The sequence below is a fragment of the Lolium rigidum genome, chromosome 1 (genome assembly GCF_022539505.1).
Source record: "Lolium rigidum isolate FL_2022 chromosome 1, APGP_CSIRO_Lrig_0.1, whole genome shotgun sequence".
Lineage (NCBI taxonomy): Eukaryota > Viridiplantae > Streptophyta > Magnoliopsida > Poales > Poaceae > Lolium > Lolium rigidum.
Genome location: NC_061508.1, coordinates 113,342,478 through 113,414,397, shown reverse-complemented (window position 1 = coordinate 113,414,397; position 71,920 = coordinate 113,342,478). Strand labels below are relative to the sequence as shown.

The 71,920-nt window shown below is 46.4% G+C and overlaps 4 protein-coding genes across 4 annotated transcripts; 3 read left to right on the top strand and 1 right to left on the bottom strand.

The window, feature by feature from the left end:
• The first annotated feature begins 6,031 nt into the window (after positions 1-6,031).
• Positions 6,032-9,065, top strand: LOC124650261. The gene is made up of 3 exons (XM_047189810.1): positions 6,032-6,050; positions 6,534-7,979; positions 8,735-9,065. The coding sequence occupies exons 1-2, from the start codon at positions 6,032-6,034 to the stop codon at positions 7,970-7,972; spliced, it is 1,458 nt and encodes a 485-aa protein (XP_047045766.1). The 3' UTR covers positions 7,973-7,979; positions 8,735-9,065.
• A 2,287-nt stretch (positions 9,066-11,352) lies between these two features.
• LOC124650252 (F-box/LRR-repeat protein 13-like) lies at positions 11,353-13,144 on the bottom strand. Its single transcript, XM_047189799.1, has 3 exons — positions 12,188-13,144; positions 11,957-12,094; positions 11,353-11,863 (listed from the first exon to the last, which is right to left on the bottom strand). Exons 1-3 carry the CDS (start codon positions 13,142-13,144, stop codon positions 11,459-11,461), a joined length of 1,500 nt encoding a protein of 499 aa, XP_047045755.1. The 3' UTR covers positions 11,353-11,458.
• Positions 13,145-28,346: 15,202 nt separating this feature from the next.
• LOC124680172 (desmethyl-deoxy-podophyllotoxin synthase-like) lies at positions 28,347-29,884 on the top strand. Its single transcript, XM_047215303.1, has 2 exons — positions 28,347-29,028; positions 29,255-29,884. The coding sequence occupies exons 1-2, from the start codon at positions 28,363-28,365 to the stop codon at positions 29,882-29,884; spliced, it is 1,296 nt and encodes a 431-aa protein (XP_047071259.1). The 5' UTR covers positions 28,347-28,362.
• Positions 29,885-63,381: 33,497 nt separating this feature from the next.
• LOC124680156 lies at positions 63,382-65,975 on the top strand. Its single transcript, XM_047215302.1, has 2 exons — positions 63,382-64,840; positions 65,581-65,975. The coding sequence occupies exon 1, from the start codon at positions 63,463-63,465 to the stop codon at positions 64,831-64,833; it is 1,371 nt and encodes a 456-aa protein (XP_047071258.1). The 5' UTR covers positions 63,382-63,462; the 3' UTR covers positions 64,834-64,840; positions 65,581-65,975.
• Positions 65,976-71,920: the final 5,945 nt, after the last annotated feature.

Here is a 71,920-nt window from a genome sequence, read left to right as displayed (position 1 = left end):
TTGCCACATTTTTTCTCGTGGCACCAATCACTTGATGCCACAATCTGGTTTGTAGAGATAGGTTAACGCAACATGTAACTGCTTTGTGGAGATAGGTTAACGCAACATGTAACGAACTCGTGGCGACATTCATTTGTGGCAATAACCTATGCCAACGAAGCTCGTTTTGTGGCGCATAATCTTCCATAGCAATAGTGAAGCGTGGCAAGAAACTATGAAACAATTCTTGTTTTTGTGGCATTAGTCATTTTGCCATGGGATTGGCTGGGTGAACCATAGCACAATAGACACAAATGATAGAATACAATATGAATGTAGTGACAAATACTTCAATATTAATTACTGGAATAGCATCCAATACATATTAATTGTTTAAATTTACAACCTTGCGTCACATTATAATGTTCTACCTAATTCTATATGTATTCCTTGCAATATTTCGCCTAACATGTCCACAGCTGATATCCGAATGTAGAAGTCTTGCTAATCTATGGGACCTGAAGAAAAGTTCGTTATCAATATCAACTTGTCAAAATGCAGTGGTATAGTGAATTCTACTATGTAGTTGATCTTTTTTTGTAAATATGTATACTCAACTTGGTCACACGCCAAAGCTAGCATTTTTTTTTTGCCATCCTATCCATTTTAAATAGCTTGTCTGACATAGAAATCATAGTGGTAATCAACATATGAATATGCAAAAGGAAATCTGGCTAGAGGAATAATCACGATGAGATCTGAACAAAATCATATGATGCTCAGCTGACCTTATACATTGCAATTGAATGCTAAAATAAATTAGTTACTACTAGATATTATACTTACTGACTAGAAGGAAATTGCGCAGAAATGTGGATTGCAATTGACATGTGTCAATACAAAGTTTGCTATGTATACAATACTGAACTCAAAAACATACCCGACATGACCGATTGTTGCTTGAACTCATGGTAGACCCACATTGGCCTCCCATAGATGAATATATAAATGGCCTGCATGAATTCAAGAGTGTCATGCAGAAGTCATTTTTTGGAAGTAACATAAGAGTAAAAATAGAAACAGTGATAATTCTATCAAGTAGCAAAATCAAAAATTATTTGAGTTGCTGAAGAGATACCTTGACCAGTTTTTTGTCTCTACTGTTCAACTGGCTGATGCTATATATAGACAATGCAATACAGTGAACAACAACTTTCTTTCAGGTGTTGGCATGTGGATAATACCCTACAAATCAAGTCTAGCATAAATAATCGAGGACATTAAAAATTATCACCCTGTTAGAAATCCAATAATACATGAAACACATCGTATATCCGGAAATAGCCTTAGACTGATTCGCCCGATTCATCTATTCTTTTGATACTACGCAGAATCAAGATATTAACATCTCAGCTGAAAAAAGAAACTGTTAACCTCATTAACTTGCATTTCCATATAGTCATTCTTTAATGGAACAATGCTGCAGACAATGTGAAGAAATTAGATTGATATTGGTAAAAATAAAACTTCACTGCAGCTGTCAGTGTATGACTTAATGGAACATCAACTTCAGTACAACAACAAACCATTCTGATGAATTATTTAGCTGCGTAAACAAAAACTGAACATTTTAGGTAATGTCGCTAGAAACGAAAAAATAAAGAGATGCCATAGAATTGCTTTACTCATATACATGAATGGACGATTGACCAAAAATTACTGAAAAGTACTCGGTAAATCTTAACTGAAGAAAAGGTAGCATCAGCAAAGTTAGTATAAAACTGATGATAACTGTGTATGTTCATGCCTACCTCAATATACAAATGCTAAGACACTTAAGCACAGTCATTTTGGCAGGTGAAAATTATATATGCAGCTAGTTGCACCTGCATGGCACACTACAAATCGAGATATTTAGCCCTATCCAACTAGGTTCCAGAAGCAAATTAATATTTTACAAATATTAATTAGAAATTTGCAATCACTAGGCAACAAATATGCAGAGGGCACACACGAGAATAATAGGAACGGAGGAAATTTCTGTGAAGCTAGCTGCAGCCCGGAAAGCAAACTACAGATCGACTGATGTAGACAAATTAAAACCTTTTACACTTTACAGTACCATATGAAGGGGCCGTCAGGCTGAGCCAGGAGCACGATGCAGTCTGGAATAGTTTCCTTGATGGAGAGCAGGCAATTGCAGTCTACGAGAAAGTCATCTTTGATCTCGAGTCCCAAAGACGGAAGATCGATGATCTTGACGTGAGTCTGAGGATTCTACAGGAAGGTAGCCCGGGAGCAGGGATCCCGGGTTAACATGAAGCCATGCATGGTCGGGAGATGATCTTGTTCTCCAGATCGCCGATGTCCCCGCCAACAGTGGGCGCATACCTGCGGGGATAAACCCGATCGGATACAGATCCGCCCGGGGCCTGGAGAAGTTGACCGCCACGGGACGCATACCTGCGGGGATGGAAGCCGGCAGCGGGGGCAGGGGCCGCCCGGGACAGACGCAGACGAGGTCCCGAGAGGTGAACGACCTGGCCGGAGTGGGCGCCATCGATGGGGAAGGGGCGGCGCGTCGCCTGTGTCGCCTTGGGCGAGAGCAGTCGGTCGCCATATTCTCTCTTTTCTACTGAGAATGGTAAACCTAAATATATTAGTTAATGAATAGTTTTGGTGGGAATCCACTACAAATACGAAAAAATTAGCGGTAAACCAAAATTCTGTAGGTCGTTTAGAATTTTGTTAGAAAATTGGCTCTAAGTTTTGGAGGGAAAACAGAGTTTTGCGTTGGTTTTTCGCCTACTTCTGCTGAAGAGGAGTAATACGTGTGGGTCCTACATTATTATAATAAAAACTAGTTTTCCTATCAAAATAAATTAAAATTATTTCATGGTGATGTGTATTCCTGTTTTGGCAATATCCCAAAGCATGACAATAAGAAATCTGGTCTGAAATGTGGGGCCTTGGCAATATCATATACTATTTGGCAATAATGAAATCTTGTGGCAATATGTGAAATCTATTGCCACGGATATCCATTTTGTTGCAATATATGTTCCCTATTGCAACTATGGAACTATCTATGGCACCGTAATAAAATCGTGGAGATATGTCGAGATTATTGCCGCGATCTAATATTTGGTTGCAATAACTAGATTCTATTGCCACGAAAGTCATATTTAACGCAACATTCCGTGACCATTGCAATACACGCCTCCTATTACCACAAATAGATAATTCGTGGTAATATTACAATTTATTGCAACAAAAAGTTGTCGTCGCGATAATTTTTGTTGCAATACAGCGGAATCCTTGTAGTGGAGAGCCATTATGGACCGCATGACTCCTAACTACGCCCAGTATGTTCAGCGGCTCATCAACTACATTGTTCCCGCTCCTCGGAACGCTCGTGGTGAAAGAGTCATCATGGACCTTTTCAGGTTTCCCATTCAGGAGGCCACTCGTCCAGACATTCCCTCCATGATGCCCACCTCTGAGCGCCGCTCCAAGGCACACCATGATCATGATGCTAGCTCCAGTCACTCTCGGCGCTCCCAGCATGGGGCTGCTCGCTTCTTCACATGCATGTTCCAAATGTGCAAGAACAGCAATGATGTTGCACATCGGACTCTTTCTATGACTCGGGAGACACGGAGGCGCCGGAATGAATTCATGGCCTCAAGGAACCACCACTGTTCCTCCTCCCGGACCCGAGATGGAGCCTCGTGGTAGCTCTTCGGTGGGAGATGCCTCTTCTTACCGATGAGATGCTTCAGAACTTCGACTACTCCGTGTACGCTCATGGTGCTCTTCCTACTAGGACTGCTCGTGCTCCCACTCCTACTGCTGATGATGCTGCTGAGGATGCTGATGATGATGCGGCTGATGATGATGCACGCGAGAGCTCCTCCTCGCTTGGGTTCGGTCACTACTGATGGGTGCGATAGCATCTCTCCTCTATTCTTCGCCTTTTTGGTGTTCCGATGCCAAAGGGGGAGAAGAGAGTAGAGTCTAGGACTACCACGGGGTTCTTCGAGTGCCACAAGCCATGGGAGTTGCCTTATTTGGATTTTATATGGCTTGTGCTTGTTTACTTTGAGTTTTTCAAGAACCATTTGCTATTTCCAATAATTCATGTATGGATGTGTATGGACGACTATTAGTGTGCTACTCTATGTTAGGATGTTTATGTGTGCTATGCTTATATATCTTGATATGCACATCTCCATACCATGCTTGTTTATGTGTGCACTTTGCATTCAAACGCAAATTCTCCAAGTGCACACACTATGGGGGAGCTTTCGTAATATCTTATATGGAATCAAGGTTTAGAGCTTATCATAATATCTATTTGTGACTCTAGCTCGGTTTGTCATCGTATACCAAAAAGGGGGAGATTGTAAGGGTATTTCACCCTTATCCATTATTTTGGTAACGATGACACCGTGCTAAAGTATTTGGCCTAATATGTTTATAAGGATAATCTCAGGTATTAGGCAATAAGGCATAAATGGTGTATCAAAGGAACAAGAAGGCTAAAGGAGACCCCCCGTTTCAACAACAATCAAAAAGGGGTTACAGGAGAAATCCGGTCACCTGCCCGGTCCAACCGGGCCAGCAACCGGCCAGTCCGGCGTGCGGCCGGTCGACCGGTCGGAAACCGGACTCCAAAGGAGGACCAAGCAGGTCCGGTCCGTGGCCGGTCGGCCGGGCTCTGACCGGCGGAGTCCGGCGCTCCGTCCGGTCGACCGCTCGGAAGCCGGGCAGCAACCGGGCACCAACCGGAGAAGCGCCGAGGACGACGCAAAGGTGCTCCGGTCACCGATCCGGTCCGACCGGCCTCACGACCGGGCTGTCCGGTCTGTGGTCCGGTCTGACCGGGTTTGTCGGGAAGAATGCTGAGGTGGCAAGTGGCAACGGCCAGTTTTTGAAGAACACTATAAATACCCCTTCTTCTACCTTGGAAGGGTTAGGCAACATACTATAAACTGTTCTTGAGCTCTCTCTCTCTTACTCCATTGCTAGAAACACCAAAAGCCTCAGATCTCCCTCCTCCTCCACCCAAACTCAAATCCCTCCGGGAATCACTAGAGGAGGACCCGATCTACCGTTCTACCAAGCCAAATCTCATTCCCCATTGTATTCATTGAGAAGCTTGCTTCCTAGGGTTCCTTGGAAACCCTAGGTGGGCAAGAAGGAGTCCGGAAGCATCCGGGCTGTGGATTTGCTCCGGGCAAGATTGTGAAGGTTTGGAGGCTACCTCAAAGTCTACCACAAGTGAGTGAGCTATTCCTTCGTGGGATAGGCTCCGGAGAATAGGGCGAGCCTTCGTGGCGCGGGGAATCCTTCGTGGGACCTCCACTCCTCCAAACGTGACGTACCTTGTTGCAAAGCAAGGGAACACGGGAATACATCCTCGTCTCCGCGTGCTATCGGTTATCTCTAACCGAACTCCTTACTTGTGATTTAACCTGCTCGTGAGAGCCTTCGTGCTTGAGTTAGTTGTATCCTCATATAGGTTGCTTCACCTAGTTTGCATTAGGCTCATCTTTATATTCCGCAAAGCCTAACATTGCAAAGAAAGAATTAAAATTTGTAGAAACCTATTCACCCCCCCCCTCTAGGTTTACCATCTCTATACTTTCAGAATGTGAGAGCTGAGAGTGAGAGTATGCGCGATTTAAATAGAAGAGGCTGTATAGCGTGTACAGAACTCGCATCTCTTACAACATCCGAATAATAATGTAGCAAACTTCAGTCAGCCTCGTACTCAACGCAGTCACGGAAATCAGCTCGTTTAAGCACGAAATCGAATCAATCAGCTAAAAGTCATCGCACTGCCTGCATGCACAGAAATATTCGAGCGGGAAAGCAGCCTCGGAATCAACGCCGCCAGTCACGAGAATCAGCGTGTCTCCTTGTCTCCTGCGTCGTCTGGTGCCGACGATTCGAGGCCGGGCCCTGCCTCCACCGTGTGTGGCGGCAAGTGCCACGTCAGCCTGCCGCCACCGGCGCCGGTGGCATGGCCCACCACGGGGTAACGGCGATGGACGGCGCCGACGCAGGCTAACGTGCCGCCACGTCCTTCGACAGCGGGCCCCTACCGCCAACCAGTCCGGCGGCACCCTCCACGTGTCGCCTGGGGGTTCTGCCGCCACGCACAACATGGTTTTTTTTTTTTTCAATTTTGCTCAGAGGTATCGCGGGCAAATAATAGGCCCAATCCGGCGAAAATTGGGATACTATAGGGGCAAGTGGGAAGAACCAGCGGATTTATTTTTTCAAAATTGGGATACTATAAGGAGTAGATACTTTTAATTTCTTTTGGATATTTACGTATTTCCACCTTAGTAAATTGCTTTGATTTTGCCACAACAATGATTTGCATGTGGGTTCCACTAGTTGTCATATTGGCTGTCAATTCACGATCACTATTCGATTAGTGCACACCGCAAAAAGACTAAGTTTTACTAGCAAACTATAAAGTGGTGGTTTTCGGACTATCATCGCTCCAAGAAGAAAGGAACTGTCGAATTGGTCACTCACAGTCACAGAACAAAAACCTATCCCCAACCGAGCCCAGAGCAGATCCCCTTCCTCTACCCTAGCGGCCATGGCCTCGCCGGCGCTGGCAACCATCCCGGACGAGCTCCTGGAGGAGATCTTTCTCCGCCTTCCGACTCCAGCCGCTGTTGCCTGCGCCTCCGCCGCTTGCACCTCCTTCCGTCGCGTCATCAAAGGTCACGCCTTTCGCCGCCGCTTCCGCTCGCTGCACCTGCCTCCCCTTCTTGGCTTCATGGACGCGGCCGGCTTCCACCCCGCGGAGGCGCCGCACCCCTCCGCCCCGCTCGCCGGCGCCCTCGCCCCCTGCGCCGCGGACTACTCCTTCGTCCCGCCCGTTGTTTCTTCTTCCTCCTACGAATCCTTCGAGCTCGACGTTGACGCAGTCCCCCGCTGGCGCCCCCGCGATGTCCGCGATGGCCGCGTCCTCCTGGATTGGATCTCGCGCCACCCTCGCGTCGTCCACATGTGGAGCTACCCCGAAGACGGCTCCCGGGAAGACGAAGACGGCTCCGACATAAGCATCCTCATGAACTGCACCGAGGTGGTTGATTACCACGTCGGCGCCCGCCCCACGTGGACCAAACGGGAGCGCTGCAACGCCGCCGACTTCCACCTCGCCGTCTGCGACCCCTTGTTCCGCCGCTACGTGGTTCTTCCCACCATACCCGAGGATCTCGCCGCCCACCCGCAAGAGCGCCTCTTCGAGTTCGAGCCCATGCTCGCTCCCACCGCCGGCGAGGATGAGTCCTTCAAGGTGATATGCATAGCAAGATACGAAACCAAGCTCGCCATCTTCGTCTTCACTTCCACAACTAGGCAATGGCGCTTGGGCATATGCCCCAACCTGAATCCTCTTGGCAACTTGTCCTGCTTCGACTGTGTGCGTAGCTGCTTCTACTGGACAGAACGTCGTGGCTGGAGCGACAATCTGCTTGTGCTGGACACGCACACTATGGCGTTTTCCGGTGTTGATCTCCTGACTGGCTACCATGTGCAGCTCAGAGATCTGCCTGACGAGTACATTTCCAGTCGGCGTCTGAGCGCTGTTGTTGTGGGCAGAGAAGGAGTCCTTGAGATGTTTTCTCTTGTTTGTCGACATGGGTCCTTTGCTCTCCACCATACATCTCTGAAACATAATTCACATGAATGGAAGCTGGAGAAGATCATACCGCTGCCTAACCTGTATCGGGACTATTCAATCTGCTCAGTTGGTGGAGCTGAGGGATTCTTGTTTTTTCGAGGTGCTCCCGAAGGCATTATTAATAATGTGGGCATTAATAATGAGAATGTGGATTGTTACTCACTGGATGTCAAGACTTATGAAATTACCAAGGTTTGTAGCAAGATGGAGATCTTCTTCAATCGCAAACGTGCCCTCCCCTACTTCAGCTTCCCACCATTGTTATTGGAACCAACCATTTGATCAAGAGGTAAGATAGCTAGCTCACATTAATATAATAAGATAAGGTGCTTACTTTTTTTTGTTGAGAAATGGATTAAATCTCTCTCCTCAAGTGCTAGCTAAGCTTAATTAATTTGTTTCATGTTACCACTGGGTGTCTGCTTTGTTGGTCCTAATTGCATTGTTATGTACTACTATGTAGAAAGCAATTGTTGGCATATTGATACTAACAGCCTTGCCAAGCTAGCTACGGAAGGTAGTCAGTTTATGTTCTCCTAGTCAACATTTGTATGTGATTAGGAAGGTTAATAACTAAAAATGATTCCATACTAGTTCTTATTTGTATATTACTTATCTTAACAGAAAAATGGTACTCAGGCTAGCAACTTCATGTAGTACAACATCTTTAGTCATGCCTAGTATTTTCTCTTCATTCACTCAACTGAATGAATGATATTCAAACCAAGAATGTTGCATAACCAATAAGTTAATATTTGAAGGCCTTGGGTTGTCATTTCATGAGGTACTTTATTTACCATGGTGTGTTTTCAAGCACATATAGTTCACATGTTACAGTCTGCTAATTTTTGTGTGCATTGCTTCCAAACTGCAATAAGACGGCTCTGTGATACTTCGGAAGCACGAATAAGCAGCTTCTGTGCCTTTATTCTTAAGCTATTGCAGTTTGGTACATGCCTCTGTACTAACAAACTGGGATAGCAAACATTTCTATTGCATCCACAACAGTTGCTTTGAAATTCACAATAAAACATATTTATGCAGATCTTAGCTTGCTTCCTTCTGCTATCCTGTTTGGCCATAACATCTGCAGTTGGATGGAGGATGTTCAAGACGATGGTACTGCAAATCTGCTAGCTAGATATAGTACTCGGACCTTGGTATTAGTATTGGAAATGCTGTCAGTAAGTTGATATATGTCCGCATTAAGCATATGTATGTAAGCACGATATGCTGTCAGCAAGTTGAATCTGCCCAAGACTTGTATTGATGTTTCCGTTGGAAGAATAGGTAGGCCAATTGTGCTGACTTTAGTTAAGTTCTCATGTGTTCCCCCTTTTTTATCCATGCCTTCAATCTAGATGGTATATCAGTACCTGAGCACCAGCTTTTCTCTGAATGTATGAGTTCATTTCTGCTATTACGATGCTTCTGACTGAGTTCATGTGTAAATGCCCGCCATATTCTGGGTGAGCTGCCATGGTTTAGTTTCTTGTGCACCAGCCATGGATGTTTTTGTTGACACGCCATCTAAGTGCCAATAGATGGTTCCGTAAAAACTGACGCATACAACCAGGCAACCAGCCAGCCAGGCTCTTCATGGTGCAGAGATGCGCATCATACAAACCTGATGCATGCAAAGATAGACTTCTCATCACATTTCAGAGCATTAGGTTGCATATCAAATGTACGCAGATTTAATTTGGAACTTGAGAGCATCAGGTTTTCTACTGCACACAAATTCCGTACCCCTTCTCTTCCATGTTCAGAGGCTGCAAACAAGAACCATAGAAGGCACTTGATCCACCAGAACACACACAAATCAGCCTGCTTTGAGTGTCCTGCTGGCCAAATGAAGTGTATTTGCTTTCTTCTGTGATTAGTATAATTTGTATTGTGAGCCTGTGAGAACATCTAAACGGGCTACTGCGGGGGCGCCGCTTGCATCTCTAGATAGCATCAGGCATTCAGGCTCCCCTGACGCGGCTATCATCTTCCCGGCACATGTATGTTCAATGACTATGATGGTTCCCAAATAATCTACCTTGACGTTGAATATGCATTCAGAGCATGGCATTCAGGTGAGTCAAAGTAACCATGTCGTATCCTCTACAATGGCCTTGGGACACACTCAAAGTTTTGGTATGGAAACCATATGAAAGGTAAAAATATGAAAAACATGTCACCATAAAAATTTCAGTTTTCTATTGAAACTGTGTCAGAAGAAACAAAGCAGTACACATATTTCCTTTCAAATATACTAATCCACGGAGGAGAAATTCAGGTCAGGCAATACCATTTGAGATAGCTACATGAACTTTCAGCTGAGACCGAAAGTGGCAATCATATAAACCTCCAAGATAAATATACTTTACGCTGCTCCACGATATGGTCGATCCTAGGCAGAACCATTGTGCCCAGGAGCTAGTGGCCTTGAGCTACACAGGACAGGTTCTTTTCGAAGTTATACTCAAGGGTCTCTTGTGCACAAATAAGAGAGCAAAGGACAAGTCTTGAGCTCATTGTCCATTGTATTGGTGAAGACTAAAGATGTATTCCAATTATCACGTACTGATGCCCTATAAGTTGGCTGGGATATCGCACTTAACTCTAGAAATTTTCCAGATAAGGGAGGATTTCAATAATTTGCAAGTGGCTAGTACACCACCAGGCCATAGCTTATTTTGCAAGAGCCGTTACAGAAATCTAATATGTTCAGCTAACATCAAATATGTCCCACCATCTTATACAAATTAGAGACAACACTTCCGTCGGTCAAATGTTGATTGCCAAACACTACAGGATAACTAGCCAGTTACATCTAGACATTAACACAAAGTTGATTGCCAAATGCTGCTAGCCCTTTCCTCACAAAATTGACTTAAACAGATCAGGATCAAAGTTTAATGCAACGAGGTCACAATTGCTGAAAAACATCAACACGGAGTAGAGATAGCAATTTTGTATGTGCATATTCACAAGAAAGCAAAGAAAGAATTTTTTTCTGCATGTAGCCCATTCACAAGAAAGCAAAGAAGAACTTCGGTTAACACAAACATCTTGGGTATCACTACCGCTTAAACTCGAAACATGTGTTCTTCCACACATGATCATTTCATGGATCACTGTTTTTCTGGCGAAATCTCAGTAGCACAATTAGAACTGAAGTCACATGTCTGATAATCAAGAAACATGGATAAAGTATGCAGTGTTACTTAAACAAAATTTCTCAACACCCTATAACACAGGGAATTGCACAGGTAGTTGTAGGTATTGCTGGAGACAATTAATGTCATGTAGTCATGAACGGATGCATTTTCTGTGTACCAAATGTAAGCAAATACTTGGGAACACTTCGTAATGGTCGATAGCCTACTTGGCAACGGAGGGGATTGCGGAGAACTACAAAAATACTCTAGACAAAAAAATCAAGCTAGTAACTTAGCACAGAAAGTAAAATCTAAGTAATATCTGATATATGAACATTTGAAAGACAAATCATAACATAGTAAACCACAAACCTAACGGTGGTATAGCTTGTTTAGATGCCATAGGTTCCATGATAACACAAACTTGAAAAAGGCATAGCAAACTCGCAAGTGATAAGCGAGAACAACTCAGGTGACAGATCAAATCCAATTTCAACACCTACACATACGGATCAGTTTCTTTTTCAAATTGTGGCACATCCACATTTTACATTAACATAAGCCAACAGAAGCAATGCCACAATACAGTCATCAAACACAGAAAATAAAAGATGGAGGCCTACACAAAACGACAGGAAGACCCCCTGGAACCCCTCTTAAGAAATGGATCAGTTAAATCCAAGTCAGAGGCATGGTTGAACTCGTCGACCCCCCGAAGACATCGTCTAGTTGTAAATTGATAACAAGCTCCTCTTGAAACCCTCTTATCATACTGAAGCGCCGCACGTTGGTATGCAAAAAACTCCTTATTGTAATATTTGTCTTCAACTTCAAATATAACTGATTCTAGCTCCGTAGCATTCAGTACAAAGAATCTGGCAAACGTGACTTGTGAGGAAAAGCCTTGATAAAGGTCACACACTATTTTCTTGAGCTTTAAAGGGATGTCAAGTCTTGGTTCCATCATATCTCGCCAGATGCTCATAGTAGTACATCTGTACATAATTTCCTTCTCCCAGCAAAACTAAAAAGAGCATATAGACGAAAGTAGACTTGAGAACAGTAAGTAAAACAGAAGGACATGCGAACAAAATGAATCATCATTGAAAATCGTCACCTTAATGTACAGTTTCTCCAAACATGGAAAGCATCTAAGCATCGCAATAGCCTTCTTGACACTAAGTTGATTCCCCATATTGACAGCTAAAGTCTTGACAGTGCAAATCCTGGCAGGCATGCTATCAACATGGAATCCCTTCACCAAGCATAAAAAGACAACAACATTAGGCCATTTGCAAACGCAGATGATATGTAATTTATGTAAAAACACACAGAAATGCACAGCCACCTGAATAACGGTGGAGCCAAACACCAATCTGGTTTTGTTTTTGTTAGAATCCGAAACACGACCCAGGATCTCTAGTTTAGGCGCGGAGACCACGGTTACATGTATGCAGTTGAGGTTGAGCAGCTTTTCCAGAGAAGGGGCGTTCTCGATTACGAGTTCCTCGAGCTCCTGATCCTCACTTACCCTGAACCATCCAAGACGCACGCCGATGCTTTTGAGGCTTTGGGAGCTGATCCGGGCACAGGGGATGCCATAGACGTCGTGAAGCAGCAGGCACTCGAGAGTGGGGCACTCGGAGATCATGTTGTGCAGGGAGCAATCGGAGGAGATGCTGGCCTTTTCAAGCGTGAGCAGCTTAAGATTTGGGAAGTGAGGTGGTTGGGAGGGGAGGGTGCAGCTTCCGAAGGTGGCGACTCGGAGGGTGCGCGCGAAGCGGAAGGCTGCTGCGCGCAGCGGCGGGGGCGGCGGCCGGTGGTAGGAGGGGTAAGAGGATGTGTAATTATGGCGTAGCTCAAGGTGCTGCAGATTGTCGAGGGCGGGGGACGAGAGCCAGGAGTCCACCAGGGCCTCGTCTGAGCGGGGATAGGGCCGGCGGGTCTCGTCGAGGCACAAGCGGCGGCCAGGGCCCGGGTGGGCGGACAGGATGCTCGACACGGCGCTCTCGAAAATATCGGAGCTCCCAGCCGGCCTCCTGAGGGCGTTGCAGTCGAGATTGAGCGGCGCTGATGAGCTTCGCCAGAGGTGGCGCCACCGGGTGGCGAGGATCTGGGTGCGGGAGCCTTCCTTGGTGGGGAGCAGCGAGATGATGTCGCCGAGGACGGCGTCGGGGAGGTGGCTGATGCGGTCCTCGTCTTCGGGCGGCGGCGCTTGGCCCGCCGCTGCCGTGCCCCCCGGCGCCTCGAGTGCCGCTGGTTTCATCTTCTTCGGAATGGGACTGCCCAGCTCGGCCGTCTCCATGGCCGCCGCCGCCGCCTGGGAGTGGATTATTTTTGCGGGAGGGTCGCCTTGTGTGCGGAGTGGGCCGCTGGATCGAGCTGCGGCAAACTACACAGTTTCAGAGCATCTGCAGCCGTCTCCCCGCGAAAGACCCAGCACCTATTTTTTTCATTTGGATGAACGAAAAAATTTAGTTGCACCCTTGGATTTTAGTTTTTCCTTTGCATTTGGCCTTTCATCCAGCCGGGAAGGCTAAGTCATCCCCGATAGCCAGGGAGCGCTCGGAAAGTCCGGACGAAACGACGCGTGGCTGGTGGCCCTGACTTGTCGGCTAGAAAGGCCGATCGTCGTCCTCATCGCATCGTCTTCCGCGCGCTGTAAAAGCCTGCCGCCGTTAAGCTTCGTTGTCGCCTCGGTTTCACGCGCGTCGCACTCTATTTATTGCAGAACTACCGCGCCTGGCCGCATTCACCTCCCTATTCACCACCTCTCTCCCCAATCTCATCAAGCAATGGCGAACTTCGCCGACGGCGCGGCGAACAATGGCTTTGACCGTCGTTCTCTTCACCAATGGGAGGGGAGCCTGCTGCACGCGGCGGGCTACCCCGCGCCGGAGGGTGGCGCCTGAGCGCGGGGGCGTCTCGATCCCGCCGCCGCCAATCGGACGCGCCGCCCTCGAGGCGGAGATCGACGCGGTGCTCGTCACCCTCAGCGACGAGCATCGCGCGGAGGAGAGGTTCTTCCCCGACAACTACGAGGCATGGACGCAATTCTTGCGGCAGAGGTACGAGCGCGAACTCGCCGCCTACGAAGGCCCCCCCTCCTCCCGCGCGAAACAAAGCCGCCGGCCGCTGTCGCTGGTGGAGCGGGCTGGCCGCACCCTCGAGAACATGCTCGCGCACATCGAGGGTGGCAACTCCCCGTACTGGGGATGCCGCCGCCGGTGGCGCCTACTGTGTCGCGCCGACACGGTAGCTCCTGGACGCCGCGACGGATGGCGCTGTCGTCCTTGTCGTCTGGGTCGAGGTCCGGCGGGGCGGCTCCTCCACTAGCGACGCCAACCTTCGTCAAGAAGGAGCCGTCCTCTCCACCGCCGACCAGAGGGCGCAGTAGCGGTGCCCTCGTCATCCGCGAGGGAGGGCCCGGTCGTCGTCTCCTTCGCGCGGCCGCAAGAGGAAGACGTCCAAGAAGGACGCCGCAGCAGCCGCCGCCGCGTCCCAGCTCGCCGAAGAGGAGGCCAAGCGGGCCGAGGACGCCGCGGTGGTCGAGGCGATCGCAAGGTCGCTGTCCGACCTCGTCCCCGTCGACAACGTGCTCCCAATGGACGCCGCGCTCGCATGGTCTAGGCGTGACTGGGAGAGGCAGGAGGCGGAGCAGTAGAGGCGGCTGCTCGACCTGGCGGCCACGCGGCAACGCGCCGCCCGAGCCACACCGGCTGCACCGATCGCACCCGTCGCCCTCGTGCCGCTCATCAAGCTCGAGGAGAGCATCGACAACGAGCTCTATCGGCCGCACCGCCGCACGGCGACCCTGGCCAGGGTTCAAGCCGTTGGTACGGAGACGCCGACCAGAGCAGCAAGCAGGCGCCGCTGCCCAAGGACGTTGGCAACTCCAGCAATGACGACGACGGTAGCGACTACACGGCGTTCTACCGCCATTTCGGCATGTAGATCGCCGTGTTCTAGCTTTAGTTAATGTTTCCCTCAGGCCGAATCCAAATATATTACGAATTCGGCCTATATATGTACGAACTCGCCTATATATGATAAATATCTCTAAATTTCGCCTATGTTTGAACTTATTTCGTCTAGTTTTATCTGAATTCGTCTATATTTGTCAAAAAAAAAAATCATCCGTCCTGAGCTCGCCGCCGGAAAAATGGGCTTCCCCAGGCCAATCTTTGCATCTATCCGGCGCTAAATGGCGCCGGATTTCGGCCTGGGAAGCCCCAACAGCTGAAGATGCTCTCAGGAGTGGTGATGAAATCCAGCTAGCTATTTTTCTTACATCAGCTTCTATTCTCTAAAAAAAAAATTAAGACCAGCCCCTAACATCCAGAGATTACATGATGCTGAAAAACAGCTTAGGAGCAACGAATACATGAACCAAAGAGATAGAAACACAAGAAATGAGCCGCACTTGAGCATCGCTCAACCCCGTGATCTGATCGGAGAAGAGGCAAAGCTGTGAAGGAAACACGCCACCGGAGAAAACTCGCAACTTCCTCAACCAGTGGCGGACGCAGGAAAGAATTGGAGGGGGGGCACACCTCAATTTTTTTTTGCGCACCCCCAAAATGTGAAAAACCTTTGCATAATGAATTAATGAACCATATACAAGACAAATTCATTGTAAACATTGGAGTTCAATACATATATTAAATATGCACAATTACAATACAAATAGTTTAAAACGTTAAAAGAGTCTTACATCATAGGAGTATGACCTTGCATTTGGTTGTTCCGGTGAAGGTGGATGTGCTGTTGTATCTCCAATTTCAATCTCACTCTCAATATCGGATTTGACCGGAGGTTCGAAATCAAAGCCCACCATCTTCGATTTCTACATCATGTATGACTAACTGTATTGAAGAAGATGCAATCTTCTTTGCCTTTGATGCTTGTTTCTAAAAAAGAAGCGCAATTTTGCTATCCCTCTTCATTTCTACACAATTGAAACATTAACACATTAGCAATTTTATTTGTTACACACAGTCATCAGTCATGTATAATACATTTGCAATTTACCAAACGTCCAAACAGAGAGAATATTTGCAATTTTATTTGTTCCACACAAACTCACAAACTAACAGAGGGTCAGAGGGTCAGAGGCAGAGAGCGGCAGAGCGTGGCTGCGCGGCAGCGCAGGTCACCTGGTCCTGGTCGTCAGCGAGACGGCGAATCGGCGCGAAGAGCGGCGCGGCGGCCGGCGCGCGGCGGCCGGCGGCCGGGGCTGGGTGAGGGAAGAGAGCGCTGGCCGGACGGGACAGGCAGTCGAGTCGAGGTCGAGGGCGGGCCTGCGGCGGCGGCGCCAGGGCCGCGGCGGCGGTCGTTCGGGGGCTCGGGGCGGCGGCGGTCCGTCGGGGCTCGGGCGCTCGGGGGCAGGGAATCGCGACCTGGGACTGGGAGAAGGGAGCCTCAGAGCCTGGAATTGCTCGTGAGTCGTGACCTCGACTCCTCGTCTCGGTACACTTGGGATAATTGGGCTTTTTCTATGGGGTACTCAATTTTTTTTCACAAATTCTGGGTGGGCCACGGCCCCCTCGGCCCCCCCGCTGCGTCCGCCCATGTCCTCAACCCGGGGAGAGGCCAAACATTGCCGCAACGCCACGCCATGAGTTCCACCTCCAAAGAAGGTCACTGCCTTCTCGCCCTAATCAAAGGGTGTCAAGCCGTCTGGAGGTAGAACAACTAGAAATATGCCAATCCATAACGACTTTCTTGTAACGGTTTGATGTATCGTCATGGATGGCAACAATCAGTGATAGGTTGACACATGTGGACGCACCCATTTTGCCCAAATAAATCGTCGGCGTGCCTAATATGCAACTATATGAGTATAATTTCACTCAAATATCCACTGCCGCCCACCATTTCTGGCACCCCTACAAACAGACCCATTGCTGTCTCGTGCTAACAGCTCCTATGCATGAGATGGCACAAAAGAAGAAATATTTGGAGAGAATTGCCTAACTATTCCCATGCAGAAATCCTAATTGTTTCCAAATAAGAGATGCTTTCAGTAGTTTCCAAATGGCTGATATGTACCTCCACGGCGAAGCCTATTTGCAACAGTGGTTACAGAAATCTAAAACGTTCAGCTAACACCAACTATGTCACAGCAGCTTATACAAATTAGAGCCTACACATTAACACAAAGTTGATTGCCAAATGGCTCGGTGTGTCAGAATTTTGAATGCAGCTAGCCCTTTCCTCACAAAATTGACTTAAACAGGCCAGGATCTAAGTTTTATGTAATGTGGCCACAATGGCTGAAAAACATCAACACAGAGTAAAGAGCATTTTGTATGTGACACATTCACAAGAAAGAAAACAAGCACTTCAGTTAACACAAACATTTGGGCATCGCTACCGCTCAAACTTAAAACATGTTTTCTCACACACATGATCATTTGATGGACCATTATTTTTCTGCTGAAATCTCAGTAGCACAATAAGAATTAAAGGATCGAATTCATGGTTGAGGGCCTATACCAAGAAATGGTTGAGTCCCTATCTTGTCTTGTGTGGCGCCCTAGGTACATCACATTCCGCTTTTCTGCCTGATAATCAAGAAGAAACATGGATAAAGCATGCAGTGTTGATTATCACTCGCTTTTATATCTTCCATATATATGTACTTCATTTTCCATGTTGATTATGATTTGCTGTTATATCAGAGCACTATTTCAGACCTGGGGATACTGGTTTGGATAACCCTCCTCCATTCTCATCGCCTCTGCAACACCGAGTCTGAAACCAGAGAGGCTAGTGAAATAATTTCAGTTGGAGCATGATGAAATAGCAATACTTCACCACATGTGCGCTTCCCTTTGTTCATGAAAAATCACATGCAACAAGATACTATGTAAATTCTGAAATGATTTGAAAATGGCGTCCTGATATGAATTCAAAAAAATATATTATTTGGCTTGACACCAAGAATCAACAATCTCATGCATCTTCAGTGTACCAAGTGGAAAGCAAATAATTGGATAAATTTCACACTGCTCAACAGACTACCACACAGGGAATTGCACAGGTAGTTGTAGGTATTGCTGGAGATAATTGCATCATGAACTGATGCATCTTCGGTGTACAAAATGTAAGGCAAATACTTGGCGACACCTTGTAATGGTCAACAACCTACTTGGCAACAGAGGGGATTGCCGACCACTAAAGAAAAAGACACTAGTAAGAAACATCAAGCTAGTAATTTAGCACAGAATGTAAAACCTAAGCAGCCACTGAAATCTGAACATTACCATTTTAAAACTAGAAAGTCAAATCATAACATAGAAAATATTATTTGGCTTGACAGCAAAAAACAATAATCTAATGCAGTAATGAGATCATGTATCTGCAATGTACCAAATGGAAAACAAATACTTGACCAAATTCGCACTGTTAAACAGCATACCACACAGGGAACTGTACAGTTGTAGGTATAGCTGGAGACAATTAAGTTCATGTAGTCATGAACCGATGCATCTTCAGTGCACCAAATATAAAAGCAAACATCTGGCAACACTTTTTAACGGTCAACAGCCTACTTGACAACATAGGTGATTGCAGAGCACTAAAGAAAACTAAGGAAGTCAAAAACATCAAACTAGTAATTGAGCACAGAAAGTAAAATCTAAGCAACCTCTGATATCTGAATATTATCGTTTTAAAACTAGCAAGTCAATTCATAACATAGTAGATCACAAAACTAACAGTTAATGACACAAATAGCTTATTTAAATGTCATAAGGTTCTAGGATAATACAGACTCAAAAAGACACAGCAAACTCACAACTGATCAACTTTGGGTGTAACATAAAAATAACAAGGGAGAACAACTCATGCAACAGATCGATTCCAATTTTAACACCTGCACACAAATGGATCAGTTTTTCCTTTCCAAACAAATTGGGGCGCAGCCATATTTTACATCAGCATAAGCCAACAGAAACAATGTCATGATAAACATCAAACAGAGAAAATAAAAACGGAGGCCTACACTAACCGGCAGAAAGACCCACTGGAACTCCTCCTCAGAAATGGATCAGTTAAATCCAAGTCAGAGGCATGCTTGAACTCGTCAACCTCCCGGAGACATCGTCTGTCAGTTGTAAAATGATACTGTGCACCTCTTGAAGCCCTCTTCTCATACTGAAGCTCCATCCGTTCATGTGCAAAAAACTTCGCATTGTAATGTTGGGCGTCAACTCGAAATATCATTGATTCTAGCAGCGTGGCATTCAGTACAAAGAATTTGGCAAAGTCAACCTCTGAGTAATCGCCCCGACAACCTGATGAGTAAGTACCTTGATAACGGTCCAACACTATTTTCTTCAGCTTTAAAGGGATGTCAAGACTTGGTTCCTTAGGTAGCCAGCACGAACCAAAACGGCAGAGGATTTCCTTCTTCAAGAAAAACTACAAAAAGCATATATACAAATTAGATTTGAGAACAGTTAGTAAAACATAAGTGCAGACAAACACAATGAATTATCAATAGAAAAGTTGCCACCTTAATGTACAATTTCTCCAAACATGGAAAGCATCTCAGCATGTCAATAATGTCATTCAAACTACGTGCACTCCCCATGTTGATGGCTAAAGTCTTAACACTGCAAATCCTGGCAGCCATGCTATCAAGCTGCAATCCCTTCATTACGCATACAAAACAGCATTAGGCGCGCCTACTTACAAATGCAGATGACATGTAATTTATGTAAACTACACAGAAATGGACAGCTACCTGAATAATGGTAGAGCCAAACACGAGACTGTTTGTGTCAACCCCATGGAAATCCGAAACATAACCTACGGTTTCTAGTTTAGGCGCGGAGACCACGGTTACATGAAGGACATAGGCTAAATTGAGATTAAGCAGCTTTTCAAGAGAAGGGGCGTTATCGATTATTAGTTCCTTGAGCTCATGTTTCCTATCTTGAATTGGCCTGAGCCTTAATCCTTCACGCACGCCGATGCTTCTGAGGCTCCGGGAGTTGATCCGGACACAAGGGACGCCATAGATGTCGTGAAGCAGCAAGCACTCGAGAGTTGGGCACTCGGCAATCATGTTGCACAGTGAGCAATCGGAGATGCTGGCACGTTCAAGCGTGAGCAGCTTAAGGTTTGGGAAGTGAGGTGGCGAGGAGGGGAGGATGCAGCTTCCGAAGGTGGCAGCTTGGAGGGTTTGCGCGAAGCGAAAGGCAGTTGCGCGCAGCGGCGGCGGCGGGTAGGAGTCGTAATGGCGTAACTCGAGCTGCTGCAGATTGTCGAGGGCGGGGGATGAGAGCCAGGAGTCCGTCAGGGCAGCAGCGTCCGATCTGCGAAAGGGACGGAAGCTCTCGTCGAGGCAAAAGCGGCGGCCAGGGCCCGGGTGAGCGGATAGGATGCTTGACACGGCGCCGACGAGAATCTCCCTTTTCCATCTGATACTGATAGCATCGCAGTCGAGATTGAGAGGCGCGGAGGACCGCCAGAGGTGGCGCCACCGGGTGGCGAGGATCTGGGTACGGGCGCCTTCCTTGGTGGGGAGAAGCGAGATGATGTCGCCGAGGACGACGTCGGGGAGGTGGCTGATGCGGTCCTCGTCTTCGGGCGGCGGCGCTTGGCCCGCCGCTGCCATGCCCCCCGGCGCCTCGAGTCCCGCTGGTTTCATCTTCTTCGGAACGGGACTGGCCGGCTCGGCCGTCTCCATGGCCGCCGCCGCCGCCGCCGCCTCTTGGGAGTGGATTATTTTTGTGGGAGGGTCGCGTTGTGTGTGTGTGTGGAGTGTAGACTGTAGAGAAGGGCTCGAGTAATGAAGTGGGCTGGACCTTGAAGTGTGACGGGCCGCTGGAGTATTTTTCAGGCTTGATACAGCGCGGGTGGATGCGTGGACGGGTGGAGCCCTTGACCGGATAAACATCCTCCGTTGACCGAGCAGATAGATAACCATGGTCCTGCGTGCGCCACGGGATGACGGGATGAAGACCTTGCGTCCCTGGGGATCATCTGGAGCACATTAATTAATTTCCCTGCTGTGCCATCGGTGCACTCCTCTTCGGCACGTCTTGATCAAGTCCACCACCACCAGCCTGTTGCTGCGACGACGTACCGAATCAAAATCAATCCGCGCGCGCTTCCCTGCATTTTCGCTCTCCATTCGCTGGATCCTTCCTTCAAATGGAACGCAACAATTAAATCCGCGCGCGCGCTGCCGCTGGACATCAATTGATTCATCATGAACCAAACAAACAATTGCATGTCGCCTTTAATTTCGGACACTGCTGAGAATCCTCCGGAGGATAAACTCCTTCCAGCCTCCTGCTTCCCTGATTGACACGTGTCCACTTTCAGCCAAAATCCTGACGATGCTTCGTCGCAGCAAAAAAAATCCCGCTTTTGCTTCATTGAAGCACAAAAACGATTCGTCTAAAAAATTCCAATCTTTTGTTTCCCCGATCGACACGTGTCTACTTTCAGCTCAAAATCCCGACGATGCTTCGTCGCAAAGAAAGATATCCCGCTTTTGCTTCATTGAAGCACAAAACGATTCGCCTAAAAAAAGAAAAAGACACGAGGAGCTCGTCTGGAGACTTCGCCGGAGATCTCGCCGGAGACATTGAAGCACAAATAATGTAGTAAAGAAGCAGAGCCACGAAACATTTACAACACTGCCATTGAACATTTGCAGCACCTCCCCAACCTCACCGGAGACTCGCTGGAGCCCTCGCCGGAGTCTCGCCGGAGACATTGAAGCACAAATAATGTAGTAAAGAAGCAGAGCCACGGAACATTTACAACACCACCGTTGAACATTTGCAGCACCTCCCCCTACCTCGCCGAGAAACGAAATTGTCTTGCTGCAATGCAGCCCAAATTTCATAGTAATGAAGCTAAAAAAGTGTAGTAATGCAGCCCAAAATAAAACTTAGGAAGCACGGTCACAAAAAAATGAAGCTGTCCAACAAATGAAGTAATGCAGCCCAAATTTAACAGTAATGAAGCTAAAATACGTAGTAATGCAGCCAAAAAATGAACTAAGGAAGCACAGTCATGGCTCCGGCGAGACGCTCATAGCAAAATTGGGATTGCAGCACCGTCGATGCCCTTTGCAGCTCCGCCGCTGCGGTTGCAGCAGCGCCGCCGCCGGTTGCAGCTCCGGCCACAGGCGACTGCAGCAGGGGCAGCGTCGCACGGGATGGAGGCGGCGGAAGGAGTCGGCGCCGCGCGAGATGGTGGCCTTCTGGCTGCTGCTGCTGTTGTGGGGGAAGGAGGCGGCGGCGCGCTCCCTCGAGGCCGGCAGCCTGAAGCAAACCATGGATGGCAGCGCCACCGTATGCCGGGCACAGGGCGACGCGGTGGATGGCGGCGGCGCCCCCTGTACAGGGAGGCGGGTTGGAGGTCGGCAGCGGCGGTCCCCGGGCACATGGCGGCGCGGTGGAAGTCGGGGCGGCCTCCCCGGCGGCGGTGCTCGGAGGAAGCGGTAGGCGCGCGGCGGCGGGACAGCAGCTCCTGTTTTATTGCGTGGCTGAGAAAATCGCGTGCTAGAGGATAACGATGGGAGGAGATGGTGGTGGGACCCGCCGCATGGCTTATTTTTTTCACCACCGCGCAGGACACGCGTCACGAGCTGATGCCGGAGGCCCCGCGCGTTTCCAGCCTCCGCCTGATTTAGAACATTTTCCTTTAATTTCTTCTCGCGCGCCGCGCTCGCTCGGCTAGTCGCTCGCTGGAGTATTTCGCTGGATCGTATTCTCTCCATCTCGACTCACAAAGTCACAATACTCTACTAGCTCACGCACGTCACATACCAAATCAATCGATCGTGCACGTCACGGAAAATCTCGCGCCTACCCTTTTCCCACCTACTCCGTACTCTCTCGCGCGCGCTCCATTACGTACGTACATACTACGAGATTTGAAGGGGCTACTAATCCTACAGCTACCGTTCTGCCAATTGATTAATCTCTTGAACCAGCTTGCCCAAAGTTGCTCACGTGTACCCACACTAGCTAGCTAGCTAAAACAAAACATCATCGCACTAGCTTGAACCTAGACTCATACCAAACCCACAATTTCCAAACGAGAATAGGAAAACGATCTGCGGACTCGATTAGAGGAGATAATGGTACAATAGGCCCACTCGTTATCGTCTAGCTACGCAGACGTGGGGCTCGAGGACGTACTCCTGGGCTAGCTATATATATATGATCCCAAAGGAGGTGCCACTTCGAAGTTGTATCTAGGGTTCATGGTCTAGGGTTTATTAGAGGTATAGGGGTTACTGTAGGGGCCTAGGGTATAAATCAATCTTTAAGGTGTCGATTCAACTTAGATAGGTTGCAGAGTTTAGGATTCATCATCGCACTGAGAAACATGTGTGGAAGTGGCATACTTGAAAACAATGGTGGTATTCATGTGGTCACAATAGTCTAGCCGGGGTGGAGGAGAGCTGGATTATCTTGAACGCAAATGGTAAGATGGTACTGTACAACAGGCATAGTCAACAACGACCACACAAGTGGCCCAGATGAAGGCGTTAGTGGAGATTACTATGTCGATGGATCGAGCAAAGACAATAGTGGTATATTGAAGTCTTTTCGGATCTTGTTGTCTCTGGAGGCTTATTGTCATAGGTGGCATGAGTGTGGCCATGAGAACCCCAAGTGTTGAGTGTCGGTGTTGGCCATTCGTCTTCGTCTCCAATCTCAGTGATAACCATGGCCGTGTCACCGAGTTATTTCCTTCTTCTAGCAGTAGATTAAATAACGTACCCGTGCCCAAATTAATGTTTTAGATAATCTAATCTACATTAAATATGTTTAAATGAAAATTCACTAATCATTGATTACCGTGACATTTGAATAAAACGGTTGTTGTTTCAAAATGTTGCAATGATAACCGGCACAGAATTAAGCAACTTGATATCCATATCAACCACGATGGATTTAACAGGCGCGCACACAGTTTAAGATAAACTTTAACCATTATTTTGGTCAACAAAATATGAATTATATGTCTACAAAATCTATATATACCATTAGATACATATTCAAAAAACCTTTCCAATGATATAATTCTTTTGACATATACTTCATATTTGATTGACATAAAAAAATGAAAAGTAAAAGCACATATTGCATACTCCTCAGTACCCGTAGATATTACCTTGCATTGCAACATTTTATCACGACTAAAAAAAGCCACGAACTTACTTGCATTGCATGTATACCTTTCGCTTGTAGATAGCTGTACGAGTCTGCCGCCGTAAATAACGAAGCTTGCAAAAAATTCACCAGGCTAAAATGAATGCACTGACGCCTCGCGAAACAGCCAGTCCCCTCGACCTCGAGTGAAGAAACAGCCTCCTCAATACCCGTATCCACCCAGCCAAAATCACCCAACATCCCCATTTAAGTAGCTGCTGCCCCTCGATCGCCGCCGCTCCCCACCCGCCGCCGCACGTCCTGCCCCTGCTCCCGGTTGATTCCCTCGCCAGCGCCGCATCCACACAAGCCTTCATAGTCCAATCGCACACCGTAGCAGACCAGCAGCGAGGATGATAGGTCTCGGCCTCGCGCGGTCGTCGAACCACGGCGGCTTTGCTCGCCGGAGCGCGCGTGCGTCACTAGCAAGACACGCGGCGCTCCGTCGAGCTCGTCTGCCGGCGTGCGTCCGTGGTTGAGGAAGGCCACCAGAATTTGCTGCCGCCGGTGGCCGGGAGACGCGGAGCCCTCCTGGCATCGTGTCCTCCTCCGTGAGGCAACTCCGCCCAAGAAGCACCGACTCGGACCCGCCCCGTTCGTCCCCTCCAGCGTGCTCGTCCGCAGGAAACATGGCATAGCTGGTGAGACCTCTCTCGCCCCTCGTCTTCAGCAGGACGAACCCATCTTGCAGAACGCTGCAAGGTGGTAGAAATAACCAATCTTGCAAGACGGCTCCGCTGTAGGTTCTGGTGGTGTCCGAGATGTGATCTAGGATTGCAATTTTGTTGTTCAGATTCGAAATTTCATAATTGGACCACCGTCTTGTTGTCTACATATCTTCTAGCTTGTAATGACGTAGCGCTACTAGACTTGCTTGTATGCTAGCAAAATATTGGAAATTTTTATGTCCAGATCTGTATGAGAATTTTATATTTTGCCTCCTAAACCTTGGGATTTGATCATGCTTCAGTAGTGTTTGATCGCACTTACTGCGTGTAGATTATGTCATAAAGTTTGATCATGCTGTAACAATTTTCATCAAAGAATTCTTCTGTAAAGTCATTCTGAAAAGCATATGGTACTATTCAGCATGAACTATTCCAATTTCCCTTTTATTTTACATTCATGCAGATTTAAAATCATATGGTACACTAATCTTATTTTCCTAAGAAATGATCTTCTTTTGCAACAATTTCTCTGTCGATCAAGGGTGGGTCCAATACTTCCAGGAGACATATTGCTTCGCTTGCTATCTAGCATACCTACCTCCCATGTCTAGAAGTTAGCTATCAGAAGCGTCTGAATTATCTCCTCATGGAGGTGTACTAGTACTAAAATATGTCCCCTTTTCTTTTATGTAATGAAGGTCTGCAACTATTTATTGACACGTGCTGAAATCTGAGTTTATTCAGGTCCGCAAAAGTGGAAGGGACAGAGATACTCCGGTAGACTTAACCAGAGTTAGATAAGAGCTCATTTGGAGGAGACATGTGAGTGCCCACATGATCCGGACCTTGACCTACTTCAAGTATATATAGGATTTATTCTTATTACATCATTGTTGGAGTTATATGCAAGAGAACAAGTTCAAATGCTTATGCAAAACACAATTTTTTTTGTGCGTGTCTACAGATGATGAATCAATACTATTACCACGCTGATCCTTACACAAAAGAGTTTGGCATCAAGATCAGTGAGAGGCTTGCACGGTTGAGGCATGGGTTTTACCTGCTTCTCAGGTAAGTGGAAGTACCTCAATCATGTTGAGACAATGTATGTTGAAGTTTTTTATCTCGTGCTATTGTCCCTTCTCTACAAGTAATCATGTTTTATGAAAAGTGTTATACCTAAGCACACTACGTAAGTCAATGTACCACCTTTAGTGACTTGTCCTATTCTTTTTGAAAATGTGTAGCTTAAGTACAGCAAGACCGGTAGAGCGAAGGATTGCCTGCCTAGTGTTGGCCAGTGGAACATGATGAACAAGGTAATAATACTACTACATCGAACAGCTTTAATAATGCAACAATATTGGCCTCTGTCTATCGTGTCACAAATATAGGCATTATGTTCTCAAGGCCTACTGTTCTTTTTTATTTGTCCATATGTAGAAAATGGTCAATCGTGGTAAAGTCAGGAGCTACATTCGCGTCACTTTTGCTTCGAAACGTGCAAGATAGTGTTGCTACCGGATTCTGTTGTGAACTCGCTCACATTTGCCAGTCCTCAGGAATGGCAAGTATCCCCAAATACCTTTTCACATCGTACATGGCATTTCCTTTCCTTCTTCTTGTTGTTTACAACAGTAACAACATTATTACTATCAATTGTCGAACTTTACTCTCGAGACTATTGTTCTGGCTATATGTTTTTTGTATGGAAGTTAAATTGTGTCTTTCCTCAGGTGAATGTTGGCAACTTTGGCTTCAAGAATACCAAGCATGGGAAACTTTTCAAATGGCCTCTTTTTCGTGTCCGAGTTATAGGTAAGATGTTGGATTTCTCTCATTTTTTCCTCTAGTAGCTGTGTGATACTATGGCTGCATTTACATCTAGGCCTAGCTGATAGATGTTATTATGCTAGTCTTTATGGTAGGCCACTATGATTTTTTTTTGCTATTGGTCTAAGTTTGCTACTATTTGCTATGAAAGCTGCTAGTTGTTACTTTGGTCTTGATAAAGCCTTTCTTAGGGTGTTACTAGCTAGCAACCGAACAAGAAACAATTTGGTCCCCTTTTTCTCATCATATCATGCATACTTGATGCATACATGCCTAGCGGTGAGTTTTTTTTGTATTCAATTCCTTTTGTCCAAATTATTGGAAACATAACATGTATACTTGTTGGTACACATGTTATAAATTTGGCGATTCATTCATAATTTGTCATTTCTCCTTGTATCCCATGTAGAAGTAAGAGCATCATGCACATCTGCATTCTCGCACTCTCATGTATTCGCATAGAAGTGATTTATGTGTCTGTAAAATTTGTTCTCCCTGCAATTCGCTAACTTCTTTTATCTACCTGCCAACTAAAATGAAACTTCGGTACTAATAGTAACTAGGAAGAGAATTTATGTGATGTCCACAATTTATATTTCTAAACTCCGGCATGAACTACTTCACATCAATCTCACATGGAAGAGGAGAGGAACATACCAGTTTCTACCAGCTAGCATTTGGTGGAGTTGTTCTGTCCATTACCGCACTGCAATTTCCGCCTCTCACCTCTAGCATACACACCCTCCTCCACATTTTGTGCCGTTGAAGCAGAAATAGCAGTGGTAACCGAGGAATAGCAGTGTCGACACAAGAAAAACAAGTGTATTGTCCTCCAATTCCCCTCTCTCCGCTACAGTTTGACCTTGCGCTCACTCTGATTTCTCCTTCCTTTGCAGCTCCCATCCGGAGCCCACTTTGCTAACGAGATGGAGCCGCAGGTCCCCCCAGCGCCTCAGCGCCCTCTTTGACAACGAGCAGAGATGCATCTCCTTTCCGACCTCCACCAGTCCGCCCTGACGACGACACATAGCAGTAGGTCCCCTCCGGCCTCCTCTCCGATAACCAGCTGGAGCCACTCCGCTTGGACAACCGGCAATACTTGCCCCAACCACCAGGAACAAGGCCATCCCCGAAGTAGTCCTCGCCCTCCCAGTACCAAGAAAGGAGATCATCCTCATCCTCTTCTTCGACAGAACAATAAAGACAAGCAAATAGTGCTATGTCTACCCAAAAGGCGTTAGTGTACCATTAGCTATTGCCCGTGTAACATCGTCGTTTGGCTCTGCCCAGCTGGGCTTACCTACTCAGAAATATGTAAAAAATATGTCATAGCACCACTAAGTTTATTAGGGTCCTCACTTACATTATCCATCGCATTTTACAAATATCTTCTACTCGAATCGAGGCATCTCAGCGTCCTTTGTACCGATCATCGTACAATATACTAACTTCAAACAGGTTTTCTGCAATTGCTACCGAAACGGCAACTAAAATAGGGTTTAAGATTAACGTAGCATGCTCAAGAATCTTCCCATTTGGTGTGTATTATCATAAATTCATCCTATCGATTTTGTGTTGTAAAACCTAATAAACCCATTATAATTTTCGCATCTAATTTTATCATCGTTATACAAAATGTACATCGATGCATCGGCAGAAGCTCCACGGGATGGTGCGCCAAGGCGCACCCCTAAATCTAGTATCAGTACAATAGGTTGCGGCTCCCGCCAGGTCCGTGGCAGCTGCCGTTCATTGGCAGCCTGCACCACCTGGCCGGGCAGCTTCCTCACCGTGCCCTGCGCAAGCTCGCGCAGCGCCACGGGCCGGTGATGCTCCTCCGTCTGGGCGAGGTGCCCACGCTGGTGCTGTCGTCCCCGGAGGCAGCCCGCGAGGTGATGAAGATCCAGGACCTGGCGTTCGCGACGCGGCCGCTGACGCCCACCATGAGCGTAGTGACCTGCGGCGGGCGAGACATCATCTTTGCGCCGTACGGCGAGTACTGGCGCCACCTCCGGAAGATCGCCGTCACGGAGCTCCTCGTGGCGCGCCGCGTCGCCTCCTTCCGCGCCATCCGCGAGGAGGAAGTGGCGGCCATGCTGCGTGAGGTCGGGTCCGCCGCCGCGGCCGGCTGCCAGGTGGATATGCGCGCCCGGCTGTCCACGGTCGTCTCCGACACCACGTTCCGCGCCGTCATGGGCGACCGGTGCAAGCAGCGTGAGCTGTTCCTGCGAGAGCTCGACAACCTCGTTGGGCTCGCGACGGGGTTTAACCCCGTGGACCTGTGGCCGTCGTCATGGCTCGTCAGACGCTTCAGCGGCACCCTGCGCCGCGCCGAGGAGAACCACGCCCTGGTGTACGGTATCATCAGGGGCGTTATCCAGGAGCATCTCGACAGGAATAAGCAGGGCGAAGAAGACGAGGACATGCTTGACGTGCTGCTCAAAATACACAAGGATGGTGAGATCGACATGGTCGCAGTCGAAGCCGTCATCTTCGTATGTACTTCCTCCATCCATAAAATCCTCCATCAATTAAATAATATTGAAGATTTATTTAAATTTAGATGTATCTACGGATTATGTACTACCGGGTGTTTAGATACATTTCAATTTAGACGAATTTACGATATCTTTTTATGGTATAGAGGTAGTAGTGCAAATCATCTCTCTTTTTCATACTCCCTACACTACAAAAAAATTATTTGACAAGCACTACCGACAGGATCTCTTCGCCGCCGGCAGCGAGACATCGGCAACAACGTTGGAATGGGCCATGGCGGAGCTGGTCAAGAACCCAAGGGTGATGAAGAAGGTGACGGCCGAGGTGCGCCGAGCCTTTAAGGCCGGCGGCATGGTGATCGAGGATAGGCTCGGAGAGGTGCCGTATCTGCACCTCGTCATACGGGAGACGCTCCGTATGCACGGCCCGGCGCCGCTGCTACTCCCACGCGAGTGCCAGGAGCCATGCCAGGTGATGGGCTTCGACGTGCCGAAGGGCACGCAGGTGATTGTCAACGCCTGGGCGCTGGGCCATGACGAGCGGTGCTGGCCCGACGGTACCGAGGAGTTCCGGCCGGAGCGATTCCAGGCCGGCGCCGACGCGGCGGCGGTGGACTTCAGGGGCACTGATTTCGAGCTCCTGCCGTTCGGCGCCGGTCGGAGGATGTGCCCTGGGATGGCGTTCGGCCTTGCCAGCGTGGAGCTCCCGCTGGCCAGCCTGCTGCTCCACTTCGACTGGGAAGCGCCGGACATGACTGGGTTCGACATGACTGAGGCGTTCGGCGTCACCGCGCGGCGGAAGGCCGACCTCCTCCTGCGTCCTTCCCTCCGCGTGCCCGTGCCAAGCCCCTGAGCAGCTCAGAGATCTGCGTCGAGTGGAGACTCTAGCGTTGGGCCGCGCGCTGGATGGAAGCCGCGCGCAGCAGTTTTGAGAGCATCTCCACTCGTCCCCCCGAACAGGCCCCCGGCGAGCGTTTTTTCCATCCGGACGGCGAAATTCGGCCCAGTCGCGCCCCCGGTTCCTCGTTTTCGTCCGGATTTGGGCCTAAATCCATCCGGCGATCCCACGACATCCCCGGCCCCCGGGAGCGCTCGGGGACTCCGGACGAGTGAAAAGCGGGCGTGGACCCAACTTGTCGGCGACAATGGCCTCCGATCTACGGCAAAACCCTCGTCTTCCCGATCTACGGCAAAACCCTCGTCTTCCCGATCTACGGCAATGCCCTCGTCGAACGAAAGCTTTGAACTCTCAAGTGGTGCAACATAGATAGATTATATATATATTTCGAATATAATTCGAATAAACATAGAAATTACATATAAAAACTTTAAAACTAAACTACTTCTTCTTCTTCTTAGAAGGCCCCGCCTCATCGTCGTCGCGGCGACGCTTCCGGCTCGTCACCTCCTCGTCGGAGGAAGTTGAGTCCTCCTCGTCGTCGTCCTCATCGGCCTCTTCGTCCTCCTCCTCCTCGCTCCTCCTCCCCGCTCCTGCTCCTCCTCCTCTTCCTCGGCCTCTTCCTCGGCTCTGCTCCACGGCCTCTTCGTCCTCCTCCTCGTCGTCAAACTCGTCCTCGCCGGCCGGCGGGGGGAATCGTCGCTGCTGGACGATGCAGCTGGATCCCACCAATGGCGCCATCCAGGCGGCTTCCCTCGCCGTCGGTGTCCGATGGCCAAGAGATATCGCTCATGGTTGACGGAGGATGGTGACGAGAGAACAGATGAATGGCTCGGCCCGTCGAAAACCGTTTATGTAGGTCTCTCGACGAAAGAGAGCGCCGGTTGCTCTTCCGCGGAGTTCGTGCTCCATTACGGCGGTTCTCGCATCGAGGCCACTTCGACCGTTCCCGACGAGTCGTTTCGGCTCTCCAGTCCACTTCGCGACGGTTCAATGCGGCGAGGGAACTCCGACGATTGCCCTTCCCGGTGATCGCACCGTCGCTATGCACGCGGTGGGTGCGCGTCCATGGGCTCGCGGCTGGAAAAATGGGCCTCCCCAGGCCAAAAACTACATCCATCCGGCGCTAAATTTCGCCGGATTTGGGCGTGGGGAGCCCAAACGAGTGGGGATGCTCTGAGGCTTCATACAGCGGGTGGATGCGTGGACGGGTGGAGCCCTTGACCGGGTAAACATCATCCGTTGACCGAGCAGATAATCATGGTCCTGGGTGGGCTGGCGCAGCGCCACGGGAGGGTGATGCGCGCTCCTCCGTCTGGGCACCTCGCCCCCGCGCGCGAGGTGATGAAGACCCAGGACCTGCCGTTGTTCGTGACACCCTGGCATTTAATTTCTTCCGCACGCGGCACGTCGCATCAAACAATCGATCCATTCTTTTTTGTTTTTCTTCTCCACGCTCCCAATTCGATCCTTCCTTCAAATTGGAACGGACCAATTAAATCCGCGCGCGCGCGCGCCTTGCTTCGCTCGCTCGCTGCAATTGTCCCCTTTATTAATCTCTTCTCGCGAGGTGATGAGTCGCATTTATTTCGCTGGACGTCAATTGATTCTCTCCATCTCGATTCACAAAGTCACAATACTAGTACTAGCTCACGTCACATACCAAATCAATCGATCGTGCACGCGTGATGGAAAATCTCGCGCCTATCCTTTTCCCATGTACAGTACGTACTCTCTCGCCCTCCATTAAGTAGTACATACAGTAGTACTCCCTCCATACCGGTTTATAAGCATATTTCTAGATTTGAGAAGAACTTTGACCATTAATTTGGTCAACAAGATATGGAATATTTACCACAAAAGTTATACCGTTGAAAACATTTTTTGCATACAAATCCAATGGTATAATTTTGAGGCATATAAGTTATATTTGGTTGACCAAATTAATGGTTAAAGTTTTTCTTAAAACACGTAATGGGCCTATAAACCGGTATGGAAGGAGTACTCAGATTTGAAGGGAATTAAATTGCAGTCGCGATACTACAACAAATACCACGCGCTGAGCGCAAAACGTACCTACTACTACCTACTAGTCCTACAGCTAGCGTTCTGCCAATTGATTAATCTCTTGAACCAGCTTGCCCAAAGTTGCTCACGTACACACACTAGCTAGCTAGCTAAACCAAATCATGATCGCACTAATACAAATGGTGGGGGGAAATTAAAGCTTCTCACCGTGATCCGACCACACCACAACACAAAGCACCAAAAGTGCTCGGCAATGTAAAGCATCTCGTTCCGCCAACCGATCATTCCACCGCGCGCTGGACGCACGAGGCCAATACCATCCAATACCATATTTCAGGGAAAGCAATACCACCAAAGATATTTTTCGACACTTCCTCGCGACGTCTCAGAAGAAACGCAATTCCTTTTTACCAGCACCCCTAGAACCACCCTTGTAGTATGTACCCTTCGTTGCACCATTTAAAGAGAAACCCTATTACCTAGTCCACATGATGTCTAGATACTCATCATTTTTTTTTGTCGAAAGTGGTGATTCCATGAACCTCAAGATGTCTACCCCCTAGCTTCTACCACAATTTCCAAATAAGAATAGAAAAACAATTTGCGGACTCGATCTAAGGAGATAATGCTACAACATGCCCGCTCGTTATCGTCTAGTTACGCAGCCGTGGGGTTCGACGACGTACTCCTGGGCTAGCGATATTTATGATCCCAAATGGAGGTACCACTTCAAAGTTGTATATCTAGGGTTTAGGGTATAGGATCTGTTTGTTTGGGCTGCAGCTTTTGAAAATCAGCTGTAGCTGGTGGGCTGTGAAAAAAGCAGCTGTGGGAAGCTGCTATTGGAAGCAAAGATTTGATGTTTGGCAGGAGCGCTTTTTATAGCGGTTGCTGTTGGTTTTTTCGGTGAAATGTCTGTAATACCCCTACGTGTTGAATATGTCATATAAAATCGAAATAACTATTTCTAACTATTTTACTATATAACTACCCTGTCTAATAATATTATATAAGTACCATGTTTAATAACCGAATTACGCCAATTTATCTTGTATCCCAAAAATAATTTTAAACATGATTTGTATGGGAATACTTTTGGAGTGTTTGGTTAGAATTTATTGACAGAGTATTCGTGGCTTTTGTAAAAAAAAGTGTAAATAATGCTACAAGAGATATCCATATTATCAAACGCATAACATCGTATATATATTGATTATAAGATAGTACAATTCCTTTATACTGGATAGTTCCAAGAGTGTTTGAGCAAGGGGCATAGAAGACTTAATCATCGTTTTTTTATAGTAATTAATCATCGTTGGTGGAGAATCTTCCGTGAAAGATTAGCAGTAGCGCTGTTAGCTTGTAGACCAAATGGTTTGAAGTCATCCATTACAAAAAGAATCCAAAAGACGGGAGGTGGTGGGGCAGCTGCAGATGAACTCGATCTGCTGCAGATGAACTCGATCCGAAAAGGACTCGCTTCGCTAGCGAGCAGGAATCGCGTCGGCAGGAGCACGACTCGCGTCTGAGCAGATCTTGACCAAGTCGACGGGCAGGATCTCATGGACGGCGGCGCGATGGAGGTCAACGCCGGCTTGAGCGGATGAAGATGGCGCCGATTCCCTTTGTCCCGACCTGATTCCTTTGGAGGGAAGGAGCGGCACCACGGGGAGAAGGAGATGCGCTGCTCGGCGGGTCCTCACTCATGGCAACGGCGGCGTGATGGAGGCGGTGAACGAGGCCGTCGATTCGGGAACGAGATCCGCCGACGGCGGGAGTCGGACGAGGCGGGAACGGAGAGGGAGGCGAGCTCGGGCGCTGGCGGCGTAGAACGTGGCGGCGGCTGGGAACGGCGGCGGCAACAGAAATCCTAACCTGCCATGACTCGGGGAGAAGGATGGAGCACGGGAGAAATGGGGGTCGGGGCTGATCGGTTTGACCAAATGCACAGGCAGGTTGGTTTATAAGGGAGTGGCACAAAGTTTGTAAATATGCTGAAGTGCTGAAGCCAGTTTAGTCCAAACCAACTCGGAAAGCGGCCAAGAGCTCGGGAAGCAGGTCTGAGGCTGCTTCCTGGTTCGCAACGATTCGTAGTTCATTTTTCGGAAGCGCTTCTTACGAGCGCTTTTCAATTTTTAGGTGTTTGTTTGGACTTATGCTTTTAAACATTAAAAGCAGAAGTATAAGCCCAAACAATTAGGGCCATAGATTCATGGTCTAGGGTTTATTATAGGTATATGGATTACTATAGGGTTCTAGGGTATAAGTTAAGTTTTAAGGTGTCGATTCGACTTATATAGGTTGCAGAGTTTAATATTCATCATCGCACTAAGAAACATGTGTGGAAGTGGCATACTTGAAAACAATGGTGGTATTCATGCGGTCACAATAGTCTAGCCGGGGTGGAGGGGAGCTGGATTATCTTGAATGCAAATGGGATAATGGTAGTGTACAACGGCCATAGTCAACAACGACCACAAGTTGCCCATATGAAGGTGTTAGTGGAGATGACTATGTCGATGGATCAAGCAAAGGCAATAGTGGTATATTGAAGTCTTTTCGAATCATGTTGTCTCTGGAGGCTTATTCTCGTAGGTGGCATGAGTGTGGCCACGAGAACCCCAAATGTTAAGTGTCTGTGTTGGCCATTCATCATCGTCTCCAATCTTAGTGATAACCATGGACGTGTCACCGAGTTATTTCCTTCTTCTAGCAGTAGATTAATTAATGTACTCATGCCCAAATTAATGTTTTAGATAATCTAATCTATACATTAGGTTTAAATGAAAATTCATTAATCATTGATTACTGTGATGTTTGAATAAAATGATTGTTGTTTCAAAATATTGCAATGATAACCGGCACAGAATTAAGCAACTCATATCCATATCAACCACGATAGGTTTAACAGGTACACACGCAGTTTAAGATAAACTTTGACCATTATTTTGGTCAACAAAATATGAATTATATGTCTACAAAAAAAAATACCATTAGATACATATTCAAAAAAGCTTTCCAATGATATAATTCTTTTGACATATACTTCATATTTGATTGACATAAAAAAATGAAAAGCAAAAGCATATATTGCATACTCCTTTTTTGGAACATTTTGTCACGAGTAAAAAAAGCCACGGACTTACTTGCATTGCATGTATACCTTCTAGATAGCTGTACGAGTCGTGTACGATGAATGCAAGGATCCAAAAATCAGCAAAGAGCTAGAGGAGTAACCAAAACGTGCATGCCTCGATCGTGTCGAGAAGCTTGCAAAAAAATCACCAGGCTAAAATGAATGCAGTGACGCCTCGCGAAACAGCGAGTCCCCTCGAGTGAAAAAACAGCCTCCTCGATACCCGTATCCGGCCAGCCAAAATCACGCAACGCCCTCGCTCCCGACTCCCTCCATCCCCATTCAAGTCGCTGCTGCCCCTCGCCGCCGCTCCCCAACCGCCGCCGCACCTCCTGCTCCTGCTCCTGCTCACGGTTGATTCCCTCGCCAGCGCCGCATCCACACAAACCTCCATAGTCCAATCGCATACCGTAGCAGACCAGCAGCGAGGACGACAGGGCTCGGCCTCGCGCGGTCGTCGAACCACCGCGGCTTTGCTCGGCGGAGCGCGCGTGCGGCACTAGCACGATACGCGGCGCCCCGTCGAGCTCGCCTGCCGGCGTGCGTCCGTGGTCGAGGAAGGCCACCAAGACATCAAGTCGCTGCCGCCGGGCGGTGGCCGGGAGACGCGGCGCCCTCCTGGCATCGTGTCCTCCTCCGTGAGGCAACTCCACCCAAGAAGCACCAACTCGGACCCGCTTCCCCTCCAGCGTGCTCGTCCGCAGGAAATATGGTCTAGCTGGTGAGACCTCTCTCGCCCCTCGTCTGCCGCAGGACGAACCAATCTTGGAGGACGCTGCAACGTGGTAGAAATAATCGATCTTGCAGGACTACTATAGCTGTAGGTTCAGGTTCACGTGGTTTCCTAGATGTGCTGTAGGACTGCAATATTGGCGTTCGGATTCGAAATTTCATAATTGGACCACCGTTTTGTTGTCCACGTCTTTATCTTGTAGTGATGTAGCTGCTAGACTTGCTTGTATGTTGACAAAATATTGGGAATTTTTATGTCCATTACCATACAAAAAATTTATATTCTGCCTCATAAATCTTGGCATTTGATCATCCTTCAGTACGTAGTGTTTGATTGCACTTGCGACGTCTAGATTATGTCATAAAGTTTGATCATGCTTTAACAATTTTCATCAAAGAAATCTTCTATAAACTCATTCTGAAAAGCATATGGTACTATTCAGCATGAACTATTCTAATTCCCTTTTATTTTACATTCATGCAGATTTAAAATCATATGGTACACTAATCATATTTTCCTAAGAAATGATCTTCTTTTGTAACAGTTTCCCTGTCGATCAAGGGTGCACAGTGAAGTGTGTTGTCCAATACTTTCAGGAGACATATGGCTTTGCTATCCAGCATAACTACCTCCCCTGTCTGGAAGTCGGCAATCAGAAGATCTGAGTTATCTCCCCATGGAGGTATACTAGTACTAAAATATGTCCCCTTTTTCTTTTATGCATAGAAGATATGCAATTGTTTTTTGACACATGCTAAAATCTGACTTTATTCATGTCTACAGACAGTGGAAGGGACAGAGATACTCCAATAGACTCACAGATAAGAGTTCATTTGTAGGAGACATGCTAGTGCCCATATGATCAGGACTGCGACCTACGTCAAGTATATATAGCATATATTCTTATTACAGCATTGTTGGAGTTATGTGCAGGAGAGCAAGCTCAAATGTTCATACAAAACACAATTTTATGTGTGTGTGTGTCTACACATGGTGAATCACAACTATTACCACGCCGATCCTTACGCAAAAGATTTTGGCATCAAGATCAGTGAGCGGCATTGGCTGAGGCACGGGTTTTACTTGTTCGTACACACGTTATAAATTTGGTCATGTATACTTGTTGGTACGCCATAAATTTGGCGATTCATTCATAAATTTTCTTTTCTCTTTGTATCCCATGTATAAGTAAGAGCATCATGCACACCTGCATTCATGCACTCTCATGTATTCACATTTGCACATTAGGGTACATTAGTACTCTGGGCAGGTGGTTGGATCATGTTTATATTTCTATATAGATGTTATTCTCGCTAAACTGCTATTTGGAATTACTTGGATTCATTTAAAATTGGAGCTTTTCTCGTTATGGTATTTTATCAATGCATTGTTACTAACACTGGAATTATGTACCGCTCTTTCAAATCACTTGAGTTCATGGAAAAGCTGAGATTTTTCTGCATTTTGGTATTCAACAATGATTCGTATGTCATAATTATATTTTGCATTTCTTCCTATATCCCTCATACAAGTATGATCTTCTTGCCTATTTTGATCCTGGCAGCTAACACTTGTATTGGATAGGAAAGATATAACATGTATTGAAACACTTGGGTACCATGCAGGTATCTAGAAAGATAAAGTTGAAGGCAATAATTGACATGGGCTCATCATGTCACTTTACTAAAATCTATTGCCTTGAAGTTTGAGCATTGGAACCATGTGGTGAGCTTCTATTGATTGTTCCTATATTTGATGAGTTGTATTAATTTCTTAAAATTAAAAGCGTTGCATGTAATTTGGGGTTATTTTAGCTGTGTGGCGGAGTTATATTAGGGGATTTCCATCATAAATTATTAATTAGCACTCAAATCTTCGAGAGAAAGAAGGAAATATCATTTTACCACACTTTGAACATATTGAGCGTTGATGTGACGAACAAATGCTTAGTTGGTCAGGGCTGGAGTCCAGTTTTCGCAACTAGTCAGGTAATAAAATTTAGTCTCAGCCTGGTGCCTGATTATGTGCCTGCCACTCTGATTCCATGGTTTCGCTTTGTGGGCCACATGATTTACAACATATCTTTTGCTGGTCTAGGATGCGCTTCAACATGCTACACTTGAGAGAAAATCCCAAGTAGTGGGCTCGGTTTTTCAAGTTCTTAACACAAAAGATTCTCCTCCAACATATTTCCAGACCAACAAATTTACTTCAACCTTCCATGAAATTGTTGATGCATATGGGTATGTTCTCAAGGGTATAATCTTTCTGACTAATCTATACTTGATATGCTATATTTTTTAGTTTCTCTACCGTTCTTATGGATTTGAAAATACTCCCTGTACCCTCTCTGGGTTATTTTACTATAGATGAAAAGATGCCTCGGGCTAGTTGTCCCTCTTGGACAATAATAACAAAGCCTTTTGTCCCAACTCCCAAGCAAGTTGTCCCTCTTGGTCATGTATTTTCAGTCCTTAATTTTTTTCTTCTTCTGTATGTGTGTGTTTAGCACTTTAAATCATCATATTCATATTCATCAAAGAAGCGTTGGTATTTTCCGTTAAGATTATGTGTTTTACCTAATAACAGAATTTTTAGCAGCTTATTTCTACGTTCCTGGAATCTTAATAGCTCATTTCCTTTGAATTAAACAAACATGGGATGCTTGTTTGAAATGAATAAGGGATCTTCGTGTTACTTGGGTTCAGGTTAAATATCTTAAGTTCTCTAAGTGCTAACTTTGTCTTACGTCTTGTACAGGGTAGCTAAGTATCAAGAAGCAAATCGCGGCGTATTTACTGTTGTCACGATTTCATTCTTATTTGTTGTCATGTTTGGAAATTCGCGTCATGGAATTTTCTTATTAGGTGCAACACTCTTACACCATAACGCTTAACATGTTTTTGCTCACTAGTCTTTTAAAATTTGGTAAACATACCTGTGGATTTTCCTTTTTTTAATCAGCTGCAGTGCTGCAGTACTTAGATTACTCTATATTTTGTAAATGTTACATGTCACTGGAGGTTCCCAGAAAATAATATCAACATTAAAAATGCATTTTGATGAAGGAAAATAAAGAATTCAATGTTGAAAGAACATCTTGCATCTTTAATCTGAATTAAAACAATACTACTTAATTGATGCTGTACAGATGAAAACTTTATTGGTCATCCATAATAGATTTATGCTTCTTACTACAAGTTCAGATGATGGTGTGGCAGCGTTTCCTTTAGCATCCTGAAATTCAAGCAGATCAAAGAGATGAAACGTGAAGAAAATTAGGCTATGTAGGACAATTATCTGACTTGCCAGCTTGAAAGTTTCATCACAATACATTCCTTTCAGCAATGGTATACCAACAATCATAGTATTGGAAAGGGTCGACAAAGAGAAACCTGTAATCAGCCAATCAAATTTCCTCTTGCAACATAATTTTGTGTATCACTTCCGTCTTATTGTTATACTACCTTACATGTTTTTTGTCACTAGTCAGCAAATCTCCGTTTTTTCTTAATTTATCTGCTGTTATACTGGTCACTTATTGAATTTAGTCATCAATTTTTCGTTTGGCTAGTTAATTAGCTTTCAGAAGACACGTTTATCCTTTTGGGAACGCTTTAAGGCTGCTATCATGTAAAGAAAAGGTGCAAACTACTACAGGGCATACCGAGCCACATTTGCAAAGTTAGATATAGGAATTGGTGTCTTACTGCATCATGCATACTATCAAATGAATAATCAATAGTGACCATGTGATGTTGCTTAACTATTAAATTTTGGAATGGAGCATTGATGTACTACTCTGCCAGAAAGCTAGCAGCAAGAGAAAGCAGTCTTCTTTCATGGAATCCCATTCCTTTTACAGTTTTGTTCAAATGAGTAATCTCTAATTCGTCTAGTACATGTTGTCAATGCATGTTTGTTTAAAGTGTGTTGCTCGATAATGGTTTAGCTTCGCTATTGGAGCTGGAATACCTAGCTGGGGTATGCATCCATGTTTTTTCCCCTGCTAATTGCAGAATCATCACAATTAGTTGTTGGGTTTTATCACCAGAACCCGAATCACTAACTCAGTGAAACAAAACATTGTCATTGTTGCGGGCGGTTTATTCTGAGCAAGAGTTTAGCTACTCCGTACTAGATTCTGTTAGAATTCTCTCCCCTATTTTTTCCAATCGCCTGAGCAGTTCAATACTCATAGAGAATTTCCTCTTAAATTTATTTTTCCCTGCTGGCTTTTCAGACTGCACTCTCTTTCTCTTAGTGTTGCAGTGTGGCCTTACATTTGATTTAAGCATGAGTATTTTCTGCATATTATTGTTGCTATGTGTATTCAGTATTCAAGTAGTGGTGTGGTTGTACTATGCAAATTAGTGAAGGACCAACATATTATAGCATTATAGCATGTTCCATCCACAGTGCTTGTTTGTGTTCTGTTAGGTTATTCATATATTCATGCTTCTTTGTTCAACTTCCCTTCTCCATATGGAAAATGAAAATGTGTCCTATTGAATGGAAAAAATGAAGTGATTATTTACCTTGGTTAGTCATCTGATGTGCCTGGGAAGTAGAAGAATTACTTAACACTTGGATACCATCTATTGCTTGGGAATTTTTAAATTCTTGTAGGCTATCCAATAATTATATGCTCACGGCAAGGATATTTGCAACTTATGTCAATTTCAAGTGAATCTTGAGTACACATAGCACTCAGTTTTCAAGTATTTCTGTAGTTTAAGTGTTTCCATGTTGATAAGCTTTAATAATTTCTTTTTTCCATTAAGTTTGTGTAATTATATACACATCTTTGTGACATGGTTTTAATTAGGTTTCTTAATAAAAACTGAGTTTTAGACTTACTTAGATGGCAGCTTTCTCTGAAAATAAAAGGGATAGAGAACAACTAAGTTGCACTCTTGGACTAGCTAAATAAACTTTTGAAGCTTCCTCTAATGAACCCAACAGTAGTGTTACTTAATTGTCAGCTTTAATCAAAGTTTTCAAGATTAAAACTAAAACCGAATCCGTCCTCACACTGGTAATAGTTATCTGCAGCAATTTAAAAGAATCTCATCAAGTTATTGTGCCCAGAACCCCTTGTGTGTTTTTAAAACCAGAACTTTTGTTGCACTTCTCTATCTATCTCTATTTACAAAGCTTTACTTGATATTAACTAAACCGTTCTCTCTAGTTTGAGATGGATATGAAACCACACTACTAGTTGTAAATCGCGTGAAGCAGTGGTACCGGGAGGCGGCGGCATAGTGTAATTGGGAGGAGAAGGCATGGTGATGAACGCCATCGGATACATCCACAAGTGCAGCAGGGAGGCGCTCTGGTGGCTATGGATTGACTATGGGGTCTTCGTCAGTAGCGCCACTCCTGCCATTCTTCTTCTCCGGGGCCCTCACCTACCAGGTTACAACTGCCACCGACCTCTGTTTGGTTCAGCACATATTGCTATCATGCTACGCATGTTTGGTTCCAGATCGAATCGATCACCGTGTTTTTCATTCCAGATGTAGACATTTGTAGTTGCTCTTGCTTGGTTGACTAGCAGAACAGATTTCTGAAGTGTCTTTGAAGTGAGTTGTTCTGAATGATATCTTAAGGAACTGTTATTCTGTTCTCGTGTAATGATGTTTCTTTCTCGATTTCCACATCTCATATTACTGTTTTGGAGGTTAAGTTAAACATATTGTTTGCATGTGTGTATGTTTTTGTGCGTTTTTTCGATATGGGGGATACCCTAGCCTCTGCATCAAAATGAAGCATATGGCTGCTTTATTACTTTATTTGGAGTATCAAATTCACACTTATTACAGTTCAAGGATCAGGGAAGGTCGATACAAAGATCAACCAGCGAAAAAAGAAAAACAACAGATGCCAGTGATGCATCATAAAGTGATCCTATGATCAATCCGCCAACTGGATTGGCTGTATAAATCCCGTGCTACCATCTCCAATAGGTTGCACCCAAACTCCATGGCATCTTGTTGTTCCTCTGGTTGGAGATAGGACCACGTACAGATCCAATGAATAGCCAAAGGTATAACCTGCAGGAAGGATTGAGATTTCTGTTTGTTGAAGACAAAATCATTCTGCACATTCCATATAGCCCAAAAGATGGCACAAACTCCCACTCTAATCTGTCCTAGATATTTCTTGGCAATGCCGTTTAACCAATTCCCAAAAAAGTTTGTAACATTAGCTAGAGGAGATAAACTAAATTTCATATAATTTATATGCCTTTTTTTATCTAATGGACATTCAAAGAACAAATGTTGAATGGATTAATCACTTGTTGGGTGTCAGCATTTGACGAAAGCTTACATTCAGTGGGTTATTACCCAATACATCAGTAACTGAAACTTGTTTCTTGTTGGCAACATTATAAGGGGAAGCATATTGCTGAGATAGGGGAGAAGATGTGTTAGTGGGGTAGTTATGGTAACTATCTCTCTCCCAAATTTGGACTAAAATCACGACAAGAATTATGGAATGGATGAGTATCATTGATTTCCAATGTCTTTCTTTTTGTTTGCCATAATATCCAATTCAACTTCATTTTAGTGCATGTGATGTGTAACTATTTTTAGTATTGAAGTTTTATTTGAAGTTATGGTAACTTTTTGTTCGCATTGATGTTTTCACTGCTTTATTTGAAGTTTCACTATGATTTATCCTTTGTTTAAAATACATGGTATGCATGTGTTATTGTTCTTTGAATCTATTTATGTTTCTCATCGGCTATACTAGATCCAAAATGTTGCTATGTTTGATAGTATTTTTGACTCTTGTGATCTAGCAACTAAAATTGGAACATAGCTGATTGATTATTGAAAATATTTTGCTGGCCCCATTCCATAATCTGGGTTAACTGATTTATATTATTTCAACTTGCATTTCTTGGATATGTGAGTTGAGGGCATTACACCAGTTTTTTCTCCTGCTCTCGGAAGTGTGTAGCAGCTTATCACCGAGCTGCAACACAGGTTAGGGAGACTGCCAAAGGAGCATGTTATAGCTCTAGGTCGTATTTCTTTCCCTTTTATCTGCATGGTGTTTCCCTACTCACTAGTTTACCGGAATGTATTTCATACGTGTACACTGCTAGGTCAGTTTTTGTTTGTTTGCAAATGTTGATGCATGCCTCTCATCATGGTGGTGCCTCTCGTCTCTAGGTTGCTGGAATGTACTATCCATGTGTGGATGGTCCACTAATTATGCTTTGTTACTAGCATTAGTAATTCAGCTGTTCTCTCTAATGCTTGTCATTTCCGTGCTCTGCTTATTGTTATTCCATATTTGGGAGATGCATCTTTGGTGTTTTATTACACTGTTGGTCTGCAGTCTCTGTAGAAGTGAACTTGTCTGCTTCTGTCCTTTTTTATCAAATGAAGTCATGTTTGCAGTACTTAGAATCATTACTCATGAATATGCATATTGCTAGTTGATTATGCCAAGAAATGCTTCACTTGCAACATTGGTCGCGGAGAACACTGACTCCTCCCACTCTGTACTCTATTCATGCATGTCCCCTATAAACCTTTGACATGGCCAATTTTGGGGCTCTCATACCACCATGTTTAACTTTTACAGCTTCTCCGACATCTGCAAGCTCCAGCTACCGTCCTCTCTCCTGGACCAAGTGGTGGCCCTTGCCGCTGATGCCTCCACATGACCTGCTGTTGCTCCGACTGGGGGGCGGGGGGGGGGGCCAGCAGGGTGGCATGGCAGTTTCTTGCCGGTGGCGGGTGTCCTCGGTTGACGGTAGGGTGCACAAAATCTCATGGCAGCACATCAATGGTGGCGGGGAGGCAGCGAGGGAGAGTTGTGCTCCCATGCCCAAGCTATTGCGACCAGCATCCACCCGGAGCTGCTGCCGCTGGTGACTTGCCAACCTCACCAACCTGCTGCTCCTGGTGGGGTCCCTCTCCTCTATCTTAGTCTTGACAATAAAATGTATCTTTTTTTCTTTGAATTAATGCGTAGGCAGTAGATAAAGATCGTATGTATGGATGCAAATTAGTTTCGCTCAATAAAATTTTGATTTGTGTATAGGCAATACATGTGCCTGAAATGGATGTGCCATTTTTTTGATTGTTTTCTGATTATTATGCTACACCTTTCAAAATGGAGGTATCGGGCCAGCGATTCAGCAACATGACGATATAGACTGGCATGTGCTCTTTGCGGATGCCCGGTGTGAGAGTCGTGACGAGGAGTTCACCGTGCTTCCCTAGCACACCAAGCTCATCTTCAGCGGGAACAACCGGACAAAGTTGGCATTGGTTGAACTGCAGGCCATTGTCAAGAAGGTTGTTAGCCTTGGAGGCCGGCACTAGCTGGTGAAATAACCCAAGGTAATTCATTGATGGCACTATGAACAAAATATTGTTGATTTAAACAGTCAAATTAATTTTGTATAACCCTGTAAATGCAATTAACAAAAAATGATACTATGAGCTTGCTTTTGATTACAATTATGTTTATTTGGTTGCATGTGTTTATTGAGGTGCACAACATGATATATGGTTATTTCTGTATTATGGGGTAATGTATTTTTGGAGTTCCTTGTTCTTGTCATCCTGGTACCTTTGTGTTATTATACAGTACTATAGCTTCAGTTGTGTTTCTGTGATATCAGTTAAATTTGTCCCGTGCTACGCAATATCATACAACTGAACAAGGCCCAGTTCAGGTTTACATGAAAAGGTGTACTGTCCTTAAAAGTTGCAGATATATGGAAAATAACATCCACATATTGTATAGCTTGTTCCAATTCCTGAGATATTATTGTGACCGCAGATTCTGAAGTATAGTGTAGAGGTGAAGCTACAGAGGATTGATCTGGACACCACTATAGAGGTGCTGCTGCAGCTGGGATTGTCGTGGCCCGGTGGTAGGCTTGGCTGACCCCCTGCTTCGACTACTTCTCGGCTCTTGCTGCCGTGCAGGAAACACGGTGGTGATGGTGCGTTTGGCCTAGACTAGTGTACCCTGGTGAGCTCATTGGTCCTCCCTATGTACTCTTTGTTTTGGGCTGTGGACATTGAGTTGATCAACCTACTGGTTTAGGTTTAGTGGTGGTTGTATGTCTAGAATTTTGTCATGTCAGTGGCAAGTACTTAATCTCCCATCCCCGCGGATGCTTAGGACTAGGGATTATCTGCTTGTCCCTGCATTGAACATTTTAAGCTACTTGGAGGGTTCGAGGAAAGAAAGACCTCATTTATTTTACATTGCAGGTTGTAGAGAGATTCTATTGATTGGCACTATATATTGCGTTTAGGATCATGGAGTTCATTCGTGTCTAGGCACTTTGCATTTTTTTACAATTCATGATATGTAGTTGTAGTTTGTAATGTGGTACAGATTGGCCAAATGGCACTCAGATTCGGGGTATCAATTAGAGAATTAGCATCCTGCAGAATAGATGTATTCATGTATCATTCTTATTTTGTAATACCTCACGTGAACATCCTCTTATAGTATGTCATCTTATTTTGTAAAACGTCAGTTGCATTGTTATTGTTTTCGGGTAGATTGAATCATGAATACAAGAATATGTTGCCCAGGACACTGTACTGTTGTGTCAAGTCTGGAGACAATTGCTCATCTGTCTTGCACGACCTGCTCTCGTATCCACCAGATGAGCTTAAGAGTGTGGTTGTTGACCGCTTATATCTTTGAGAAATATACATCCGTAACACAAACAAATAGTATCCTTTTGTCACGTGTGCACTGCTCATATAGTTGTAATGTTGCCAGTTTGAATTATATTTCTATGCTGAATTTTTTGTAGTATAATTTTGGTGTCAGCTGTTTTCCTTCTATTTTGTGCAACCTCGTTCATTTATTGCAATTTTTTGTTCTGCAGCATGTCAAGGGACAAGGTACTGTTCAAGAAGGCTCCATAGGATCGAGTAGCGAGTGCCCTGAGCTTGAGCATTTTATTTCTAGACTGTAGCTCATGTGAGTTCCCTCAACTGATTCTGTTATTGAGGACTCGAAGTTTCTGGATGGTCTTTGTTTTTCATTCCTAATAGTTACAGTAATGTATTTAGGTGCTACTGAAGCTCTATTGTCGGTTATCTTTGGTGGACCACGGAGAGCGGTTACAATATGGCCATACTGTTGTTGTGCCATGTGACTCCGAAATAGCAGAAAGTTCTGGGTTTGAAACTATAGATGGCCGGGCGGTAACCTTTTCAGTTTGTAGTAATGCATTTCACTTATAATGATAAACTTTTCAGTTTGAAATAATTTCATCTTGAGCATGGAAGTATAGCTCTAATATCACCTGTGTTGGGTCATAATAAATATCTATTGTAGATCATGTTGTTGGTCCACAGTGAGTGTTTTTCTTAAGATGACCATGCTTGTACCTGATAGGCGAGATGTGCCTTTCTTGGCCTCTCTCTACTCTCTTGATGTACCCTACAGTAAATTGCTTCATTTAGGTGTCTTGTTGGCTTCTTAAGATCTTGTCTTTAATATTAGTTTTACCATAGCTGCTAGATCTTTTTATCATTATGGTTTAAATTTGTGTGCATTTTGTTATCTCAATTGGTTCAAGATGATTGCTGGAATGTTGACTGTTCGTAGCTGTCAAGTTGAAGTTTTCGTCTTTATGTAATGATCACTTCATAGGAATGTTGACTCCCAAGTACTCTCTCTTAGAAGGGTGCTAGGAGTATGTAGTCAGATGCATTTGTTATCAAGACTGACAGCAGCTTATATATGATGTTCATGTGATTTGTCTTGCCTTAATAAGTTGTGTGTTGTGTTCCTGCTTCATATGGTTGTTGGTGACACCAATAAAGATAAACTTGCGCTCAATACGAAGTGCTGATATTGGTTGTTGTTGTTCTGGTGCAGACCCTGGTGTCGAGGCTCTCCGTCCGCAGGGATAAGCTGAAGGAGTTGATGACCATGTCCAGGGGTGTGAGCAATGAAGTTATTTGCCTGGATGACCGGTGATCCTACGATTTGAACTTTAAGTGTTTGCTGCTGCTGCACTAGCTTAGATGGCCGGTGTATTTCTTCAACTATTGTTGGACTCGGTTAGGTACTAGGGAGGTCGCGAGTGTTGATGTTGCCCATCCTGGAGCATGTATGTAGATTGTGTAATGTTTGTTCCTGGCTTACTATTTGGTAGCTACTGGAAGGCATGTGTTATTGAGGTCATGGACCTGGGAGCTCCATTTTAGTTAATCTTCACCTGGGCATGTACACATGGAGCATCTTCTTTTTGCGTTGTTTCATCTTATTTTACCATTGGTGGGTTGAGACATGTTTCCTTGCAATCTCTGTAATAAACCAAGTGTGTTTCCCATCACTGGAACCGCTTACATCATTTTGCTGAATGGTTCGAGATGAACTAATGCAGAATTGACTTGCACCGAGGCTGTTTACATTATTTAGATGTTCAATGCTTGTCTCCTTGAGGCAAACTAGGACTTATACTGTCACTAGCTAGGCATGTGCCGATTGCATGGAGTAGCTGGCTTGTTGTATTATGATTATTGCTACTGCGAAGAGGTCCTAGCTGTGAATGCACTTGCAAGTTTGCATCAAAACCTTGTATAACATGGAGTATACAAAAGGTTAAAAACTACCAGTGGCAGGATGATTTATGAAAATACAATGTTGTGTACCTGATATTATCAATTTACAGTGCATTTCTCTCCGTGTCCCATCAGCTTTGCGGCCTGATTAATTAAAGACTACCTTCGACCATACTCCCTCCATTCCAATGAATGAATAGACGTGCATGTATTTCAAGAATTAATTCATATATAAAAGGAAAATTTAATTAAAATTGTTATTATTAGAAAATGTTTTCAAAACGAATTTAACAATTTTACTCATGCACTATATAATTAAGATATCTGTCAAAGTTTGTCTTAGAATATGTGCACATGTTATTTACCATCGCATGCAACAAAAGCTTATTGACACAATCCTTGGTTTGTTGAGATACCATTCCAGTGATCCGCAAACACCTAGGCATCTAGGCCAGTCAACCTCTCTCACACCCAACAAGAGCGCGAGAGCAATGAAACAACAAGTCCACCCTCCCGTCACCTGAACGCTCAATAGGATCTACAATACGACTATAGTACCGAGAGGACATAAATACTCCACCGGTCATCTTCTTCCTGTCCAACCACTTTCACCCTTCTCAAAACTTAAACCGTACCAAACCTCTTCTACCCATATGAGTCCATTGTTACAAAGCCGACTGCCGGGTGAAGCTACTAATTGCACGTGCGATAGACCAACTTAGATCGAATCATGTGTGATTCAAGAGCAATGATATACATATGATAAAATTTGTACAACACAGTTTGGTACGACCAGACTCTATGAGACTCAGTCAGCAACTGGGCTAGATCATGGGAAGTCCCCACGTGTGTGTGGTCATACAAAAAATCGTCCCAATTCTATCATATAGGAGTAAAAAAATACTAGCAGTTGCACTTTTTATTAGTAGGGTTCATGAGAAAGGACCAAGAGTGTGCACAGAAAACAGGCCACCGTGAGACATGAAAATCTCTAACCTGTTGATTTCCGGTGCAAGCAATTTTGGTTGTTGGACAAGATAAGGAAGGGAGGCGTAAAGGATTTCGCATCATGTCCCTTGAAAATTGGAGCATTTATTATCTTGGAGTGGAAACGTTTAGTCAATAAAATCCCGTGCAATTAATTGCTTGTCCATCTCAGCAGACAGATTAGAGGCGCTCACCTTCCAAAACAACCCAACCATGCGCGAGAGCAAACGAAAATTCTACCTTTCTTCCCGCCCTCTCTTCTCTCCTCAATATCCAAACAACTCCAAAATTTTATCAGACCTCCATCTACAAATACTAGGAGAGGTGTATTTTACGCGTGCGTCGCGTGTGACTTAGACAGGTAGAAATTAGTGGAACAAATCTTCCCTCCTTGTTGTGCAAATATTCGAAATGAACTGCGTCGTGAGAGCTCCAGCTGTACTGAGCGTAGATGTTAGCTTTCAAATTCCTCAACGAGATGGTGGTTGCAACCACCGCAGGGAAGTAAAACCCATTCTTATAGCATTTAGAATCACGCGTAAAGCTAGAATCCAGCCTAACCACCAGCCGAAAAGCCAGCGCTGGATCAATCCTATTCGAAAAGCAACGCAGTTAGTTGAGCAACAACGATTGACGCTCAGAAACTGCCTACTGTTAATTCACATAGGCAGACGATGCTTACCCAGATGGAATCCATGCGTTAGATCCCTCCGATTCCCAATCTTCTCCGCGGCTGATGCGAACAGTTGGCACACCGGATGGACATACAAACTCCGCGAAAGGGGTAGATCTAGATCTCGGTGGAGGCGGAGCCCTCTCCGCCTCCCGGGGGTGGTGGTGGGGGCGGGGGCGGCTCGGCGGCGGACGACGCCATAAGGTAGGAGGGCAGGACGGCGTGGCGGCGGAGGGGCGGTGTGTGAGCTCCTCCGGCCTCGGGCAGAGTGGAAAGCTTTGGGTGAGCTCCTCCGAGTCAACCGATCAACACAGTTCGAAAGAAACGGTCAATTCAACACCAACGCGGCTCCCTAGCCGTCACCGGTAACGGTGAAGGCCTCTGACCAGACGGCAACCCTCCCGTCTGAGCGTCTGCGACGGGTTTCAAACTAGAGGGAGGGGAAAACTGAGGAAAAACTAAGGGGCTGGGAAAAACTGAGTACAACTAACGAACCAGGGGCACGAAAATAGAAATCCCAAAAAACAATTGATTTTTTTTTTGAACAGAAGGAGACGTCGGTGACATAGGCATCCCAAATGGGCCTGCCGAAGATAGTACCCGGGGTTTACTGAAGGCCTACTACCCGAAGAATAAGAAGATTCGAGAGCCCAAGATGCATTTAAGGAAAAGATAGAGTTGTAATAGGAAGTGTTATTTGTAATCTGGCGGGATGAGTTAGAAACCGTCCCGGACTCTGTAAACTTGTATAGCACGAATCCCTCGGCTCCACCTCCTATATAAAGGGGGAGTCGAGGAACGAAGAAGGAATCGAATCATTGTCCGCAAACCCTAGTTTTCATAATCGTCGAGTACTTTTCGGCTGAAACCTTCGAGATCTACTTACCCTCTACTTCCAACTAAACCCTAGCCTACAATCCATAGGCATTGACAAGTTAATACCTTGTCAATTGGCGCCGTCTGTGGGAATTAGAGGCGTAAGGAGCTGATCTCGATGGCACGCTCAAGATCTTCGCAATCGTCAACCGCAAGCAACACAATGGATCGAGGTAAACAGATCGCTGCTGGTCTTGTCGATTTTGTTCCTCACCCACCCTCCCGTTTGGATGCATATGCGTATTTGGCGGAGCCCATGGAGATGACGTTCGGAAGGTTCCACTTTCGCGTCGAGAAGGAAGGATCGTATCGTGTCGAGATTCCGATTTCGTCGGGATCGTCTGCGTGGTCGATTCCGATTTTTCAAGCTATGCATCGTCAACCGAGTCAGGAGAAGAAGAAACCTCGGCGACACGCTACGTCAGTACCAGAACAAGAGAGAAACTCGCCAAGATCTTCAACGACATGTCGTTTGAGTCATCTGCGGACTCAAATATAAGCGATGGCTCAAGCGATGTCGACAGTTACGACTTCATCGACAAATCTCTCACAGTGGGCAAGGTCTTCATCAATCTCAACGATGATGTCACCAAACCCAACGTAGATCTGAGTACAAAGTATCATCAGATTTACGCCATTGAAGATCAAGAGGAGACATCTGAGGCTTTCGACAGTTTGGGAAATCCATACGTCGATCCCTCCAATCTACGACAAGGTCTGGGCAACAAATACGTCGGGCCAGAGCCGCGAGATAGAGTTCAACTTTCACAAGCAGCGTGGGACAGAGCCGCGAGAGCTATGAACGGTACAGAACCAATGGCTACCACAGCCACACCAGAAGAATTGCAAGCATATCAATATAGGCTCGCACGAGCTGCCAGAGAAATAGAAAAACAGACAGCTGAGTTGAACAAGAGAAAGGAGGCAGCTTCTGCATCCAGCAGGAGAAGGGCAGATCTAAGTCGACAATCCAGAACTTCGGGTGATAGCCACAGGGACGCTCGGAACAGAGGAAGATCAAGATTACAACACATACCCGAAGCAGAAAGAGAGCACTTGGTTCAAAACCTCGACATGTCCTTTATGTCGATAGATACAAGAGGAAACATTATCCCTAAGACACCAGAAGCTGGGTATATGGCAACACAAGCTTTTATCCTCGCATCTAAACCACCTCCAGGTGATCCAAGGGAATCATTATACAATATGGCGATAGCAGGGGTTGGAGCTATGGGGACAGCGTTTGTATCAACGCCTCCCGAAGGAACGGCAAGGCAAAATAGTCCACGACCTGCAGCAGCAACAGCGGCAGCCCCTGAAGGGCCAAGCGGAGCAAGGGACGCAGCAGCACAAGCAAGGGTCGATAGAGCGCGACAAAGCAGAAGGGATCATCGACAATCTCCGGAGCTTAACGACGAAGATATGTGCGGCTTACCATGCTTCACGAGGAGAGTCCGGAAAACTCGAGTCCCCTCAGGATTCAAGTTACCCGACAATTTCAAGAAATTCGACGGCCTTCAAGATCCAGAGGATTGGCTAGTCGATTATCTCGAGACGGTGAAGCTCACAGGAGGAACCAGGGCAACCGCTATGCAAAGCATCCAGGTACATTTGAGCGGAGCCGCACGATCTTGGATAAAGAAACTCACTCCAGGATCCATCGACAGCTGGGAAAGTTTCGAGGATGTGTTCGTCAAGAACTTCAGATCCACGTGCAAAAAACCTGCGTCGTTAGAGGAGTTGAGAGCATGTCGACAAAAACCAGACGAGTCAATGAGAAAGTACATCCAAAGGTGGAACATCATCAAAAACTCGGCATAAAATATATCTGACGAGAGAGCAATAGATGCGTTTGTCGCAGGAGTCAGGCGTGGAGATTTTGTCGAAGATTTGGGAAGGACCAATCCAAAGACAGTATCCGCGTTAATGGAGATAGCAAATAAATGGGCAGATGGAGAAGACGCTGTCCACAATAAACGACACAGGTCGCCAGAGGAGGACCGTGGTCGAAACTATCAACCGAGGCGAAGATTTCCTCGGCAGTACCAGAACTATGACGCTCCAGGACAAATTTCGGCAGGTTTTCGGACAAACAGAGGAGGAAACAACAGAGATGATTATCAGAAAAGTAATGAGCAGAGAAGCGACAACAGAGACGACTCCCGCAATAGACAAAATAGTGGGCCGAGGTTTCCAAGACCTTTCGTGTCCCCCGAAGAAATGCTGAACGGACCGTGCCAGATGCACTTCTTCCTCGACAGCAATGGGAAAAGACAGTCAGGGCACCTGCAGAAAGACTGTCGAAATTTTCAGGCAATGTTCAGATACGCAGAAAATGCTCACGCTCGAGCAGCACAGAGAAATCCTCGGGAGCCCAGGAGCGAAGTTCACCTACCGCCACCTCCCGCGATTACAGAAGACAATCGACACCAACTCAGAATAGCGGCAGCACCTGCACCACCACCCTATGTTGATCCTAACTCCAACGGAGCAGTGTCGATGATTCAGAAGGGAAGGCCGTCCAATAGAGCTCAAAAAGTAATCTCACGACAGGTGTTTATGGCAGAGAAAATGCCTCCACCAACAGTTGAGTACCTTAATTGGTCAGGACAAGATATCGGCTTCACGATAGCAGATCATCCGCAGCAAGTTCCTCGACCAGGGCAGTCAGCACTTATTCTGCCGGCAGTTATCGCAGGATTTGACGTTTCTCGAGTATTCATAGATGGTGGCAGCAGCTTAAACCTTATGTATGCAGATACATTAAGGAAGATGAACATATCCTTAGCAAACCTGAAGCCAACGGACACAAGGTTCCACGGCATCACACCGGAAAAACCAAGTTACCCATTGGGAAAGATCAACCTCGACGTTCAGCTTTGGAACCCGAGAAAATTATAGAATCGAGAAATCGGAGTTTGAAGTCGTGGATTTTCCATCGCAATACCACGCCTTGTTGGGACGACCAGCATATGCTAGATTTATGGCGAGTACCACACTATACATACCTGTTGTGGAGATTGCCTGGACCCAAGGGACCAATCACAGTCAAAGGGAGTTTCGCCTTAGCTGATAAGTGCGACAAGGATTTCCATCGGTTATCAGAAACCTTCGGGATGCAAGCTGAATACTTGGCGTCGAAAAGCATGACCGATTACGACATATTGCCAGACGTCGGAAGGCCAAACAAAGAATCAACTTTCAACACAGAGAAAAATTCTAAGGAGGTGCAGATTCACCCGACAGATCCAAAAAAGACGACATCCATTGCAAACAACATGGATATCGCATAGGAAAGCGCGCTCGTCGAGTTCCTCCGTGAGAACTCGGAAAATCTTCGCATGGTGTCCAGCCGACATGCCAGGAGTACCCGGGGAACTTGCCGAGCACCACCTAAATTTGGATCCAACAGATGAAACCGATCGGACAACCTTTGCGGCGTTTTTCGGAACCAAACCGCAAAGCCATGCTTTCGGAAATAAATCGACTAGAGGAAGCTGGTTTTATCGGAGAGATATCTACGAAGCCACATGGGTAGCTAACCCGATGATGGTGCCGAAGAAAAACACGACAGTCCTTCGCATGTGCGTCGACTTCACGTGTCTCAACAAACATTGCCCTAAGGACCACTTTCCCCTCCCAAGGATCGATCAAATCATCGACTCCACGGCAGGATGTGAACGTCTCTCCTTTTTGGATGCATACTCTGGTTATAACCAGATCAGATTAAAAGAAGATGATGAAGCCAAAACAGCGTTTATTGAAGCAAATCCCGACAAAATACAAGCCATAGTAACAATGAGAAAGCCAACAAAGTTGAAAGAAATACAACAGCTAACTGGGCGAGTCGCAGCTTTGAGCAGATTCGTCGCCAGGTTAGGAGAAAAAGCGTTACCATTTTATGCGTTGATAAAACAAGGAGATAAATTCCAGTGGAACGAAGAGGCCGATAGAGCTTTCGAAGATCTGAAGCGAAAAATCTCGACACCACCAATCCTGGTGGCTCCAAAGGAAAAGGAACCTCTCCTGTTGTATATTGCAGCCACACCCCAAGTGGTTAGCACGGTGTTAGTTGTCGAAAGAGAAGAAGAAGGGAAAATCCATGGAGTGCAGCGGCCAGTATACTTCGTGAGCGAAGTCTTATCACCCTCAAAACAAAGGTACCCTCAGTACCAAAAGCTAGCATATGGAGTGTTCACGACAGCACGAAAATTGCGCCACTATTTTTCGGCACATCCGATCATAGTGGTCAATGAAGCTCCCTTGTCAAATATACTGAACAATCCAGAAGCTACGGGTCGTGTCTCCCTTTGGGGAATAGAACTTTCCCCTCGGGACATCACGTACGAAAAAAGAAAAGCAATAAAGTCGCAAATACTGCCGGACTTCATCGCAGAGTGGATGGAATTGCAAAATACAGGACCGCCAGATTTGTCGAGAACCTGGACTATGAACTTTGATGGTTCCAAGAGACTAGAAGGGGCTGGCGCAGGAGTAGTACTCATATCACCTGAAGGCGACAAGTTGAAGTACATCCTTCGGATGACGTTCCCTAACGCATCTAACAATGAAGCAGAATATGAGGCTCTCATACACGGGATGAAGATGGCGAAAGCTGCGGTGCAACTCGACTAAAAATCTTTGGCGACTCACGAGTTGGTAGCACAGCAAGTTATGAACCAATGTGACGCGATCAATGATAGCATGATGGCATACAAGGAGGTGTACAACGAGCTCGAGAAGTTGTTCGATGGATGTGAAGTAAATCATATTAGTAGATTGAGCAACGACGAAGCCGACGTTCTTGCAAACATCGGGTCGCAATGCCTCGGCAGTCCCGCCGTGTGTATTCTGGGAAGAAATAACAGAGAGATCCACTAAATCAACAAAACCAAAAAAGAAGGAGAAGAAACCCTCGGGGGCTACCAAGGAAAAGCAAGAGGACGAAGAAGAAGATCGGGACTTGGTCATGGTGATACAGATACCGTGGATGCAACCGTACATATCATACATCCTGAGGAAAGAAATACCTGACGATCCAGTTGAGGCAAGGCGAATAATTCGACGCTCCAAAGCTTTTACGGTGGTTAAGGGAGAATTGTACAAGCGAAGTATTTCAGGCGTCTTGCAAAGATGTGTCATACCCGAAGAAGGAAGAATAATTCTGAAGGATGTACACGAAGGAATATGTGGCCACCACGCAAGTAGTCGAGCTATTGCAGCCAAAGTTTTTCGGGCAGGATTCTACTGGTTGACAGCAATCGAGGACGCCAAGGACATAGTAAGAACTTGCGACGCGTGTCAAAGGTTTGCCGCAAAACCTCATTCTCCAGCAGCAGAGCTAGCACCAATACCATTGTCATGGCCTTTTGCTCAATGGGGACTTGATATGGTGGGCAAGTTACACAAATCCTGGCCAGGAGGAAAGGAGTACATGCTAGTAGCTGTCGATAAGTTTACAAAGTGGATAGAAGCGAAGCCGATAAATTCACCAGACGGAGCATCCGCAGTAAAATTCGTCAAAGGCCTCGTCTTCAGATTTGGAGTACCCCACAGCATCGTCACAGACAACGGCAGTAATTTCACGTCCCATGAATTCAAAGATTATTGCGAAGAGGTGGGTATCAAGCTGAACTTTGCGTCAGTTGCACATCCTCAAACCAATGGGCAGGTCGAGAAAGCCAATGGCATCATCTGCAATGGCATCAAGAAACGCTTGTTAGGACCACTGGAAAAAGCTCGACATACCTGGCCAGAAGAACTACCAAGCGTGTTGTGGAGCATCCGAACAACACCAAACACGAGCAACACAGGAAACTCCGTTTTTCCTGGTTCATGGAGCAGAAGCAGTACTACCAATCGAGATAGAGCACAACTCTCCACGTGTCGCTGAATATGATGAAGAAACGTCGAGAAGAGCGCTAGAAGACGACGTCGACGCACTTGATGAAGCTCGAGATGAAGTATTATCTCGGGTAACCAAATATCAGCAGGACTTAAAGAATTACCACAGTCGACGTTTGCGGCCAAGATCTTTTCAGGTGGGAGACCTAGTTCTTCGGCTCACGCAAAAAAGTCATGAAAAACTCGAGTCACCATGGCTTGGACCTTACATTGTCACGGAAGTAATCGGAGGAGGAGCATACAGAATAAAGGACAAGAAGACAGGGGTGGAGGAGCCAAACCCCTGGAACGTGGCGCAACTTAGGCGGTTCTACGCCTAGAGTCAAAATATAGTCTGTAAAACTTCAATGTACTGAAACGCCCGCGAGTTTTCAGACGCACTCTTTTCCTTTTTCGGGGCACCGAGTGGGGCCGGAGAAGGTTTTTAATGAGGCGGGCTCGCGGTGCTGCAATATAATAAAGATAGTGACAATATAACTTTTCTTCTTCATCGACACGACCAAAGTCTTTGTTCCGACAAATTTCAATATAGTTCATCGACAAAAGAAAAACCTCGCCTTGGTATTTAAGTACCTCGTGAGTCAATAAAAATACAAAATAGTACTCAATAAAAAGCTCGAGGGCTCATCTTCGCCTTAAATATATAAATGCCTTGGTTCAAAACCTCGCAAATATACAAATATAGTAAAGAGTCACCGAAACACTCGGGGGCTAAACAAACAGAGAAATACAATGATTGCTTTACAATATAGTCATGGATTACAAAGAAGAAATATCTACAAGAAGAAAGTAACTAATCTTGATTCAATATGTCATCAAGAGTAACTCTGTTTTCCTCGAGAGCAGCACCAAGAAAATCGGCGTAATGGCCATCGGCAAAAAAGTCGGCATCCATCCGAAGCAGGTCCTCAATCATTTCTTCGGCTATAGGCGTAACTTTCGTGTTAATCCTATCAACACCAACTCTTCGACGTTTTACCTTTTGGTGAACCTTCTCGACAACCTGGGTAAGGTCAAGCTTCGAGTGGCGGATCCGGAGCATGATAAGAGCAAATCTGGCGCCAGCCACCAGTTGAGCTCTGACAAAATCATGGATACTGCGAGCATCCTTGAACCTTTCCATCAATTCAGGAAGAGTTTTTGGTTGGACGTTCCGAGGAAACATAGAGTTGTAAACCATGGACAAGGTCTTGGTACGAAGTCAAGAAAGTCGCGAGTCTGAGAGGTGCGCTCTTGAAATCTGACAATTTGGCGAGTCCTCTCTGGGGTAGCCCAAAACAAAGAACCATGGTCCAAGGAAAGATTAACAAGGAGGGTCGTCCTGGCATTGACTTTCTCTTCCTCGGCAGCAGCATCAATAAAGGCACCTATCAACACAAAGAAGTGGAAACCTTTAAGAGAATAGTATGAAGATGAAAGATATCAGAGGATGAAACAAACATACCCGACATATCTGCACTGGCTTCGTTCATTAATTCGAGCATGAAATTTTCTCGAGTATTCGCCTTTTCAGCCTCGGAAGCAGCAATTTCCTTAGCAGCCACGGCCTCGCGAGCTTGCTGAAGAGCAACTTTTTCGGCTTCAGATGACTTACGAGATTGCTCCATCATCACAAGTGTTTGTTTCTTCGCATGCTGAAGTTGTTGCCGAAGTTCATCCAGTTCTTGCGACAAGATATCATCGACAGGCGCAGTATCAGCAAAAGCTCTCCTCGCGCGAGAAGAAGAAGGCGAAACATTGGAAGGAGCGGAAGTTGGAGTATAGTTATCAAATATCAACTGAAATTTAAACAGGACAACATCAAACGACAAGCAAAGATAGACTTTTTCATTAATCTCTTGGAATAATTACAAGGGCATTACAGTGAAGTTAAGGAAATACGTGTCGCCAAATGACTACTTTGGCGACAAGAGCAAAAGAAACAGAAAGAAAAACAGAGGCATGCAACTAGACCTCCGGCCTTGACGAGCTAGGAGTCGACGCTGGCTTAATCCCGAGATAGGCCAAGATCTTCTTCGTGTTGGGCTTGGCTGCCTTGATCAGCGACTTCCACCTTGATTGCTCTATTTGCTCGGTGTCGCCAACTTTCATCCAGTCAACAGATTGTCGACTGTCAGCAACCAATGCGACAGTGTTCTCAACGGCAACCTTCATATTTTCTTGGCGCACCTTCAGTCCAAGGTCTTCCGACGTATTGAACATCTTGGCAAGGTTAAGGAAAGTCGCGGGTTCTTCTTTCTTCGGGAAGAAGTAAGGGAACAACGCCGATAATCCTGCACTAGCATTTGCCACGCCTTCACGAATTTCGCGCCCATGAAACTCCAGAAGAGAAAGTGCGTCAAGGAGAGGGTCGTTGACGGGATTATCCAGATCAAAATCCTGGTTTGTTTGGGCTGCCACACGAGACAAAACATCAGTCAAAAACCAAGAAACAGGAAGTGCAATAAAGTAGAAAGGATCGATAATATTACTCAGAGTACGTCGACTTTGCGACTTCAGACGCTTGATAATCCCCTGTTCACGAGAATCTTGCGCAGCTTTATGCTCGTTCAAGGCAGATGCAGCGTCCTCAAGTTTTTTCTGCAGTTCCTCGACACTAGCAGCTTTTGCCTTGGCTTCATCAGCCTCGACCTTGGCTTTGCTAGCAGCGAGTTCGGCTTTCTTGCGAGCCGCCTCACTTTGCTCAAGTTTTTGAGCAAGTGCGTCGGCACGTTCGTTGGCCTCTGCAAGTTTCTCTGTCGAGATATGAAAAGAGAGAGAAGAAAGATCAGAAATCGCGACAAGCAACAGGAGCAGAAAGACAAGGAAAAATAGCAAATATAAGTCATCACCTTCGGCTCTGTTAGCATATTCACGGTACCCAATAAATTGGGAACCGATGCGGAGAAGCTCTTTGATCATAGGCTGTTCAAAACGAGCACAGCAAGAGAAACATCGGCATAAAAAAGAGAGAAGGCGTGACAAACAAAATTAAGAAAATATAGATGTCGACAAGCTTACATCATCTAAGAGCAGAGTCGACGAACTGCCCAATTGAGGGGCAGGTTCAGCAATCTTTTCGACCCTTGTCCTTTTTGGTGAAGGAGCAAGGGGGCTTGATGGTGGAGTAGTGGTGACGACGTTTTGTTGAGGAGGCGAAGTTTCTTCTCCATCAACTAGCGTGTCTGAGGCAAGTACAGTACGTGACGTGCTTGTCAGAGGGGCCACGTCAGTAATTGGTATTTCTTCCTCGTCATCACTGTTGATCAAAAAATTGGGAGCATAAAAAGCAAGACAAGATAAATATTTCGAGTACAAAAATAAGAAGAAATAAAGACGACTTACGAGCTGACGAGGGATTCAATATAAGGATCATAAGTTGCCTTCGGATGAGAAGGAACAACCTCTTCAGCCTTAGAGGCGCCAGAATCCTCGGCATCATGCCTTTTCCTTTTGTTCCTTGGGGAAACAGCAGGAGGAAGGGATTGCGTCGATTCACTGGCTTCAGATTCGATTTCCTTTTCATGGGAAGCCGCAGATTTGTGAGAACCCGCGACTTCACTTTCAGGAATAGACGAACCTTGGGTATCTTCGGCAACGATGGCCCGTTCTTCGACTTCTCCACCCTCAGGAAGAGGAGGAAGGGAAGTCATAGTAGGATGGTTCTGTAAAAAATAGTGACCAAAGGAAAATTAAAGCGATAATAATACAATGAGATGCAGAGAAAGTGCGGAACAAGATAAAAACTCGGGAAGATAAAATACCTCGGGGAGTGGATTGGCGGAGCTGTATGGTTCCACGCGACAAGAGGAAGGAACTGGGTCCTTGCCTAGGCGAGAAAGTCTTCGAACCAACTTCTCCAAGTCCTTGGTGGAAAGATCACCGGAGATTCGGTTGGCGTCGTTTTCACCAGAATATGTCCAGAGAGGATTTTTGCGAGCCTGAAGAGGCTGCACTCTAATCCTAAGGAAATAGGCAGTGATTTGAACACCAGACAGCTCTTTGCCTCGAGTATTTTGAAGCTGGTGAATACGAGACATGAGCGCCTCTCGTCGCCTTTTTCTCTTCTTCGGAAGCTTCAGCGTCCCAGGAACGGCGGCGCTGTATTTTGGCACTCCCGTCGAAAGGTTCTATGTTGTGTTCTACAGAGTTGGCACTTTCTTCATGAATGTAGAGCCATTTTTTGCGCCATCCTTGGACAGAATCAGGAAACTTGACGTCGAAATAATCGACATCAGTACGAACACAGATAACAACGCCACCTATGTTATAAGTGACGTTGTGGGAACCATTGCGGCGGAGGCAGAAAATGCGTTTCCACAGAGCCCAATTGGGAGGGATTCCGAGGAAGCATTCGCAGAGCGTGATGAAAATAGAAATGTGAAGGATGGAATTAGGGGTCAACTGGTGAAGTTGAATCCCATAGACAAAGAGAAGACCGCGGAGGAAATCATGGATTGGGGTAGAGAGGCCGCGAATGAGATGATCAACAAAACTAACCCGGTACTCCATTGGAGGCTTGGGGTAGCTTTCTTCGCTGGGGAAGCGGATGGCGTCCTCCTTCGTCGAGAGGCCGAGCCTCTTCAGCATATTGACATCTTGGTTGGAGATTTTGGATCTCTCCCACTCAAGATCCTCAGCGGCCATTTTGGATTCCGGAGTGCTGTGGCGAGTCAGACGCGTACGCGGTGGCATCAACGGCAATGGGCAGAGCAATGTATGTGCGTGCGGAAGATCGGAGAGAGTTGGGCGCAGGGGAAGTTCTGCGAAGAGGAACAGGTGAGCGGCGCAAGCGAGGGGATAATCGGAGGTTGAAGAAAGGTTTATATAAGAATATGGGGAAGCAGTGTGCCGTTGGATGAAGGAATCGTGTGGTGAGAATGGATCTTCTAGATACAAGGGCAAAGAGGTATTTTTACTAAGATAGGCGTTACTGTACGTGCGCCAGAAAAAGCGGAGGACGTGTGTCCCCCACTAGCACGACGTGTCAACGTGGTAGAAGCAATGGACCCACAGGGCAGAAAAATCACGACTACTCGAGAAGGATGAAGTAAATTTGGTTAAGGGAAGCATGTCGACAAGAAAAATAAAAGAAGATTGGCGACAAAAAGAATTATTCAATACTTCGGGAGCCTTTGATCAAATACAAGTTTTTGCCCAAATGCTCGGGGGCTACTTTGGAAAAAAGTAAAATTTCGAGTATGACAATATAGAAATTGCGGGAGCCTACAACCAAGCACAAGTCCTTGGCTGTAGCCTCGGGGGCTACTCCCATCGGGAGCGCTGTTCGCGCACCCGAGAGATAAAGAGATCATATTGGGAAATAATGACAATATAGCGACAAGATGGACTAAAATGTTGAGCCTACAACCAAGCACAAGTTCTTGGTTGTAGCCTCGGGGGCTACTCCCATCGGGAACGCTGTTCGCGTGCCCGATAAAATTAACAAAGGAAAAATAGAAAAGCAAGAGAGTATATTTCGAGTTATGGTTAACTCTACATATACTCCCATCGGGAGAGCAACATAAGTCATATTTGACTCGATAAAATGTGCCATTCCAACAGCCGGAAAAGCACTCGACAATATATTCTCAGAACGCCGAAGTTGCGATCAATTTCTGAATGCCGCAAATTTGCGAAGGTAAGACCCCAGATCCGTTCTGCTGGGCGTGACATCGCCAAAGACTGCGCTCTGCTACCTTTATCCGTATCAACAGATGCGAAGAAAAATCCTAACGGACGCGTTAGGTACCCGATAAATTTGACTGGGGACTCGACAGAATGGTAAGACCTTAAGCGGCACTCGTCGAAGTTTACACCGGTATCCCGAGATCATGTCCGGGGACGTGATTTTGAAGTAGGTTTTTGCGGATTGCCACTAGAGCAGTTAACTAGTACCTGATCCGTCAGATGAACTAGCCCCAACTACCATTATCCCTGTACAATATAGAATTTTATGTGAAGAAGTATAAAAAAGTTGAAGCTTTCGAATAAAAATAAACAGTGGAGATTTTCCCTGACTCTACGATTCAAGCAAAATCTCGGCGGCTACTGACATAGGCATCCCAAATGGGCCTGCCGAAGATAGTACCCGGGGTTTACTGAAGGCCTACTACCCGAAGAATAAGAAGATTCGAGAGCCCAAGATGCATTTAAGGAAAAGATAGAGTTGTAATAGGAAGTGTTATTTGTAATCTGGCGGGATGAGTTAGAAACCGTCCCGGACTCTGTAAACTTGTATAGCACGAATCCCTCGGCTCCACCTCCTATATAAAGGGGGAGTCGAGGAACGAAGAAGGAATCGAATCATTGTCCGCAAACCCTAGTTTTCATAATCGTCGAGTACTTTTCGGCTGAAACCTTCGAGATCTACTTACCCTCTACTTCCAACTAAACCCTAGCCTACAATCCATAGGCATTGACAAGTTAATACCTTGTCAGTCGGAGGCGCCAAATTTCATTCAACTCAAACACAGTTTATAACATGCAGTACAATACCCTGAATGAGTCATATAGTTTCCGGCCAGTCCATTGACGATAGCCTCTCTTACGCATATATGTCTACTCCTCCTCAGCCGGATCCCCTAGTGGTCACACCCCTCGCCCTTTCCCCTCCTCCCCTCGTTGCCGTTCAGCTGGACCTATCTCACGGTTCCGGCAAAGCCATCAGCTCAGATACACATATGCCGGATCCATCTGAGCTAGCTGGAAAGGAAAACATGGAGAAGAAGGTGGACACGATGCCGCGAAAAAGTCCAAGGCCCGAACCTGCGAGGGTTAGGTGAAGAGACAATGGTGGTCCTGCGCCGCGACAGAGGAAGAGCTACGGAGCATGGAGTCGGAGGGATTCCTCAGTCCAAGGACCTAGAGGGTGGTTCCGGGTGCTCCTTGCTTAGGTAGCAAGTATGTCACAAAGTACAATCATTATGGCTTAGCGTAGGTAGAAAAAAAAAAACACCTCCAACAGGCCTACGTCATAGGCAAAGAGCGACTATATTTTGCAATACTGACCTCAACCAAAACCACATAGGAAACATCTCAACAAACAGGAAAGAGATTACGAATTTAGAAAATAATGTCCTTCGGTAATTTTCAATGTTAGTTCGAAATTGTATTTATCTCTGCATCGTCGGCGGTGGCAGAACTTGGGGTGGTGAATTTTTTGAGTAGCGTCGGGGGAAGATCCGGGCGGTGTTCTCCGGAGGGCATGCGAGAAATGGCGGTAGCTATCCCAGTCAACCATTTTTTGCTACACTGAAGAAGAAAATAAACTAGATTTTTTGCTATCCGATAGCAAAAAGCAAAAAGAATACGTGTCAGCATGGGAACCATGATGCTGGGAAATCAGATACTCCGGGGGACGCCAGTACTGTCCATTCGATTAGTGCACATAGCAAAAAGATTAATTTTTACTAGCAAACCGTAAAGTGGTAGTTTTTGGACTTTTAAAGATGAATTTTCGGATTATTTAAGCACAAATACGATGGGGTTTTTTTTTTTGACAGACACAAATGCGATAGTTTTGCCACTGGGACATTGCTCCAACAAGAAAAGGAACTGTCGAACTGACACTCACAGAAGACAGAACAAAACCTATCCCCAACCATAGCCCAGAGCAGATCCCCTTCCTCCACCCCAGCGGCCATGGCATCGCCGGCGCTGGCAACCATCCCGGACGAGCTCCTGGAGGAGATCTTTCTCCGCCTTCCGACCCCGGCCGCGGTCGCCTGCACCTCCGCCGCTTGCACCTCCTTCCGCCGCGTTATCAAAGGTCGCGCCTTTCGCCGCCGCTTCCGCTCGCTGCACCTGCCTCCCCTTCTTGGCTTCATGGACGCGGCCGGCTTCCACCCCGCCGAGGCGCCGCACCCCTCCGCCCCGCTCGCCGGCGCCCTCGCCCCCTGCGCCGCGGACTACTCATTCGTCCCGCCCGTCGTTTCTTCTTCTTCCTACGAATCCTTCGAGCTCGACGGGGACGCAGTCCCCCGCTGGCGCCCCCGCGATGTCCGCGATGGCCGCGTCCTCCTGGATTGGATCTCGCGCCACCCTCGCGTCGTCCACATGTGGAGCTACCCCGAAGACGGCTCCCGGGAAGACGAAGACGGCTCCGACATAAGCATCCTCATGAACTGTACCGAGGTGGTTGATTACCACGTCGGCGCCCGCCCCACGTGGACCAAACGGGAGCGCTGCAACGCCGCCGACTTCCACCTCGCCGTGTGCGACCCCTTGTTCCGCCGGTACGTGTTGCTCCCCACCATACCCGAGGATCTCGCCGCCCACCCGCAAGAGCGCCTCTTCGAGTTCGAGCCCATGCTCGCCTCCGACGGCGAGGATGAGTCCTTCAAGGTGATATGCATAGCAAGATACGAAACCAAGCTCGCCATCTTCGTCTTCACTTCCACAACTAGGCAATGGCGCGTGGGCATATGTCCCAACCTGAATCCTCTTGGCAACTTGTCCTGCTTCGACTGTGTGCGTGGCTGCTTCTACTGGACAGAACGTCGTGGGTGGAGCGACGATCTGCTTGTGCTGGACACGCACACTATGGCGTTTTCCGGTGTTGATCTCCTGACTGGCTACCATGTGCAGCTCAGAGATCTGCCTGACGAGTACATTTCCAGTCGGCGTCTGAGCGCTGTTGTTGTGGGCAGAGAAGGAGTCCTTGAGATGTTTTCTCTTGTTTGTCAACATGGGTCCTTTGCTCTCCACCATACATCTCTGAAACATAATTCACATGAATGGAAGCTGGAGAAGGTCATACCGCTGCCTGACCTGTATCGGGACTATTCAATCTGCTCAGTTGGTGGAGCTGAGGGATTCTTGTTTTTTCGAGGCGCTCCGGAAGGCATTATTAATAATGTGGGCATTAATAATGAGAATGTGGATTGTTACTCACTAGATGTCAAGACTTATGAAATTACCAAGGTTTGTAGCAAGATGGAGATTTTCTTCAATCGCAAACGTGCCCTCCCCTACTTCAGCTTCCCCGCATTGTTATTGGAACCAACCATTTGATCAAGAGGTAAGATAGCTAGCTCACATTAATATAATAAGATAAGGTGCTTACTTTTTTTTGTTGAGAAATGGATTAAATCTCTCTCCTCAAGTGCTAGCTAAGATTAATTAATTTGTTTCATGTTGCCACTGGGTGTCTGCTTTGTTGGTCCTAATTGCATTGTTATGTACTTATGTAGAAAGCAATTGTTGGCATATTGATACTAACAACCTTGCCAAGCTTAACAGAAAATGGATTAATATTCAACATTTGCATGTGATTAGGAAGGTTAATAACTAAAAAGGATTCCATACTAGTTCTTATTTGTATATTACTTATCTTAACAGAAATTGGTACTCAGGCTAGCAACTTCATGTAGTACTACATCTTTAGTCATGCCTAGTATTTTCTCTTCATTCACTCAACTGAATGAATGATGTTCAAACCAAGAATGTTGCATAACCAATAAGTTAATATTTGAAGGCCTTGGGTTTTCATTTCATGAGGTACTTTATTTACCATGGTGTGTTTTCAAGCACATATAGTTCACATGTTACAGTCTGCTAATTTTTGTGTGCATTGCTTCCAAACTGCAATAAGATGGCTCTGTGATACTTCGGAAGCACGAATAGGGCAGCTTGTGCGCCTTTATTCTTAAGCTGTTGCAGTTTGGTACATGCCTCTGTACTAATAAACTGGGATAGCAAACATTTCTATTGCATCCACAACAGTTGCTTTGAAATTCACAATATAACATATTTATGCAGATCTTAGCTCGCTTCCTTCTGCCATCATGTTTGGCCATAACATCTGCAGTTGGATGGAGGATGTTCAAGACGATGGTACTGCAAATCTGCTAGCTAGATATAGTACTCGGACCTTGGTATTAGTATTGGAAATGCTGTCAGCAAGTTGATATATGTCCGCATTAAGCATATGTATGTAAGCACGATATGCTGTCAGCAAGTTGAATCTGCCCAAGACTTGTATTGATGTTTCCGTTGGAAGAATAGGTAGGCCAATTGTGCGGACTTTGGTTAAGTTCTCATGTGTTCCCCCTTTTTTATCCATGCCTTCAATCTAGATGGTATATCAGTACCTGAGCACCAGCTTTTCTCTGAATGTATGAGTTCATTTCTGCTATTATGATGCTTCTGACTGAGTTCATGTGTAAATGCCTGCCATATTCTGGGTGAGCTGCCATGGTTTAGTTTCTTGTGCACCGGCCATGGATGCTTTTGTTCACACGCCACCTAAGTGCCAATAGATGGTTCCATAAAAACTGACGCATACAACTAGGCAACCAGCCAGCCAGGCTCTTCATGGTGCAGAGATGCGCATCATACAAACCTGATGCATGCAAAGATAGACTTCTCATCACATTTCAGAGCATTAGGTTGCATATCAAATGTAGAGGCTGGCTTTTCAGAACCTGGGTGCATGTGAACTCACTTTTTCAAAAGTGCGTTTGTGATGTAAAAACATGTTTTAAAAATCGAAACACAAAATGAATGCAAAGGTGATCTCAAACATGTGCCCTGGACATGAGTTTCGTGACGAAAAAACCTTTTATTTTGCCTCGACAAAAAAGTGAAATTTTGCAGGGTTATATAGCAGTATATATGTAATGTATTTTGTCTTTTTAGATTCTGAAATAAAAAAGTGGTTTCTCCGCGAAAACTTTGTACGCACACATGGAACATGCATACGTACCCGTTATTTTTATTTCAGAATTTTTTAACATTTGGAAAATGTATTTCCCACCTGGATTCACGTGCACCCAGACTCAACTGGGACTTTTCCATCAAATGTACGCAGATTTACGTAGGGACTTGAGAGTATCAGGTTTTCTACTGCACACAAATTCCGCACCCCTTCTCTTCCATGTTCAGAGGCTGCAAACAAGAACCATAGAAGGCACTTGATCCACCAGAACACACACAAATCAGCCTGCTTTGAGTGTCCTGCTGGCCAAATGAAGTGTATTTGCTTTCTTCTGTGATTAGTACAATTTGTATTGTGAGCCTGTGAGAACATCTAAACGGGCTACTGCGGGGGCGCCGCTTGCATCTCTAGTCATAGCATCAGGCATTCAGGCTCCCCTGACGCGGCTATCATCTTCCCGGCACATGAATGTTCAATGACTATGATGGTTCCCAAATAATCTACCTTGACGTTGAATATGCATTCAGAGCATGGCATTCAGGAGAGTCAAAGTAACCATGTCATATCCTCTACAATGGCCTTGTAGACACACTCAAAGTTTTGGTATGGAAACCATATGAAAGGTAAAAATATGAAAAACATGTCACCATAAAAATTTCAGTTTTCTATTGAAACTGCGTCAGAAGAAACAAAGCAGTACACATATTTCCTTTCAACTATACTAATCCACGGAGGAGAAATTCAGGTCAGGCAATACCATTTGAGATAGCTACATGAACTTTCAGCTGAGACCGAAAGTGGTAATCATATAAACCTCCAAGATAAATATACTTACGCTGCTCCACGATATGGTCGATCCTAGGCAGAACCATTGTGCCCAGGAGCTAGTGGCCTTGAGCTACACAGGACAGGTTCTTTTCGAAGTTATACTCAAGGGTCTCTTGTGCACATATAAGAGAGCAAATGACAAGTCTTGAGCTCATTGTCCATTGCATTGGTGAAGACTAAAGATATATTCCAATTATCACGTACTGATGCCCTATAAGTTGGCTGGGATATCGCACTTAACTCTAGAAATTTTCCAGATAAGGGAGGATTTCAATAATTTCCAAGTGGCTAGTACACCACCAGGCCATAGCTTATTTTGCAAGAGCCATTACAGAAATCTAATATGTTCAGCTAACATCAACTATGTCCCACCATCTTATACAAATTAGAGACAACACTTCCGTCGGTCAAATGTTGATTGCCAAACACTACAGGATAACTAGCCAGTCACATCTAGACATTAACACAAAGTTGATTGCCAAATGCTGCTAGCCCTTTCCTCACAAAATTGACTTAAACAGATCAGGATCAAAGTTTAATGCAACGAGGTCACAATTGCTGAAAAACATCAACACGGAGTAGAGATAGTAATTTTGTATGTGCATATTCACAAGAAAGCAAACAAGAACTTTGGTTCTGCATGTAACCCATTCACAAGAAAGCAAAGAACTTCGGTTAACACAAACATCTTGGGTATCACTACCGCTTAAACTCGAAACATGTTTTCTTCCACACATGATCATTTCATGGATCATTGTTTTTCTGGCGAAATCTCAGTAGCACAATAAGAACTGAAGGCACATGTCTGATAATCAAGAAGAAACATGGATAAAGTATGCAGTGTTACTTAACCAAAATTTGTCAACACCCCATAACACAGGGAATTGCACAGGTAGTTGTAGGTATTGCTGGAGAAAATTAACGTCATGTAGTCATGAACGGATGCATTTTCTGTGTACCAAATGTAAGCAAATACTTGGGAACACTTCGTAATGGTCGATAGCCTACTTGGCAACGGAGGGGATTGCAGAGAACTACAAAAATACTCTAGTCAGAAAACTCAAGCTAGTAACTTAGCACAGAAAGTAAAATCTAAGTAATATCTGATATATGAACATTTCATTTTAAAACTAGAAAGTCAAATCATAACATAGTAAACCACAAACCTAACGATGGTATAGCTTGTTTAGATGCCATAGGTTCCATGATAACACAAACTTAAAAAAGGCATAGCAAACTCGCAAGTGATAAGCGAGAGCAACTCACGTAACAGATCAAATCCAATTTCAACGCCTACACATACGGATCAGTTTCTTGTTCAAACTGTGGCACATCCACATTTTACATTAACATAAGCCAACAGAAGCAGTGTCACGATACAGTCATTAAACACAGAAAATAAAGATGGAGGCCTACACAAACCGACAGGAAGACCCCCTGGAACCCCTCTTAAGAAATGGATCAGTTAAATCCAAGTCAGAGGCATGGTTGAACTCGTCAACCCCCCGAAGACATCGTCTAGTTGTAAATTGATAACAAGCTCCTCTTGAAACCCTCTTCTCATACTGAAGCACCGCACGTTGGTATGCAAAAAACTCCTTATTGTAATATTTGTCTTCAACTTCAAATATAACTGATTCTAGCTCCGTAGCATTCAGTACAAAGAATCTGGCAAACGTGACTTGTGAGGAAAAGCCTTGATAAAGGTCACACACTATTTTCTTGAGCTTTAAAGGGATGTCAAGTCTTGGTTCCATCATATCTCGCCAGATGCTCATAGTAGTACATCTGTACATAATTTCCTTCTCCCAGCAAAACTAAAAAGAGCATATAGACGAAAGTAGACTTGAGAACAGTAAGTAAAACAGAAGGACATGCGAACAAAATGAATCATCATTGAAAATCGTCACCTTAATGTACAGTTTCTCCAAACATGGAAAGCATCTAAGCATCGCAATAGCCTTCTTGACACTAAGTTGATTCCCCATATTGACAGCTAAAGTCTTGACAGTGCAAATCCTGGCAGCCATGCTATCAACATGGAATCCCTTCACCAAGCATAAAAAGACAACAACATTAGGCCATTTGCAAACGCAGATGATATGTAATTTATGTAAAAACACACAGAAATGCACAGCCACCTGAATAACGGTGGAGCCAAACACCAATCTGGTTTTGTTTTTGTTAGAATCCGAAACACGACCCAGGATCTCTAGTTCAGGCGCGGAGACCACGGTTACATGTATGCAGTTGAGGTTGAGCAGCTTTTCCAGAGAAGGGGCGTTCTCGATTAGGAGTTCCTCGAGCTCCTGATCCTCACTTACCCTGAACCATCCAAGACGCACGCCGATGCTTTTGAGGCTTTGGGAGCTGATCCGGGCACAGGGGATGCCATAGACGTCGTGAAGCAGCAGGCACTCGAGAGTGGGGCACTGGGAGATCATGTTGTGCAGGGAGCAATCGGAGGAGATGCTGGCCTTTTCAAGCGTGAGCAGCTTAAGATTTGGGAAGTGAGGTGGTTGGGAGGGGAGGGTGCAGCTTCCGAAATGTGGCGACTCGGAGGGTGCGCGCGAAGCGGAAGGCTGCTGCGCGCAGCGGCGGGGGCGGCGGCCGGTGGTAGGAGGGGTAAGAGGATGTGTAATTATGGCGTAGCTCAAGGTGCTGCAGATTGTCGAGGGCGGGGGACGAGAGCCAGGAGTCCACCAGGGCCTCGTCTGAGCGGGGATAGGGCCGGCGGGTCTCGTCGAGGCACAAGCGGCGGCCAGGGCCCGGGTGGGCGGACAGGATGCTCGACACGGCGCTCTCGAAAATATCGGAGCTCCCAGCCGGCCTCCTGAGGGCGTTGCAGTCGAGATTGAGCGGCGCTGATGAGCTTCGCCAGAGGTGGCGCCACCGGGTGGCGAGGATCTGGGTGCGGGCGCCTTCCTTGGTGGGGAGCAGCGAGATGATGTCGCCGAGGACGGCGTCGGGGAGGTGGCTGATGCGGTCCTCGTCTTCGGGCGGCGGCGATTGGACCCCCGCTGCCGTGCCCCCCGGCGCCTCGAGTGCCGCTGGTTTCATCTTCTTCGGAATGGGACTGCCCAGCTCAGCCGTCTCCATGGCCGCCGCCGCCGCCGCCGCCTGGGAGTGGATTATTTTTGCGGGAGGGTCGCGATGTGTGTGGAGTGGGCCGCTGGATCGAGCTGCGGCAAACTACACAGTTTCAGAGCATCTGCAGCCGTCTCCCCGCGAAAGACCCAGCACCTATTTTTTTCATTTTGATGAACGAAAACAATTTAGTTGCACCCTTGGATCTTAGTTTTCGTTTGCATTTGGCCTTTTATCCATTCGGGAAGGCTAAGTCATCCCCGGTAACCCGGGGAGCGCTCGGAAAGTTCGGACGCGAGAATCATCGAGAAAACTTCACGCGTGGCTGGTGGGACCGACTTGTCGGCTAGAAAGGCCGATCATCGTCCTCATCGTATCGTCTTCCGCCGTAAAAGTCCGCCGCCGTTAAGCTTCGTCGTCGCCTCGGTTTCACGCACGTCGCACTCTATTTATTGCGGAACTAACGCGTCCGGCCGCATTCACCTCCCTATTCACCACCTCTCTCCCCAATCTCATCGAGCAATGGCGAACCTCGCCGACGGCGCGGCAAACAATGACTTTAACCGTCGTTCTCTTCACCAATGGGAGGGAAGCTACGCACACGGCGGGCTACCCCGCGCCGTCGGACTTCCGCGCACCCGAAGGGTGGCGCCCGAGCGCGGGGACGTCTCGATCCCGCCGCCGCCAATCGGACGCGCCGCCCTCGAGGCGGAGATCGACGCGGTGCTCGTCACCCTCGGCCGACGAGCGGCGCGCGGAGGAGAGGTTCTTCCCCGACAACTACGAGGCATGGATGCAATTCTTGCGTCGGAGGTACGAGCACGAACTCGCCGCCTATGACGGGCCCCCTCCTCCCGCGTGAAACACGCCGCCGGCCGCGTCGTCGGTGGAATGGGCCGACCGCACCCTCGAGAACATGCTCGCGCACATCGAGGGTGGCAACTCCCCGTACTAGGGATGCCGCAGCCGGTAGCGCCTACTGTGTCGCGCCGACACGGTAGCTCCTGGACGCCGCGACGAATGGCGCCGTCGTCCTTGTCGTCTGGGTCGAGGTCGGCATCGAGGTCCGGCGGGTCGGCTCCTCCACTAGCGACGCCAACCTTCGTCAAGAAGGATCCGTCCTCTCCACCGCCAACCAGAGGGCGCAGCGAGCAGCGGCGCCCTCGTCATCCGCGAGGAGGGCACCGGTCGTCGTCTCCTTCGCGTGGCCGCAAGAGGAAGACGTCCAAGAAGGACGCCGCAGCGGCCGCCGCCGCGTCCCAGCTCGCCGAAGAGGAGGCCAAGCGGGCCGAGGACGCCGCGGTGGCCGAGACGATCGCAAGGTCGTTGTCCGACCTCGTCCCCGCCGACAACGTGCTCCCAATGGACGCCGCGCTTGCATGGTCCAGGCGTGACTGGGAGAGGCAGGAGGCGGAGCAGCAGAGACGGCTGCTCGACCTGGAGGCCGCGCGGCAACGCGCCGCCCGAGCCACACCGGCCGCACCGATCGCACCCGTCGCCCCCGTGCCGCTCATCAAGCTCGAGGAG

What these genes read in the sequence shown, in the direction of transcription:
- LOC124650252 (XM_047189799.1), bottom strand. Translation starts at nt 13,144, where the DNA reads ATGGAGACGGCCGAGCTGGGCAGTCCCATTCCGAAGAAGATGAAACCA. An exon ending in TTGGCTCCACCGTTATTCAG is followed by an intron (nt 12,095 to 12,187) that starts GTGGCTGTGCAT and finishes TGCTTGGTGAAG; the next exon opens with GGATTCCATGTTGATAGCAT. An exon ending in TGGAGAAACTGTACATTAAG is followed by an intron (nt 11,864 to 11,956) that starts GTGACGATTTTC and finishes TGCTCTTTTTAG; the next exon opens with TTTTGCTGGGAGAAGGAAAT.
- LOC124680172 (XM_047215303.1), top strand. Translation starts at nt 28,363, where the DNA reads ATGCTCCTCCGTCTGGGCGAGGTGCCCACGCTGGTGCTGTCGTCCCCG. An exon ending in CAGTCGAAGCCGTCATCTTC is followed by an intron (nt 29,029 to 29,254) that starts GTATGTACTTCC and finishes CACTACCGACAG; the next exon opens with GATCTCTTCGCCGCCGGCAG.
- LOC124680156 (XM_047215302.1), top strand. Translation starts at nt 63,463, where the DNA reads ATGGCATCGCCGGCGCTGGCAACCATCCCGGACGAGCTCCTGGAGGAG.